Genomic DNA, 51,825 nt, shown 5'->3' with positions numbered 1-51,825 from the left:
AATCAAATAAATTAATCAACAATGTCTCAACACATTTTGATTAAATTTGTGGCTCACCCCCACATTTCTAGCATAAAGTGTATATAAAAAATATCACTTTTGTGTATTTTCCTCTTGAAATGACTTTTTAAGGTCACCTTAAAAAATATCATTTGACATTTTTAGTTTTCTCAACAAAACTAAAATGTCAAATAACTCACATTACTACTCATCAAATAATGTGCTTATTCTTACTCATAATTTTAAGGTTATCTCCTCATTGAGATTAGCCTAAAATTATACTAAAGTTAACAAAATTCTCATCAATTTTGTTTACAACTTTGATTATTTAAGATTCAAAATTGCTTCACTAATTTTTGAATCCACATTGATTCATTTACTTTTGAGTCCAAAATTGCTCTTCTAATTTATGGCTCATTTCACAAGTTTGGATCCACTTTTAATCTATTGTTCTTGCTATGACAAGACAATTCTCATAAGTGTAACTCTCATATAGTTCACTTTTCTTATCTCATAATATGAGATGATTATCTCTTATAATCCAATAAAAATGCAACTTCTCAAAAACCATCTTTTATTATCTCATAAAGTAAGATGTTCACCACCAAATTAAAAAAGAATTTAAAATATTCTTTATTCACAAAATAGATGATAATAATTTCCACATCAATAGCAATAAATAATGTTATATTATTACTATCAATATTATTATCATACTATATAACACATACATTAGTATGATATGTATGTTACTAATCAACATCTATTATATGTAACATACACATAAGATCAATATTAAATTCACAATATATATGTTACATATCTCATATATATATAACATATATACTATAATATACATATATATCATATACACATAATATATACATTAATTACACAATTATATATGTTACATACCTCACACATATATAACATATATATACACATTAATATACATGATATATATTATATACACATATAACATATATTATGTATGCATGTCTCATATAAATACATAAAAATAATTATTTCTACATATTTAATCTCACTAATATATATTATATCACATGCTCTACATATATATAATATATATTACTCATATATATACATGTTATATATTATATATCTCACATATATACATAAAATAACATGATATAAATTTCAAATATCATATATATAATATGATATAAACACATTATCACATATATATAACTCATATATATATAATATATATTACTATTATATAAAATATAGTAAATCACACCACCATGCTCACCCATGAATGGTTTTTACATAAAATCTCTTATCCTTGTATTCTCACAATCTTGATTTATCACCTCTTCCATTGAAAAGGGATAAGCTTTTGATTGTTAGAGATTTTATAACAATGGAAGAAAATCAAGATTTATTACAACTCTATTGTAAAATTATACAATGACTAAAATAAGAGATTGATTAAATATATGGTACAATACATATATATACACTATATATTACATATATATATATGAAAGGTAGAATAGAAGATTACAACACATGTAATATAATATATGTATATATATAACAAGAGAATAATATATATATATAAACACTCACTCACAACCTTGAGTGTAGATTAGTGGGGATCACCATGACTTGAACAAGGTATTACACCTTTGTCCAAAAGCTTATTTCCCCCTATCTCTAAGCACTAAGGGAACTCTCTAGGAAATAGCTTTGGGAATTATCAAGCCTTAGGGTTTTCTAGCAATGTGCTTTTTTGATAGAAAACTTCTTCTCCAAAATGAGCACCTTAGACCTCTTTATATAGTGTTTAGGATATCATCACCATTTGAAATTCAAACTCATAACCCCATAGATGTTATGGACTCAAATGTAACTCCTACACACACCATAACTCCTATAGCATTAAGAATTTCAAATTAAGAGGTGTAACATCTTTTTACACTCTTAATGTTGGTGATGATGGTGGAGGTTACTCATAGTAACAAGTAACTCCCAAATGTTACAAAAAGATGACAACTAATATACATTGTCATATGTTACATATTATTAGTTTATTATACATATTTAATCTATATATTATATTATTATAAATAATATAACATGTGCATCAACCTTTGTAGTCATCCTGACCAGTTCAAAAGTGTCACTATAACTAGAAAGGCTCGACTCAATCAAGATTATAAACAATACTTTTTGGTTCCTAAATCTCATATAAATTATATCAAACTTACACAAAATAAATTTTATTACTAATAAAAATCAATGTATGGTTAAACACAATTATGATGATAGAATTAAGAAAAGAAAAAGTGGGGGTACAGTGAGAACGTACATACCAGGTAGGTACTACATAATATAATATATACATATATATAGATAGGTAGGAAGGATCGATACACATATATATAACAAGACATTGACATTGACATTGTGGCCTAGCTAGTTTTCTTCGTGTGATTATCATAAATAGCAAATGCAGCAGGCAAAGTGGGGTTACATGTATCCTCATCGATTACATAACACATCTTTTTTTGCGACAGAAAATCCCAAAAAGCCGAACCCAACCCAATACTACTCAAATTTCTATTTACTAATTTATTTGTCACAATATATAACAATCTGCCCAAAATCTTTTTTCTGATACAACCTACTCAAAACTTTTTCTTTTTAACCTTTGGATCTTAAATAGTCTAATAAAATCTTATGAAATTTAAACCATTTGAAAAATGTACAAAATTTGTTGTTAATAAAACAATATGAAAAAAATAGGAAATCCTATAAAAATAAGAGTTAGGATTTCTCAATGGTATACTAAAATCTCAAAAATAATAGAATTTAGACACAAAATTGTTCAAATAAAATTCTAAATGTAAATGCTGGTCGTCTATATAGTGTCCCACTATATTAGATTACACTATTTTTTGTTTTTTTTTTAGTTTTTAATATTAAAATAATGTATTTATGATTGAACTTTTATAATTTTATATATTATAATGTTAAATAGTTTAATAAAATAGTATAACAATAGAGAATAATTTTTAGTGTAAATTTTAGTATTATTGTGACTCAAATAAAAAAAAATTAATGCTAAAATTATACTTTTTAGTATTAATTTAACTTTAAATTTAATTTTTAGCGTTGAAGTTGCCGTTAAGTACACTTTTGGTCATCCTTATTTAGAAGTGATAATCTAATATTACTTTGATAATTGAGTAGTTCTTGGATTGTTCATTGATTGAAACTCTTTTCATAAAACTGGCTCATTAATTATGGAGTGTTAATTATAAATTCATATTATAAATTCTTATTGTAATTTTTGGTTAATTTTTATGTCCAAATTTACACGCTAGAATAATTTTTTTAAAAAAATTTCATAGCGATATTCGTTATACTTACAATATCATTCTTGTAAATTTTTAAAAAATTTCAAATAGTTTATAGTACCGAAAAATAAAATTTCTGATATTTCAGTTTATCACGTGTGTTTAAAAAACTTCAAACTTATTTTTGATACTGTAAATTATTTGAAATTTTTTAAAAATTTACAGGAATGATATTATAAGTATAATAAACACTCTCATGAAAAAAAATTAAAAAAAATATTTTGACACATATTTTTAAGCACAAAAATTATAAATTAATTAGCTAATATATATACTCATTTGGTGTCGTACAAATGCAAGAGTGGGGGTGCCTTTATCCAACCGAGTTACGAGATATAACACAATCCAACCGGACCCCAAATTCTATGAGGTCTACTCTACACTCGTCACTATCCTATCCACTAAGTTTAAAGCCTCCAATATCACATTTCAATTTCATAACCTTCAAACTTGGACATAAATCCACCACTTCAGCAAATCTATTTTTAGCTAAAATGCAAATAGCTCTAAGTTTGATCTTTTTGTGTGAGTTATTTAATAATAATTAAATATTTAAATTTGTAAAATAAAAATAAATTATAAAAATTAAACAATAAAGACATGATTAATTGATAAATTAAAGTGACTTTGTAATTTAACATAGTTTTTCTTAGCCAACATAGAGAGAAACGTCCAAGTGTGTCCATTTACATTAATCCATCCATCTAAATAAATAGTTAATTATGATTTAAATTCGAGGTGTTTAAAGAAAAATATTTTGTGGATTAAATTATTTAGATCCAATATTAATATTGGATTTATAATTAGAGTTTGAGCAATTTTTTTTTAGAATATCTATTTGTTATTAAAAGACTTGGCATGTTTATGTTCATCATCTCTTTTCACTATTAGACTAAAACATAGAAAATAAATCTCATGAGTGTCACACCATATTATTAAATGAATAATTTCACTGTAAAGCATAGCTAATTAGAAACTACTATAAAAATGGCCATTAGAAGATGTTTTTTCGATCCTTTAAATACGATTTTGAAAAAATTAGTATCTTTTGCTGTTCTAAGAATTGCTAAACCAAACAAAGAATAAGTCTAAAAAAGCAATAATGGCAAGTAAAAATTCAATACAATGAAAACAAAATTGATAAAACCTATTTGTAAATATGATGACAAAACCAAACCAGTAATCTCTACAGTGACAATTAACACTGGTCAATTTAATTTGATCACAGCATGCACATACAATATATACTCATATGTATATTATATATAGATAGTACAAAAGTAGATTAATTCAGTAATATTGTATAGAACAGAGACAAATCCTAGCCATATGGGTAAAAGTTACACCTACCATATATATAAACTCCCATGCCCAAACAAACAAAACATTAATAATGCATTTCAGGAAAAAGGAAAAGCAGAGAAGCACTAATTATGTCTTCTATTATTATTATTATTCTTTCAGAAAAAGGTCAATTTTTTAAAAAATCCATCCAAGCTTTTCCCAGGAGAAAAAAGAGTAATTTTAATGGTTTAAAGCAATGATCTCAAAACTATACAGAAAGGAGCTAGGAAAAAAAAACAATAAAAAACACAAAGTGGCACAGAAATATGAAATGGGTGTTTTGTGACTTCCATAGGCTCATAGCTAGACTCATAGTCATATAGCTATAGTGGCAGTGTATAGTGACCCTCTCCAACTACAAGTTTATAACCCTTATAAAGAGGAAACTTTGAAAGGCTGTTTTATATATGTTTTTGTATATGTGGAAAGGTTCTGATGTGGTGAGCTAGAGAACCAGTGAAAAAAAGCACAAGATCATAAGCAATCTTAGTTTGCCGCAAGCATCTTTTCATTTGTATATTTTTAATTCTTTTTCACTATTACATACATACATATACATATATTCTTATCAAAGCATTTCGAATCTCTCTCTGAAAAAAAAAAGTTGGGTGTGTGAGAGTGCTAAGTGAATCAACATATATGCTTTCTATAAAGGTGAATAAAATATGACATCATGCTCAAGATTACTATAAAATGATATAACACAGTAGCAAAAAGTATAGTCAACTTGGAAAAAGAATAAGCAGAAAGCAAAGTTTGGTGCAGGCAGTACAAATTAGTGTTATCTCACATGGCTGCCAATCAAGGAATTGTATATATATTTATAATTTAACTAAAGTCATAAATGCTTAATTTATGTTAATATAATTCCTACGCATGTAATTAATTGGCTTAAACAATTTCACAGGAAAATTACCCCACTACAGAATTCAAAAGCATATGTCTCTTGTCTCTCCTTTTTCAATATTAAAAGAAAAAAAAATGTATGTGAGTTTGAGAGTAGAACAAAATCACATATTTAAAGTTTCTATAAAATAAAAGTTGAGCTCTTTCTTAGCTTTATATTTCACATTAAGCAAAGTAAGGCTTTAATTAAGAATTAAGACACGAAAAAGATAATCAATAAATGTGTGGAAAGTACGTGTGTTGTTTCCAATTACTAGTGATCTGATCACTATGTCTTTCCTCTTCTATTATGTGTAATGTTCAATCAATGATCATGTTCACCATGTGGCATGGCAATTAAACAAATTAAAATCCTTGGATTGGATTATTTTTTAAGCATTGGAAGCTATATTTATTTTTAAGATGAACACTACTTTCATCTGTTAATAAAGTAATTAATTATACATGCGGATGGATAACAGAGTTTTTTTTTTCACACATAATTAGCAATTTTCATTATATTTAATTTTATAAATATAATCATAATTTATAAATGAACATTGCTTGTAGGTACTACTAATTTAGCACTATCACAGAATGACACTTCATAAATAATTAGCAGTGTATTATAATAATTATTAAGGGCTCGTTTGGAATACCGTATTAGGTCGTATTGTATTGTATTGTATTATATTGAATTGGATTATATATTATATTTTTATATAATACTATGTCAAACTTTTAAGTTATACTAAAATATTATATGTTTAGGTATCCATAAAAGTTAATACCACATATAGTTTTACATAAAAATATTGCATAAAATACAATTCAATATAATACAATACAATACAATACGACCTAATACGACGTTCCAAACGAGCCCTAAATAAAAATATTTGAGATCCATTATTTTAATTATATAAATAGTAATATAACTCTCCTAGTAGTACTTCTGATGTCATTTAGCATTTATCTTTATAATTGTATCTTAACCAGTTCTTATTGTTATGTCATTTAGCATTTATCTTTATAATTGTATCTTAACCAGTTCTTATTGTTATGTCACTTACATTGTGGCAAAATTTCTATTCTAATAATCAAAATTACAACTTTCTAAATGAAATTAATATATATTTCAAAATATATGGAATTGGTATGTCAAATATACATACAAGTGCTAGTGGAGTACTAAATTTGAAATATTTATTAAGATACAAGGAGAAATATGTCATATCTTGTTTTTAATTAAGAATAATTAGTAATTATGAAAAATGCTAAAAAGTATTAGTGGTACGTGGTATTACTTAAAGTATTTTATTATTATTAGTATAATTAAGTATTGAATCACATAATTCAATTTAATAATTATTACAAATATCGCTAACATTTATAAGGATAGTGTTCGACATTGGACATACTAGGTACTACTCGTACCTAAAAGCATCTCCAATGATGACACTCTTAAAGGGTGTCAAAAATCTCTAAATTACCTAAAGATATATAATATTTTATTTTATTTTATGTTAGATAAATTAACAATTAACCCAAGATCTATTTGTATATAACATAGAACACAATAATAATATATAATGATTAGGTATGCGTACCTGATTGATCCATAACAATCACCTTAATTCGATCCATAGCAATTACTTCAATTCGATAGTGCAATACTATCAACTAAGTCTTCCTCCCTAGATTTCTAAATCAGAAGCAGTTTATTTATCTGATTATCAAAAGTATACAATTGTGATGAGACAATATGTATTTATAGAGTTAGGGAGGGGACTTAGCTACATAACCGTAGTTGGACTGGGCTGCTCATCAAATGCTTCAATTAACTAGAAAAGTCCACACTTCTGCTTCACCTAGACTTTACACACACATATTCTAAGCCCATTAACAAGTGATCACCAACAATATGGGCTAACACAACAAAGAACTATCCAATCAACCCAAGTTTTAATAAAACTAATAAAAGTTAATGTAAGCCCAAATAAAAAGTCTAACATTTTATTCATCTTCTACAATATTTTTGGTACTTTGTTTTAAAATGTTCTAATGATAAGAGCACTCTTGTTAGTTTCTCTACTCTATTTTTTAAAATAACTCACTAAAATTATACTTTCTTTATTTAATTTTACACATTTATATTACACCATACATTAACTTCTTTATATATTTCTTTATACTATTTAAATATTATTTATTCATCTAAACAATAAAACAATACCATAATTGCAAAAGTCTTTAAAAGAGAGAAAAACAGAAATAAAATATTAATTAAAAAAATTGGAAGGTTGCATCTCTAGATGTGGAGTGTTTAACGCCCAAATGTGACTTCCACTAGCGGTGGTTGTAGTATAGATCGGGCGGTCGATTTCACAGGGAGGTGATTATGGACAAAAGCGTTAGTAGAAAAATAAAAACAAAAGGTTAATAATAAGTGATAGTAGTAACAAATGATTTTGTGGTTTTTGTTTTGGTAATAAATATTAAAGGAAAGCAAATAAAGGTGTAATCAATAATAAAAGAGAGAAAGGCTTCAAGAATCATCCATGTGCTTGTTTAGCTATTTTGTACCTTTGATTCACTAAGTTGACACAATGATGTAACATTAAAGTTCATTATATTTTGAGTATACAAGTTCTTAAAAATAAAAGAAATAATTTAATCTTATGTAGAACCTAGAAATGACATTATACATCAAGCAATAATGCAATAAAAGATTAAATATAAAACTAAACATCAATATTATTTTTACTAAATAGTAACACATAGAAAGAGCATGACTAATCCTATATATCTTTAGTAAAAATAATGACAAAGAGATGGAGATGGAGGTGATAGTGAAAGAAATGAACATTAATATTACTTTTATTAATTTTTAGACACATAGGGAGAGCATGACTAAACCTATATATCATTTAACAAAAAGTAAATAAAAATGAACATAAAAGATAGAAATGAGCAATACTACCATTACTATAATCACTAAATAAAAATATATAGAAAGAGCATGACTAAGTCTATATATATATTTGGTATAATAGCATAGATAGTATAGATGGAAGAAGAACATAAAAATAAAAGTGGAATATGAACTTGCATTACTCAAATAAACATTACAACAAAAAGTGAATCAAAGATACAAAATAACCTCACTTTGCATATGGAATCATCCCTAACCTTCCAAGGAAGATTAGGCCATTATGCTAATCATTCTCATAAAATTTCTAAAGAGAAAAGATGAGAAGAAAAGTTGAGAGAATTTTGCTATAGTTTTTTCTACACTAAAAATTACACTCCAATTACTAAAATGAGCTCCTATTTATAGAGCCATAAAAGGACTAAAAATAAATAAATAAAAATTTGGGATTATAAAATAAATATTAAGATTAAATTTGACATTTCAAATCAAAAATAAAATTAATATTATTTTGGTTATCATTGTGATTTTGACTTCTACTCTTTGGATGAAGGTTGAGTGTGGAAGAGGAAAATAGGGTTGATGATGACCTAGACTTATCATCATTGCATCACATGCTTTGGAAGAGACAAAATTGATGATGAGCTTCATGGGCTAGGCTTAACCTTTTTGGGTTGGGTTGCTTTGGACTTCAACAAAAATGCCATTTTTTTCTTCATTTCTTTTCAACTTTGCTCCTTCCTCTTTCTTTCAACAAAAATACACTTTAATTCCTACAAGAAAGACATAAATTGAATCAAAATCAAATATTTTCATTTATAAAATATATTACAATAATTTCATGAAAATATCAATTAAAACTCAATTTATTTTATCATTTAAAATAAATAAAAGTGTATTTTTAACCACTAATCACAACCCCCAACTAGCTTATTGCTAGTCCCTAGCAATTCAAGCGGAGAAAAAGAATAATCGAATTGAATAAACAAGTCAAATCACGCAAAAATATCCAAGCATTTTCAAAATATTAGTAAAGAGTTAAAGATTGCTATCAGTGTTATTTCAGTTGTAACAACAGAGTTGTGTGTGTGTGCACCAAACTGTATTTATTTTATTTCAAGTCTTAACACAAATAGTATCGAAAAATCTCAAAAGTGTAAAGGTCTCAACTCCAATTTTTTCACGGGTATTGAAAGTATTTATATTGGAAGGGTGACACTCTTTGGAGTTGGAAATGTAACAATTAACGCACAAATGAGAGAGGATAAACATTTTAGGATAAGCAATTTGAACAAATATTGATCACAAGATAGACATATCAAACCAATAGAATTCAAATGACAAACAACCTTTGGGATTTACATGAAAAACTCACAAAATAAAGAGCCAACTAACTAACTAATAAATAAAGAAATATAATAACAATTTTTTTTTCTTTAGAGAGACATGTGATGGTTCTCTCTTTTTTTTTTTTTTTTAATTAAAATAAACTAACATGATTTTTTTTTTTTTTTAGATATGGAAAGAATGGAGGTAAATAGAAATAAAATGATATTACTTTTGCTATTTTTATTTTTTTTTATTTTTTTCTTCTCAAAAAAAAAAAAAAAAAGATGGAGACTACTTGAAAATCAAAAGAAAATGATGTTGCTCTTGTTTTTTTTTTTCATTATATATATTTTTTTGATGATTTTTTTTTTCACTTTTTTTTTTCTTCTTCTCTTTTTTTTTTTTTTTTTTTTTGACAAGAGACAACATATAAAAATAAAGATATAAAGAAATACAATAAAGTTACAAAGAAATAAACACAAAGGCTCTTTTGACAATAAATTAATCCCTTTAGTAAATGTCATGTTTGAAATTCCAAAAGTTTAACTTTACCAACTCAAATGATCAATGAAAGTTCAAAAAGTTATTTTCTCAACTCTCACAACTCACAAAAAATGAAAAACTTTACACTCAAAATTTTTCTTAACTATATGTGTTTACAACCATTTTACCACATGTTTGGAAAGTGCGCAAAAGAACTCTGAATATCACAACTTGGTAACAAAATATAGCAAATATTGACTCAAACTGTAATTTTACAATCATGCTTGGATAATTTTGAAAAAATTTGACTTAAAAAATTCAACAAGACAATTACAATTCTCTAAATGAACGCTCACCAGAGCTCACCACCCCCAACTCAAAATTGACAGTGTCCTCAATGTCACAAAAAATATGAAATGAAAAAGATAGGGAAAAGAGTACACCTGATCGACGATAATATGCACGGGGCGAGAGTGGAGATAACCTGATAACAGTAACCCAAAACAAACATAGAGAATACAAAAATACAAAAACACAAAACAAAAATAAAAAATAAAATAAAATACTATAATATATAGATAGGGAAAATAAACATTCAGAGTGTATAATCTGGGTCCTCAAGAAGGACCTCTTCAACAAGGCTCACACTCTCAATGTAATGTTTCAGTCTCTGGCCATTGACTCGAAAAATTCTCCCATCGGTTGGGTCCTTGACTTCAACAGAACCGTTGGGGAATACTTGTTTCACCACATATGGACCAGTCCACCTCGATCTCAACTTACCGGGGTGGAGATGCAAACGAGAATCGTACAAATGTACTTTTTGATTCGGCTCAAAATGTTTTCTTAGGATCTGTTTATCGTGAGCAACTTTCAGCTTTGCTTTGTAGATCCTAGAATTATCGTAAGCATCATTTCTCAACTCCTCAATTTCGGACAATTGAAGTTTTCGGTTCATACCTGCCGCACGTAGATCGAAGTTCAGGGCCTTAATAGCCCAATAAGCTTTGTGCTCAAGTTCGACAGGTAAATGACATGCTTTCCCATAGACAAGCCGATAAGGAGACATCCCAAGAGGGGACTTGTAAGCAGTGCGATATGCCCAAAGTGCATCTTGAAGACGTGTTGACCAATCTTTGCGGTCGGGATTTACCGTCTTTTCAAGAATGTTTTTGATCTCCCTATTAGCTAGCTCAGCTTGACCATTGGTTTGTGGATGATAGGCATTTGCAACTTTGTGAAGTACACCGTACTTTCGCATAAGAGCCTCAAAAGATCGGTTGCAAAAATGAGTGCCTTGATCACTAATGATAGCGCGAGGGGTACCAAACCTCGACAACACATTTTCTTTTAAGAATTTCACAACAGTCGCGTTATCATTATTTCGACAAGGTACCGCCTCGACCCATTTTGAAACATAATCCACAGCAAGAAGGATGTAAAGGTAACCAAAAGAAGGTGGAAATGGTCCCATAAAGTCTATCCCCCAACAATCAAATACTTCGATGACAAGAATTGGGTTCAAGGGCATCATGTGCCGACGGGACAAGGAGCCTAACTTTTGGCACCTTACACAAGAGCGACAAAAATCATTGGTGTCTTTGAACAAAGTGGGCCAGTAAAGACCGCATTGTAAGATTTTTGCAGCGGTTTTCTTCACAGAAAAGTGACCACCACAAGCATCATTGTGGCAAAAATTTAGCACACTAGACACCTCATCATCGGGAATGCATTTTCGCATAATCTGGTCGGGACAATACTTGAATAAGTATGGATCATCCCAAAAGAAATTTCGCACCTCGACCAAGAATTTGCGTTTGTCTTGTGAACTCCACTCAGAAGGGAGCTCACCAGTTACTAAGTAGTTAACAATGTGCGCATACCACGGTAACTTAGTAACAACGAATAATTGTTCATCGGGGAAATCATCATGAATAGGTGGGCCATCAGCGGGATCACTGAATTCAAGTCGGGACAAGTGATCCGCGACTACATTTTCAACACCTTTCTTGTCTTTGATTGTTATGTCAAATTCTTGCAAGAGAAGGATCCACCTTATTAAGCGTGCCTTAGCATCCTTTTTGGAAAGGAGGTACTTAAGGGCGGAGTGATCGGTGAAGATCGTAATAGGTGATCCAATCAGGTAAGCTCGGAATTTGTCAAGAGCAAAGACAACGGCAAGCAACTCTTTTTCAGTTGTGGAATAGTTCATTTGAGCACTATTAAGAGTTCTACTTGCATAGTAGACAACAAAAGGTTTCCCCTCCCTTCGTTGTCCAAGAACAGCTCCAATAGCAAAATTACTGGCATCACACATGATTTCAAAAGGAAGACTCCAATCGGGTGACTGAATAATGGGAGCAGAAGTGAGTGAATTCACAAGTGTTCGGAAGGACTCCTCACACTTTGGTGTCCACTCAAAAGTAGCATCTTTGGCTAGGAGGTTGCATAATGGGCGAGAAATCATTGAAAAATTCTTTATGAACCTCCTATAAAAACCAGCATGGCCAAGAAATGACCGAATGTCTTTGACAGTCTTAGGGGTAGGAAGTTTAGAGATGAGGTCAATTTTAGATTGATCAACCTCAATCCCTTTTTCAGAAACAATGTGGCCTAAGACAATTCCAGAAGATACCATAAAATGACACTTTTCCCAATTAAGCACAAGACCTTTCTCGATGCAACGTTTTAAAACAGCCTCAAGATTGAGAAGGCATGCGTCAAAAGATTTTCCAAAGACGGTTAAGTCATCCATATAAACTTCCATGGTGTTTTCAATCATGTCACTGAAAATGCTCATCATGCATCTTTGGAAAGTAGCTGGTGCATTACACAGTCCAAATGGCATACGCCGGAAAGCATATGTTCCAAAAGGGCAAGTGAAAGTGGTTTTCTCTTGGTCCTCTAATGCAATCTCAATCTGATAGTAACCTGAATAACCATCGAGAAAGCAATAGAAAGGATGACCAGCTACGCGCTCAAGAATTTGATCAATGAATGGGAGCGGAAAATGATCTTTACGGGAGGCGGCATTCAATTTTCGATAATCAATGCACATGCGCCAACCCGTCACAGTTTTGGTGGGAACAAGGGCCCCTTTGTCATTTTGGACAACAGTAACACCTGATTTCTTAGGTACTACATGAACTGGACTGACCCATTGGCTGTCGGCCACCGGGTAAATGATAGCAGCATCAAGAAGTTTTAACACTTCATTTTTCACCACTTCTTTCATTGGTGGGTTCAGTCTTCTTTGAGGGTCCCTTCGTGGGATAGCTTCTTCTTCTAGATTAATTCGGTGGGTGCAAATTCGAGGGCTAATACCTTTGATATCAGCAAACGTCCAACCTATCGCAAGTTTGTATTTTCGCAGTAGCTCGAGTAACTGCAATTCTTGAGAAAGTTGAAGGTCGGACGAGATGATAACTGGAAAGGTTTGGCCATCTCCCAGAAAAACATGTTTCAAACCCTTTGGAAGTTGGTTCAGTTGAACATTGGGAGGTTCTTCGGCAGAAGCTTTTAGCGTTTCCGTCTCACGAGGTAATGCTTCAAAGTGTGGCTTCCAAAATTTCTTCCCTCTGTTTTGTGTGTCCAATTGATCAACGGTAGCAAGAGCGGACTCAACAAAATTTGGATTTTCATTTTCAAGGTGAGAGAGAAGTTCATCAAGATTAACGAAATTTCTTTGCAATTGAATCTCTTCAGAAACAAGATTGTCAATCATGAATGTTTGATGACATTCTTCATCCTCTTGAAGTTGTTTCCCAATGTGAAAAATGTTGACCTCAAGTGTCATATTTCCAAATGATATTTTCATTAGACCATTACGACAATTGATCAAAGCATTTGCAGTGGCAAGGAATGGTCTTCCAAGGATGATGGGAATTTTGGATTCCATGTTGACCAAAGATTGAGTATCTAGAACAAGGAAGTCCACGGGATAATAGAATTTCTCAATTTGAACAAGAACATCCTCAACAATACCCCGAGGCTTTTTGATAGAGCGGTCAAGAAGTCATAAAGACAAATGTATGTTGGCTTCATTTCTCCAAGACCAAGTTGCGAGTACACAGAGTAAGGCATGAGATTCACACTCGCGCCAAGGTCAAGCAAAGCTTGGCTGACTTCATGAGTCCCAATTTGGCATGAAATGGTGGGACAACCAGGATCTTTATATTTTGGCGGTGTCTTTTGTTCGATCACCGCACTCACTTGTTCAGTCAAGAAAGCAGTCTTCTTGACATGGTGCTTTCTCTTAGCAGTGCACAAGTCCTTGATGATTTTGGCATAAGCTGGCACTTGTTTTATGATATGAAGCAAAGGAAGATTAATCTTCACTTGTGTCAAGTGCTCAAGGAGTTCAGCTCGGTTTTCAAGAATTTTCCCAACAGGTTTAAGAGCCTGGGGAAATGGTACTTTTGCTTGAGCATTTATCGGTGCACTGTCAGGGGCAACTTTTGAATTTGAAGTAGTGGTTTTGATGGATGGATCTTCCAAAGCTTTACCACTTCTTGTTGTGATGGCGTTAACCCCTTTAACGATGGGATCATTAGAGGTGGAGGTTTCAGCCATATGTTGCCCTTGTGCATTGAATTGAGGTTGGGAAGGAAGTCTGCCTTTCTCAGAAATAGCTAAGGATGTGTTCAATTTTGAAAATTGACTTTTTATTTCTTGGACATCTTCCTTTAATTGGCGATTGATTTTCGTTTGTTCCTCAATGAATGCATGAATGGTATTTTCAAGGGAGTTTCCTTGTTGTTGAGCATGGTATTGAGGTGCATGATATGCCTTTGGAGGTTGAGCTTGATTCTCATTTCTCCATTGTCCTCCAGACGTTTGACCTTGGTTGGAATTATCTCTCCAACTGAAATTCGGGTGGTTTCTCCAACCAGGGTTGTACGCATGGGAGAATGGCTTGTTATATTGCCCTAAGGCATTGCATTGCTCCTCATGAACCCCCTTCATTTCTTTGTAAACTAAGCAGTCCTTAGCTAAATGGTCATTTTCTCCACAAACGAAACAAGGTTCGAGTGGTCTAGTTTGTGCTTGGGCAACCATGCGCCCTTTTTGGCCATCTTTAGTCGTAAGGATTTCAATTTGCTTTTTTAAAGCTTCGACTTGGGCCTTTAAGCTATCCTCTTCCCGAAGTTGGTAAATCCCACCGGTCGATTTCGTTGGTGCTTTCGGAAGACTTGGACCGATCCATGTGTGAGATTTTTCAGCAAGCTCAATGAGAAACTCAAGAGCTTCTTCGGGTTCCTTTTGAAGGAACTCACCGTTGCACATCATTTCTACGAACTGGCGCTCACGACTTGTGAGGCCTTCATAGAAGTAGCTGACGATGCGCCAACTCTCGTACCCGTGGTGTGGACACTGACTTAAGAGATCTTTAAATCTCTCCCAGACTTGATAGAATGTTTCATTGTCTTTTTGGGAAAATGTTGAGATTTGTCTTTTCAAACTGTTGGTCTTATGGACAGGAAAATATTTAACAAAAAATGTTTTGGTCATTTCTTCCCATGTTCCAATAGACCTAGATCTCAAAGAATACAACCAACTTTTAGCTTTATCCTTCAAGGAGAAGGGGAAAAACTTTAAGCGTGCAGCATCATTGATGGTTGCTCGGTCATAAAAAGTGTCAACAACTTCCTCAAACTCCCTAATATGCACGTATGGATTTTCATTTTCTATTCCATGAAAAGTTGGCAAAAGTTGAATAATGCCGGGTTTGACACCAAGACTTGGCATATTAGGTGGAAATATGAAGCATGATGGTATGGAAGTTTGGGTGGGGTGAAGGTAATCATTAAGTGTTCTCTGTTGTATTTCATTATTATTATTCATTGCGAAAGGATTACCGATTATCGTGTGAATGGGAGAAGGAGTAGTGGATGGATTGGACGAAGTTTCACTAGAAGTGGTTTCGTCAGAAGAAGAGTTACTCATCCACTCTTGTTTGCTTTTTTTTTTTTTTTTAAATATATTTAATTTTTTTTGTTCAAATTGTTCCCAGGTTACTTTGGAGGTTTTTAGAATGGTCCTTCACAACTTACTAGAACTCCCCGGGGTTACCAGGTAAGTGTGAAGGGTTCACTAACCTTTTCGACCAAAGACCTTTCTAAGCAAAAATGAGTTGCTTATTTTTGATAAAACAAGGTTGTTTTTGTTATAGTAAATAGCACAAAAATGTAATATTACAATGATTAACACAAAAATGTTCCCAGGCCAATTGGAAAGGTTGCCAAGGTACCGCTTCGTCCCAACCTTGCCTAGACAGAACCGAGGTTCCCAGGTAAGGTGGAGGGTACACTAACACAAACCTTATTTAAAAACCAATCTTTCTAGACAGAACAATCTTGGTTTGTGTCATATACAATATTACACCGTTGTACCAAATACTAAGCGTTTTATGAAGAAGTTTTTATAACTTACTTTTTTTTTTGTATTTTATGATTTTTTTGAGGACTTAAATGCTATGAGTACTAATAAAAAGACAAATAAAACACTAATAAAAAAAAAAAGAAACAATAACTAAAAGATAGTATAAACAATCACACTAAACAAAAATTAAAGTAAAAAAATAATAAAAAAAAATAAAGGGAATAGACTTTTTTTTTTTTTTTCAAGAAATCATTTCTGATAAGGAAGATCGGATAAAACCGCAACCTTAGAGCATACTTTGAATTCTTGGTAATTTTTTTTTTACAAATATTTACACAACATAAGACAATATTCACAAGAAAATAAAATGTAACAAAAAAAAGTTACTAACCTCTTGATTGTAGATTTCACTAGCTTTCGAAAAATTACCTCCCCGGCAACGGCGCCAAAATTTGTTTAACGCCCAAATGTGACTTCCACTAGCGGTGGTTGTAGTATAGATCGGGCGGTCGATTTCACAGGGAGGTGATTATGGACAAAAGCGTTAGTAGAAAAATAAAAACAAAAGGTTAATAATAAGTGATAGTAGTAACAAATGATTTTGTGGTTTTTGTTTTGGTAATAAATATTAAAGGAAAGCAAATAAAGGTGTAATCAATAATAAAAGAGAGAAAGGCTTCAAGAATCATCCATGTGCTTGTTTAGCTATTTTGTACCTTTGATTCACTAAGTTGACACAATGATGTAACATTAAAGTTCATTATATTTTGAGTATACAAGTTCTTAAAAATAAAAGAAATAATTTAATCTTATGTAGAACCTAGAAATGACATTATACATCAAGCAATAATGCAATAAAAGATTAAATATAAAACTAAACATCAATATTATTTTTACTAAATAGTAACACATAGAAAGAGCATGACTAATCCTATATATCTTTAGTAAAAATAATGACAAAGAGATGGAGATGGAGGTGATAGTGAAAGAAATGAACATTAATATTACTTTTATTAATTTTTAGACACATAGGGAGAGCATGACTAAACCTATATATCATTTAACAAAAAGTAAATAAAAATGAACATAAAAGATAGAAATGAGCAATACTACCATTACTATAATCACTAAATAAAAATATATAGAAAGAGCATGACTAAGTCTATATATATATTTGGTATAATAGCATAGATAGTATAGATGGAAGAAGAACATAAAAATAAAAGTGGAATATGAACTTGCATTACTCAAATAAACATTACAACAAAAAGTGAATCAAAGATACAAAATAACCTCACTTTGCATATGGAATCATCCCTAACCTTCCAAGGAAGATTAGGCCATTATGCTAATCATTCTCATAAAATTTCTAAAGAGAAAAGATGAGAAGAAAAGTTGAGAGAATTTTGCTATAGTTTTTTCTACACTAAAAATTACACTCCAATTACTAAAATGAGCTCCTATTTATAGAGCCATAAAAGGACTAAAAATAAATAAATAAAAATTTGGGATTATAAAATAAATATTAAGATTAAATTTGACATTTCAAATCAAAAATAAAATTAATATTATTTTGGTTATCATTGTGATTTTGACTTCTACTCTTTGGATGAAGGTTGAGTGTGGAAGAGGAAAATAGGGTTGATGATGACCTAGACTTATCATCATTGCATCACATGCTTTGGAAGAGACAAAATTGATGATGAGCTTCATGGGCTAGGCTTAACCTTTTTGGGTTGGGTTGCTTTGGACTTCAACAAAAATGCCATTTTTTTCTTCATTTCTTTTCAACTTTGCTCCTTCCTCTTTCTTTCAACAAAAATACACTTTAATTCCTACAAGAAAGACATAAATTGAATCAAAATCAAATATTTTCATTTATAAAATATATTACAATAATTTCATGAAAATATCAATTAAAACTCAATTTATTTTATCATTTAAAATAAATAAAAGTGTATTTTTAACCACTAATCATGGAGAGCAATAAAAAATACGGTTTATTTTTTATTTTGAATATGGTTTATAAGCATCTATGGAGTATTCAGCTATTGTTTTGAAGATTTAGCTATTTTGAACACAGTGGTGGGAGTGCTTTAATTACCCCAAAAATGATTAAAATAATATTATATTATTATTTAATATATATTAAATAATTAAATCTTCTAACTTTATAACATAATAATTATAATAAAAAAAATAGTAAGAATAGTATTTTTAGATATTATTATTTAGTATTTTTTTAATATATAATAAGCATTTATTTAAAGATGTCAAATATATCCATATCATCCAGAATAGTGTTCTAAAATCAATACTCAAAGAACTATCTATGGTACCTAATACTTTTATGAGAGGTAGTAGTTTTGTTAACGGTTTTTTATCATCATCATTAAAATAAAATAAAATAAGTGAGACCTAAATTGCATATCACATCTTATAAGAGTGCTAGTCACTATAACTTTCCTTGAGCATTTCCCTTAATTAAAGTCCAAAAAATGTGTGCCGTTAGCTTTTTTTGATTGTATAATTTTCAATTAATAATTATAAAAAAGTTAGAAGAACAAATTCCCTCCAAATGATTGGGGTCAAAATATGGTGTAAGGAAAAAAGAGTGATGGAGCACCTCTCTCCCACCTGTGCCCAAAAAAATCGATTTAATTACCTAACAATTTCTCTGTTTCTCTCTCTCTCTACATAAAACATAAAACATAAAAGTATAATTTGAACTCCGTATTATCGATAATTCCTCTCTCCGGCAATTCATTCGATAAGCGCAGTGGATCCACTCTCACTCTGTTCATCAGTCTTAGCTAGCTACCGATACTCGTACGGTTAGAATTCTTCTTTCTTCTACTGCAATCAATAATTTATTTAATTAATATAATTTAACCACATTTATTTTAATTGGTTCTTAATTACTGCATTAATAATCTGTTTTTGCAATATATATACTCACACACATACAGTCACATATGTATATATGAATATGATCAGTCGTGTTGCTTGTATGTGCTTGCTGTAGAAGATCACTTGGTTTGGTAATTTGTCATGCTCATTAGCTAATAATTATTTCTATCAATTAATTAGTTTTCATTCTATTGATCACTGAATCGGTTTCAATATTGAATTTTCACTTGCCATGCATTCTTACACTTGAAGATCGAGCGTTCTATTTGTTTGGTTTATTAGCTACGATTTGGTGATATTCAATTAATCATAATTGGTCAATTAAAATGAATGGAATCGGTTTTAATCATATTGAATTTTCCATTAATGATTGTTAGAGTCGACTGATATCTATGTTTGGTTTAGCTACGATTTAGTGATATTCAATTAATAATAGACCATGATGAATCTTCACGAGATTAAAGAATTACTAATGTTTTTTTTTCCCTCCGCAGTACAATCCTGCACTATAAAAATTGTTTTTAAAAGATATATATAGTATGGTTTGCATAAAAAAAAAATGATTTTGGTTGGCCTATTCGTGAAATTTTGAGAACATTTTTTTTTTCCTTCAAATGGAATTTCCGGTTCATCACCTAAATAAGGGTAAATACTATTTTGGATCTTGTGTTTTGCAAAAGTTATTAATTGGACCCTCTATTTTGTTAAATGACAAAATGGACCCTGTATTTTCTAAAATGGTACAAATAGGACCTAAATTGATTTTTTTGTCAAAATAAAATTTAATTATAATCCGATCTAAAAGTATTATGACAAAATTGTTTACATTTTTTGTATCTGTTCGTATCAGGAATTGTTTTCAAGTTGATTATATTAAAAAAAAAAAATTATCAAAAATTAAGCTTAGGGTCCTATTTTTACTATTTTGGAAAATACAGGGTCCATTTTGTCATTTAACAAAACATAGGGTCCAATCAGTAACTTTTGTAAAATACAGGGTCCAAAATAGTATTTACCCCCTAACTAATGGAACATTTTTTTTTTGCTGGAAAAAATATTTAAATTTAATATGGCCCAAAAAGAAAAAAAAGATAGATGTAGAAAAATTAATGCAAAATTAAATCAATCAAACTTTAACATTAATCAAACAATTAGTGAAAATACAATTAACAAATCAAGAAAAATAATAGAATGAAAATAAGGACAAACAAAGTAGTATTAAAAACATGAAAACAATAAGTACAGAAAATAAAAAAATTAACACCAAGATATATATTGGTTCAAGTCCGATAGATCAATGTGATCTATGACTCTACTTTAGTTCTGGAACACCACCAAATCTATTTTATTGATTGAGCAAAAACATGTACATTATAGTCGAGACAAATTCTCTGTTGAGTTCTTTCAAAATGTTTCAACTCTCACACTCTTACTCAATAATCTTCTTATATTCTTCGTACAAAATCCAACCCAATCTTTCTACCTCTCAATCTTAATTTGAATTGTGTTCTTTTCGTCGTGCTCAAAAGCTTAAGTATTGGTAGTATTTATAGGCTTTGGATCAAGATCTTAAAATCGGTCCCTGCAAAAATTGAAGTTGTTAAGTTAGCTAGACAATAAATAACTTAACCAACTTTCTTATGAGTGAGATCTCTACGTAGCATAAGTCTAAGTGCATTCGGGAATATGTAAGAGCTTTTGAGATTACGGACTAAGGGCATTCGCTGAAGAAGCTTCTGGATAGGATAGAACCAGCTAGAGTCGACTATCCGAAACTGCCTTTTAGGGAGATCAATCGTCCAAGAAGGATAACTAGCTGTCCGAAACTCCTTTCCGGAGGAAGGGTAGCTACCTTGAAGACTCAACTCGGAGTGAACATGATAGTCATTCCGGAATTTTCTTCTCGACTCAACTATCATTCTACAAGACTTCTTCTCAAATGGGTAAATTAGTTGTTCGAGAACAACATCCGATAAACACCTAACTTTCTAAAAACAACTTTTGGATACCTTTTTATTTAAACTAACCACAAAAGACTTTTTTTTTGGTGAACTATAATTTTTTTTTTAACTTGAAAGAGAGGAGATTCCAACTTTTATGAGAAAATGTGGAAGTGTGAAACTATAAAATGTTTTGGGAATGTATATGAGCGTGAAATCCGTCTTAGGAAATTAAATCAAGAAAAATAAGGTATAGTTTATACAAAAAAGACGAATAAATTTTGATTTGAGAGAAAGGGCTAGTCATGATTAGATAATAATAGTTTGGCCATGTATAATGATACATATATATATTTTGCAGCAATAATTATATATATTAAAAATGATGAGAGATTATATTGGTACGGTGGATATGACCATTCACAATAGAGTTCAACTGTTAATTTATTTTAACAATTTACCGTGTTTAAATTAAAATTTAAAAATTTATTATAATCAACTACTATTTCAATAAACAAAGTTACAACAAATAAAAATAATAAAATAAAATATTAAAAACACTGAATTAATAGTGTTATCCGCTATAAAGTATTTGTTGTGTACCTATTATAGTCGCTCTCATACATACATATATATATATATCCACTTAAGAAGGCAGAATTTAGAAATAGAGAGACTAATAAAAGAAGAAAATGTGGTGTGGTTGCTGGATGTCACTTTTAAAAATCTTCTTTGGAATGTGGTCCGAAGGGTCTAGATATGTCTTTTTAGCATGGGTCCCTCCTCATTACTATGGTTGACACTGCCAACCTCAACCCCCTTTGCATGCGTGACATATTTAAGTTGCAGTTAGAATAAATATCTAGCTACTTACTCCTTACTAGTGTAGCTTACTACTGCTACTGATACTCATACTGCGTTTCTTTCACGGGCTCTTCAAAAGTAGAAAGCATCTCATATTTCAACAATACTTTATTACCACCAACTCCACTCCACTTGCCTTCCTTTAGCAGAGAAAATATCAATGCTGCATATACGAGTGAGTCTTCCTGTGTCAATTAATCAATTCTGGCGTTATGGCATTTTCCATTTACTTACATTACATGTGCTTTGGTCATGTCATTATCTGTTTCTATATATATATATATATGATGGTGAACATGATGATTAAGTACTATAGGGTCCATATAGAGTTATCAGAAAAAAAGACAAAAAAGAAAAAGAAATAAACAGAGGTTTACTTGACAACCTTATATTTGCCTAAAATGTTTTCTTAGCATTCTTGTGTTGTGTTCAGTAACGTTCCAAGTGCTTTAATGTTTCTGAATGATTTTAAGTGCATTTACCTTATTAGGTTGCCACTGCCAAAGGCCAATGTGTGTTAAAACACGGTCTAGCGGTATAATTAGCGGTCAGGAGGTTGGGAAATAAGTTAGAGAGTCTAAGATTCGAATTTTAGAGGTCTAATTATTGAAGTTCTTAAAATTTCTATTAGCACTAATTATAGATATAGTTGTAAATAAGTGTGTGTTGTGCTAGTCCAATTTATATTTTTTGTGCTTTTTAAAATACGGATTGTATCGTATCGGAAATATGGGCCGTCTAATAATTTTATAGGGTTAGGCACAATCTGCAAGTCCAGTAATTTCGATCTGTACTCTGATATTCGTGTGTCTATTTCTCTTAAATATACTAACATGTTTTTTTATATAGACTTAAATTTGTGTTTTATATTTTTTTAACATTTTTATTAGAATTTGATAAGCTATAAATACTAAATACTAAATATATGTATATTTTGTATTTTAAATTACTTTTATATATTTTTTTAGTAATCATAATTATATTAAAAATAATTATAATTGATAAATAAATATTTATTATTGTTATTATTATTAAATTATTAGATTTTTTATTTTAACTTTCGAGATAATATATTCATATTTACATGTTCTGTTCGTGTTAAAATTTATCTTTTTTATATCATGTCGTACTGAAATTTTTTTTTTTTTTGTGGAGTCATACTAATTTTATATATGGAATAATTACGTTCAAATAATGTTTTTTTTTTTTTTTTACATTTTTACGATTTTTCAAAAAATAACACGAAAACAACATAAAATCAACAAGAAAATAACATCAAACGTCAAAAAAAAAAACAAGAAAACAACATAAAAGTAACATTAAAATAACAACAAAAAAATAACAAAAAATAACATACATATAACAAAAAATTAACAACAAATGAACAAAATTTCAACATAAAAGACCGTATTTTATGTAAATAAAATCAAAAAAATCGTAAATATATTTAAAATTTTGTAAAACCGTGTTTTTGTTATTTTTTTTGGTTATTTTTGTGCATTTGTGAAATTAACCCTTTATATATTGTCAAAAAGTTTGGTCCTTATTTACAGTACTACTAATTAACAAAATAATAGTTAAAAAATTTGATTAATCAAAATTAGCAAGTTTAGTTACCATTTTAAGTTAACGTTGGTGACGTACCTATGTGCCGAGTTACTAGTAGCTTGTTTGGTAGTGATAAGATATTATTGAACCAGTCAGTCCTCACACAACTAAATTGGGCCAAGATATTATAACTATTCAGAGCGGTACGAGGCACTTGTTCTTGTCGGGCCCCGGTTCAGTTACACGACACGTCACAATTATGGATTCGATATAATATTTTCTCTTTTTTGTTTGATAGAAATGCAAACATACTTAACTCTTTTATTTTACATTATTCACCAAAAAAAAAAATCTTTTATCTTATATGTAATAAGATATTAACCATACATTTAACTAACAAAAAAAAAAACCATTCATAAATATAATACACAAAAACAAGAAATTAATAAACACACTATGACAAATGTTCTCCTCTACAGTGTCTCAGTGTCTACTATGTAGTGTCTACACACTACACTACACTTGCAATAGAACAAAGCTCTTTATTTTGATTAGAAATCTTCCCACAACCCACATGGCATTTGTAATTGGTTTTAAATTTTTTATGAAAAAAGTTGGCATTTATCCAATAATTTTACAATAAATCCTCTCAGCTCGGAAATTATTCAATCAGGATCTTTAGGATTTTTTTTTTCTTGTGATAATTGTATTTTTTTCGAAATTAGAAACTCTAACTTCACAAACAAATCTTAAAAGTGTTTTTTTTTTTTAATCCTGTTGCTGTAAACTCAAAGCAACTTAATAAAAATCTTATTCAAAATAATGCTATAAAATAATTATGGATGTTAAGAAAATATATGATCCCATCTAATCTAATTTTTAAATTGTGGATATTGCACTTGTGCGAAGTAAAAAATTTAAAATTTGCTTTTCTGCAAATTGAATGTTGTTATTCTTAAAACTAATTATTCTAATAATATTGACATCCATTTATATATAATAGAAAAAATTAAAAAATAGAACAAAAATTAAAAAAAAAAATACAAAAATACTTTAACACGGAATTTTTTTTAATTTTATTCCTTCAACTTCTTTATTTATAAAAATACATCTTCACTAAAAATAATAAAACATTTTTTTATTGTTTTATAGTTATTATAGTTGTCATGTTATTTTTAGTTATTTTATAGTTAATTTATAGTTGTCGCGACATTAATTTTTTATTTTTTTTTTACTTTTTGCTGCGTAAAGAGTATTTTTATAATTTTAAAACTTTACAAGTGTACTTTTGTAATTAAAAAAAATTTAGGCTGTAAATTGTACAAAACATAAAAGAATGGTATATTTGAAAATTACACATATTTTAAAAAGTAGATTCTATTTTAGACATTGTGTTTTACAAAAATTATCGATTGGACTCTCTATTTTGTTAAATGATAAAATGGACCCTATATTTTCTAAAATGGTAAAAATAGGACCGTAAGCTCATTTTTTGATATATTTTTTTTTTTAATATAAGCAACTTAAACACGATTCATAATACGAACAAATACAAAAAAATGTAATTAGTTTTGTCATAACACTTTTAGATTGAATTATTATTAAGATTTATTTTACCAAAAAAACAGTAAGGTTATATTTGTACCATTTTAAAAAATACAAAGTTCATTTTGTCATTTAACAAAATAAAGAAGCTAATTAATAATTTTTGCAAAACATAATAATATTTATCCTATTTTAAATAATAAAAATTAAAAAGAATAATTTAGAAAATTGATAATATACCTATTTATTTATATAATACTTAAATAGAAAAAGTTTTTTATATATATAGGTGTTGTTTGTTGGATTTGGAGTTTGTCTATTTAGATAATTTCGATTTTTTTTTTATTTTGTATACTTTGATGTGTTGTTAGAGACTTAATTATAATTTTTTTGTTGAATATTTCATTTTAGTATTTATTTAATGAGTTTTTTATGGTTATTTTTTTTTAATTATCGTTTCACTTGTATTTAATTTTCAAAACTTGAATTTTAACGGTAAAACCTTCTAAATTACTGAATTCAGCAAATTTAAGGTGTCATCCAATTAACTTCAACTATGAACTGCTTATATGTTCATTCTTGTACACGTGTCATGTTTATATTGATACACATAATATTATTATTTAAAAATTAAATAAAATTATAAAGATAAAAAATATTATAAATTTTAAAATATTTTTTTGTAATTTTTAAATAATTATATTAGTTGTACCATATAAACGTGCTACGTGTACAAGAGTATAAACCTAACAAATTATATTGGCAGTTAACTATAAAAAATAGATAATATTTTATATTTGTTAACAATTTAATAATTTGGATGGTTTTACTATTAAAATTTGAGCTTAGAGAATTAAGTACAAGTAAAATAATAGTTGAGGTGATTTAACAACTAAAAAACTTATTTAATTTTAATGATGTATTTTTTATATTTTAATAAATTATTAAATAATTTAACGCTTTTATTTTATATATGAGTCGGTTCGGATATTGCAAAAAATATAACCTCATTTTTTTTCTTTGACAAATTAAATAAATGATGACTTTTTATTTTGTTTTAGAAAGGGAGGTCAAAAGAAAAAAGTATTCTAAATTCGTTTCAGATTTCAACAGTAATAACACATTATAATTATGTATCCGAGGTCTGTCTCCGAATTGGCTGTCAAACTCATAAAAATGACTTGCTTTTAAAAGAAAACTTTAATACTCGGAGACAAAAGTGAAAGAAAAAAAAATCGTGGATTCTATTTATATTTGAGTAAATATTATTTTGAATTGTGTATTTTACAAAAGTTATAGATTGAAATTTTTATTGTGTTAAATAATAAAATAAATTCTGTATTTTCTAAAACAATAAAAAAGCCTTAACTTAAATTTTGATAATTTTTTTAATATAACTAACTTGAAGACAAGCGAATACAAAAAATATAAATAGTTTTGTCATAACACATTTAGATCGAATTTTTATTAAATTTTATTTTGACAAAAAATCAATTCATGGTTTTATTTGTATGATTTTAAAAAATACAGAATTTATTTTGTCATTTAACAAAATAGAGAGTCAAATTAGTAATTTTTGCAAATACAAGGTTTAAAATAGTATTTGCCCTTTATAAATATAAAATGGTTGGAGTTCTATAAATATAAAAAGTTCATTAATACTCCCAATATTAAAAAGGGGGGGGGGTTTTTTTTTTTTTTTAATTTTTACAGTTCTAAACAGTTTTTTTTTGTATTTTAACGGAATTCTACATAGAAATTTCTATTGCAACAAACGGAGCAACCTAAATCGCAACCAAAAAAATCGTATAGCAATTCACATAAAAATTTTCGGAGAAACCACTTTAGAATTCCAAACCGTAAATTTGAATAAAAAAAAAGTACATGAAATAATTCTCCTATTAAAAATAATAATTTTATAAATAATATATTAATATTTATATATATTTAAATCAATTTAAAATAAATAATATTTATATTTATATATTTATAAAACAAATTTTATTACTATTAAAGGATATATGTACAGTTTTCAATTTTCATTTAAAAAGAAAAAAGAAAGAAATAAATGTAGGTATGGTTTTAAAAGAAATAAATGTAGGTATGGTTTTAGTGTCATTTTTCATATATAATGTGCACATTGGTGTTTTGTGCTTAATTACTCGCATAAGACAGAGGCAGACATAATTTTCGGCTCTCACCCTTTAAGACCCGACTCTTTCGTGTCGTCTAAAAGCTTTAATTATACCATCTGAAACCAAATTATTTCAACCTGGCTAGAATATTCCATCGATGACCTTGATTTTATCGCTCATTAAACACGCATATAATCCTCTTTCAAAACAAAAAAAACACATATAATCATGTGCCCTTTAAGTGTCATTTTCATAATATGTCCAATTTTTTTTTTAAGGATGTACAAATTTTCTTAGAATACAGTTTCAGTGAATTTTTCAAGGGAATATGATGCTCTTTTTTATAATAATGTTTTTCTACAGCAACATAAATATGTAAATAAATCTATATCTTTCAACAAAAATTCTAGCACTTCTCTCATTTGATTCTTTCCCGGCGCCATTTGATTCTAGCACTCTATATTTCACCATGGCCGTTAATTTAATTTACTGTTTTTTGTCACATATTGATATTGAAAAGATATTAGAAAAAGTGGTGCATGGCATTACTATTCTTTTTCTTGGTTTGAGTAGAAATATCTAATAACAAAATATTGTGTCTTTTATATTTTTCCCTCTTTTCCCCGAACATGCTTCTTTTGCTTATTTTCCAAAATAGGTGAAATGAAAATGACTGCTGGTAAATTATTCTTCTGTTCTGAATTTTTTTCTAAAGGGGTATGCTGCCTTTCATCTTGGACTTTCTTTGTCGTTAGATATGTGGCAAATCCTTCTAGTGGGCCATATTTAGCTTCATACTGACAAAACTTAGAGAAGAATATAAAATATAATTAAGCTTTACATTCGATTTTTCCAATTAAAGTATCAAAGGGGTTTTTCTTTTTTAATAAAATGTGTCATATATATCTGTATAAAAAGCATTTATCTCGTTGTTGTGGTATTTCAGTGTTTCTCTATCTATATATACTACTATAACTATTACTATATATAAAGCAAAATAGTGACTTTACGTGTAACTTCTCTTCTGGCGGCTAAACAAATCTCTTTTGAAATAGCTGTGCATACAACTAATCTCAAAATTCTCATATTTTATTGAATTAATGATATAATTAACACAGAATTGAACAATTTGTGATGTTCTCATATATTTATGGAAGAGAGAAAAATTAATTAGAGCTTTTATTTTGCTTTAACTGCCAAATTAATAACAATTGAATAAATTAGAAAAAAAAAACTAAAAGAGAGAGAGTCTGTAGAGAGTGAGGAATTAAATTATGAGATGAAAATGTTTGAAATTTGTAATAAATGAGAAGCTAAATAAATGGTGTAAATTATTAACCCATTATATGTTAAAGATGCTTGATCTTTTTTTCTATATTAACTAATGAATACACGTACGCGGTTACCATATATTTATGAACATTCAATATTAAAAGATACACTAATGTAGTTTAAATAATTTTATGAATAGATAGTAAGAGATTAAATGTCTCATCATCTTCTAAATATCATTAATATGTAAGTGAAATAGCTAATTAAATTTAAAAAATAAAATAAAAAATCATAAAAATAGATAAATCTTAAAAAATCTATAAAATAGAAAAATGACAATTGTAAAATGATAGAATGTCATGCCACATACCCCAACAACACAATTATATAGATATATAGATTAATATGTATGGCATGGCTTGCTTTGAAACCTCCCAATTTTAAAGTAGAGCACACTTGCATTTTCTAATTAATTCTAATTATATATATTTATATGCAACACTAATTTTCTTTTTCAGCAACTACATTTATTGTATTTGATTTTGATTGACATATAGAAGCATTGTGCTGTCTGTTGTTGTACCCATTTGGCCATAGTCTAGTACCATATAAACAGGTATATACAGTATACTGTATATATATATAGTGTATGTATATTAATATATACGCTTGTGCTGATTCGTGCACTGTACTTTTTTTCTGTGAGAACATTATTTTGATGGCCCTTTCTACCAAGTGCGTACTTTGAATTATAGAGCTCTTTTTTATGCGTAATTTTCATGCTTATTTTGCTTAAACTATTGTGGGGGCTTTTTTTTTAAATATAATAACCAATTTAACTATTGTGTGACTCACCTTTTTTGTTTGTACTGGTGTTAATGTTATTAACTTTTACTATTATAAAGTTGACATTAGTATAAACAAAAGATGAGTTACACCAATTAGTTACAATTTTTTTTTTAAAATATATATTATAAGTTACAATTTGGTTATGCTAAGCAAAAATTTTGGTTTAGTTTATGTTACTGATATAAAAACATATATTTTTTTAATAAAATATCATTAATAAAAGATAGGGAAATTACTTTATCTGTTTTTTTAATTTTTTTTTTAAATTTACGGTTTGGGTTTCTAAAGTAGTTGCAGCGCTAGTTGCAATAGGGGTTTCTATACGATTTTTGTTGCAATTTAAGTTGCAGCTAGTTGCAATAAGAATTTCTATGTAGAATTCCGTAAAAATGCAAAAAAAAATGCAAAAAAAGAAAAAAAAAACTGTTTTGAAGTGTAAAAATGAAAAAATCCGTAAAAGATATACGGAATTTTTAATAAATTTTAATTTTTTTATATAATAATGCGCATTGAAGTTTTTAAAACACTCTAAATTTAAAAAAAAAATTAGAACAATTCAACATACCAAAAAAAAATTTAAAATAATTTATTATACGCGTGTGAAATAGATAATTTTTTTTTTTTGAGAAAAATACGTCATTAATATACGAAGACCCAATAGGAAAAATCTCAAAAGAAAAAAGAGTGCTTAAAAAGAATATATTAATGAATATTTTTTTGAATTAAGTACAACATGGATACACCTAGTTAGGCCACCAAACATAATCATCATCAATAAAATATAAAACTAGCTTGGCTAAAGAATGTGCAACATTATTAGTCATCTTAGGACAAAACTTAAAAGAAATATTAGTAAAATTATTACAATAAATAAAAATATCTCTAATAATACAACTAAAATAAGACTGATTCACATGATGATTAGAGATAGCGTAGAATTTTTTTTATTTATGCTTTTATAATTAATTTTTTTATTTATTTATTAAAATAGAAATAGCAAAACTTCAAAATAAAAAAAAAAACATAATCTCAAAATGAAAACAAAATCTCAAAATAAAAACAACTTTTATAAAATAAAAATAGAGCAACCTCAAATCAGCTTTTATAAAAATGAAAAAAAAAATCTAAAAAAAAACATAAAAATGGAAAGAAAAAAAATAATAATAAAAAATACATGGTAATATATTTTTTGGAAATTCTTATCATGCATAAAATTTTTTTGAAAGGAAACTTACTATACAAATTAAGTTTAGTAACTAATTACTACCCAATATAACTTTTAAGACATATTTATGGAATCTTTATTAACAGAATTATAAAATTTGGGTAACTATACCGATCAATATAAATCAGTTACCTAAACTTATAGCTTTCCTTAATAAATCAGTTACCTAAACTTATGTATTATATATTGCAGGGATGGACCCACTACTATTAATGTGGCTATAGTTATTATCAACAAAAATATTATTTTTTAAAAAATTAAATATAATTTTTTAATTTAATAATTATAAATTAAAATAATAAAAAAATCTTTACAAAATTAAATAAATCTAATAAAAGTAATTATAATATAAATATAAATATTTTTTAATAATAAATAATTCCTCATAATAAAATAAAAATTGTCCATCACTAATTGCATGAATTTGTTATTGCTTTGTATTATTCTGAGTATTTGGATTAAATATTTTGTTCCATTCAACCAAGTTTTTGTCTAAAGTATTAGCATTAGAAAAATCATCTATGTCCGGTGCCGATTGAATTATTTATTTACTAAACTGATTTGATGAATGTATATGATATTTATTTTATTTTATTATTTTGTAGAACTTATTATAAGAATTAATTACAAAAAAAAAAAAAAGAAAAAAAAAACAAGTGGACCTTGAAATGTTTCTTAGCATAGCATCTACAATGTAAAGATTATTATTAACCTGAATTCAACCCAATTAATAATAATAATAAAGTATGTTGTAAGTAATGATTTCATGCCACAATAGCTGTAGATGCATGCTAATGTAGGTCCAATTAATATAATCAGTCTAAAAAGACGGTCTCAGTGTTTCATTTTTATTCTTTAAGATTCAATCATTCATTTTTTTATTCTTTAATAATATTTTTTAAAATTAAAATAAGAGTTACACATTATTATTATTACAGTAGAACTTTTATTCAAGAATACACTTAAATTATATTCTAATTGAGATGTTATAATTAAATAGAGTTACACTAAAAAAAATTAAAAAAACCAAAAAATACCAATATTACAATAATAACAATAAATAATCATTAATACTATATCATAATAGAAATATTTTAAAGTAAATATAATATTCATGTATTATAATTTAAAATAACATTATTAATTTTACATAAATAAATTTATAAAATACATGTATATATTTTATTAAAATGTAATTCTTTATATAGATGTATACTTTGGTAATACGGGACTTAAAAAATATATAATTAATTACAATTTAAAAATTATTCTTATTTATAACTGATTTAAATTAGAACTTAATTTTTTTATAATAAATTAGAGATTATTCTTGAATAAAGTATTTTTAAATATAAGTTCTGTATAACTTAAAAGCTCTAACTGTACAACTTAAAACTCTCTTGGGATAAATAACAGTTTAGTCAAACTGAATGGAGTGAGTGAAACAACGGAAACTCTCTTTTTAAACCTTTAGAAGAGTTGGAACCCAGTCACGGGATCTTAGGAACTTTCCTTAATCATACTTTATTGTTTTTTATTTTTATTTTCTCTTATTATTATTATTATTATTGCCTATTTATTGAGATTTTCTTTCTTTTTTTATTTTTTTTCATCAACTTGCTCCTCTTTTGAATTTTGGAATTTGGGCAATTGCAAGTTTTGCATTTGTTTCCTTTTTATTAAAACATTTTTTTTTTCCTTTTATGTTTATAAACCCAATATTTGGTGTTACCTCTGCATGGATTCTAAGCTGTCTATATATAAAGCTTACACGGGGATTCGATTGATAGCTTATTTTTTTTCTCTAACTTCGTTAATTCTCTGCCATTCAGAATCTGGAGGTTTTCTTCTTTCTTATCTAGTTTATAATACATATTTAGTGGTGAGAACCCTCATCGCATCTTATGTTTGAACTCTGGCACTTGTATCAAGAAATTGGTAAATTACATTTTGAGTGTTAGTTGAATTGGGTTTTTGAAACTTTTCTTCTTATATATATTTGTTTCTCAAGTTTCTGAAGATACATGACAATAAGTACTTTCTCAATATCAAAGAATTGCAGTTCCAATATATTTTGGCACCCATGCAATGTGTTTGTTGTTTCGATTGTGTGATGTGATATATGTACCTATGGTGGGGACTTGTTAGATGTACCTTTCAATTCATTCAATTTTTTTTTTTTCTTCTGAGTAGTAGTGGGTCCTTTTCTTCACAATTTAATAACATGCTTTTTCTAATATCTTTTTTTTATGAAATTGGATTGATTTCCCTTCAGATTTATGGACTCAAAATTGAATGACGTAACTGTGTTTTTCACTTACCCTTTTGCCTATCTTATTGCTTAAAAACTTTTACTAGGGTAATTCTATATCAGTATTTATGTTTCCTTCTTTCTTGATTGTTATGATTGTTAATAATGTAGGAGACGCAGTTGTACTGTTAAGAAGCATTTGTGCTTCTAAATTTTGGTATACAAGGTTCAGTTTCATAGAGAGCTTATGCCAGGGAACAAGTACGAGATTAATTCAACCTACTCATCTGGTCGACATGAACGCCTATTGAGAGAAAGGCAATTGAAAAACAGCAGGAGTTCTCAATCAAACGATGTAACTACTGAGAATAACATTAAGGGGGCTCAGTATATTGAAAATGATGTCTGTATAACAGAAGATGATCATTCGAAAGTTGCCACTCTTGGACAGTACCCTGAAGGGGATACTACTGCAACGGCTAATAATTATGAACGGTGTGGAAAGCCAGACAGAAAGCCAGCTAGACAGCGGTTATTGGTGGTTGCAAACAGGTTACCGGTCTCTGCTGTGAGGAAAGGTGAAGATGTATGGCATTTAGAGATTAGTGCTGGGGGTTTAGTCAGTGCTCTTCTGGGTATGCAATCCTTAATCTTCATTTTATGGATTGTTTGGTCTATTTATATATTTCAAATTTTCACAATTTACTTTGTGTGTTTCTCTCTGTTACTTGTTTTCTTTCCCCTGTCATTTTATTTCTTAGTTTTGTACATTTATTTTGGCTGTGTTATAGGTGTGAAGGAGTTTGAGGCAAGGTGGATCGGTTGGGCTGGTGTAAATGTGCCAGATACAGTTGGACAGAATGCTCTTACTAAGTCTCTAGCGGAAAAGGTTAGCTTTCTACTCTTGACATAGAATCATTTGGACTTGTTAGGAATGCAGCTTCGATTTCTTGCTTCATGCACCCTAAGTTCTTGGACAGAACTCTAACACCAGTAACCAACCAAGAAAACAGAGTAACAACAATTAACTTGTAAAAGTGTATTGAATCTTATTAATGAACTGAGATTGTATTTACATATATACACAAGTGTCTATTAAAGAATAGGCTAGCTAAACTAGGATTATCTAATGCGTTATATACACGGCATTAGTTAGTTACAATGGTAAGGAAAGCTAACTAACTCTTATGACGTATAGACAGTTAGGAAAATAATTGTCAACCGCCAACAGTAAATGACAACTATCCCACAGGACTGTTTAATGCTACTGTCCTCAAATTCTGGGTTGATTGCTTATGTTTATCTATTTCTTCTTTACAGAGATGTATTCCAGTATTTCTTGATGAAGAGATTGTTCATCAATATTATAATGGCTACTGTAATAACATTTTATGGCCACTTTTTCATTACCTTGGACTTCCACAAGAAGATCGGCTTGCTACCACCAGGAGTTTCCAGTCTCAGTTTGCTGCATATAAGAAGGCAAATCAAATGTTTGCTGATGTGGTAAACCAGCATTATGAAGAGGGTGATGTTGTTTGGTGCCATGATTACCATCTCATGTTTCTACCTGAATGCTTGAAAAAGTACAACAATTCAATGAAAGTGGGTTGGTTTCTACATACCCCTTTTCCTTCATCTGAAATTCACAGGACCTTGCCATCTCGATCAGAGCTGTTGCGCTCAGTTCTTGCTGCAGATTTAGTTGGGTACGTTGTGAAATGAGCAGCACTTACTGAATAATATTATGTGATTTTTGTTTAATTGTTTTCAAGAACCAGTCTTTTACAGTCAGCTGGAGGGGAATAAATAGGTAGCTTGCATAGCATGTGCAAACATGCTTCACGTATTATATGATGTTTTTCTATTTGTCTGTTTGTTGCTTTCTTCATTTTAAGTGTTTGGATTTTATAAAATTCTGAGCATGTTATTTATGTATTTATCTTCAATTTTCCAGTTTTCATACATATGACTATGCACGTCATTTCGTAAGTGCTTGTACTCGTATTCTTGGATTGGAGGGTACTCCTGAGGGAGTTGAGGATCAAGGGAGGCTTACCCGAGTAGCTGCAGTAAGTTGAAATTACATGCCCCTTATTTTTATTTAAAGTTGAAAGCATATTACATAATGCCAACTTGTTTATCTGATTCCTCTGTTTAAATTTCAGTGTCCCATTGGTATAGATTCAGATCGCTTTATACGTGCACTTGAGCTTCCTCAAGTCCAAGAACACATAAGGGAACTTAAAGAAAGATTTTCTGGGCGGAAGGTAAATAATTTATCTGATTGTAACAGTTTCCTATGAGCTGAATTTTTTGGATAGCTGGTCCCTTTATATGCTATGAGGCCTAGTTTATAAAAGTATCACGTACAAGTTGTCCCTGTCTAATTACCTCATCCCACACACTAAACAAACTTATGACTTGTTTGGTTCTTTTATTGATTAGCTATAAAAATATTCTGTCCTCATCTTCCTTGTGACAAATTCCTGTTTATGTTATTGCTCTTTTAGAGTTCTATTATTAGTAGATTAGTATATTTCATTTTATATCTGATGATATATCTTGTGTTTTATAAAAGTTTCTTATGTGAAGCATTTGACATGACAGGTAATGTTAGGTGTTGATCGCCTTGATATGATTAAAGGAATTCCTCAGAAGATATTGGCCTTCGAAAAGTTCCTAGAGGAAAACCCTACTTGGCGTGACAAAGTAGTTTTGTTGCAAATTGCTGTGCCAACAAGAACAGATGTTCCAGAGTGTATACTTCTGTCTAAACTTGCATTGCTTCTTGTTGTATTTGTCTGATTTGCAAATAGTTTTCCTTTTTGTGTTTCACAATTACTTTTTGTTTCCTTAATTTATTGTATTTGAATTCCTTATGTTAGACCCTTAGTAGTTTAATGTATTTGATGTCTAAATTTGAGCTAAGTTCTAGGTGACTTCTGATTGTAGCTTGGGGTAGATGCAGAATAGTGTTATATTTTGTCTCTCCATTGTATTACTGCCATTGCTTTTAAATAATTGACTCAGTCTACAATGTTTAAGATAAATTTATACATAGCTGTTTTTTTTTTTTTTTGCAGAGTTAGATAAGTTAATGTGTTTGAGCAAGTTACTTGAATTCTAAGAGCATTTTGTTTGTTTTCTTGTTAAATTTGACTTATCAATGTTTCATATTGCATTTTCACAGATCAAAAACTCACAAGCCAGGTCCATGAAATTGTTGGACGAATTAACGGCAGATTTGGAACATTGACAGCTGTTCCAATACACCACTTGGTTTGTTTAAGGCCCTTTTAATCAGTTATTTCTTAATGAATGGACAATTCACATCTCACTATATTATTTTGTGTAATTGTTATTTTGACAAGTGTATATACTGACCTGTAGCTTATCATTGTTAGATCTAGCCTTACTTCTAGACAAGTGGTTCTATATTTCTAATGGTAGAGGTTTAGCTTGTCTGAGTGTGGAGCTTTGTGTAGATCACATCAGGGATACATTTATGTGGTTCTTGATGAGTCTGATGCTATCTTTATTTCTTTACAGGATCGATCTCTTGATTTCCATGCTTTATGTGCTCTATACGCTGTCACAGGTACAATGTTTTATTTTCCCTTTTAGTCTGCTCTTGCTTATTTTTCACTCTGCAATTATTTTGTATTGGACTTTAAAATTTCCCTCCCTTATTAGAAAGAAATGATGCATTGCAGTATTGTTACTTAATTAGCTATCAGTTTCTATGGATTTAAAAAATCTCTCTGTATATTGTTGCAAAGAAACTCTGAGAATGAAAGACCAAGTGCTACTGTAAATGAATTTAGTGAATTTTAAGTTCCCCATTTTAGTATAAAGGAAACTGTTCAAGTCCACATTTTATGTGTTCAAGCAGTCTCACCTGCATCCACCCATTTTATCTTTTTCAGATGTAGCACTAGTCACATCTTTAAGGGATGGTATGAATCTTGTCAGTTATGAGTTTGTAGCTTGCCAAGATGCAAAGAAAGGAGTTCTGATTCTTAGTGAGGTAATAATAATATCCTACAGCAAAAATTGTTTGGAGAGTTAAGATTGTGAGGTTAGCTGGAGTTGTTGATTGTAGAGATCCAACTTTTGATACTTGAGATTTATTTTGCAGTTTGCTGGTGCTGCACAGTCTCTAGGTGCAGGAGCCATTCTAGTAAACCCATGGAACATCACTGAGGTTGCTAATGCAATTGGCCAAGCTTTGGATATGGAGCCTGAGGCCAGAGAGAAGCGACACAATCATAACTTTTTGCATGTGACTACACACACTGCACAAGAATGGGCTGAGACTTTTGTGAGGTATGCATGCATAAGTTGTATAACATTGCCTGGTGTCATAAATATGAAAATAAGATATTGTAAAACATTTAACTCCTGCTTTAAATGCATTCTGTTAGTGTTATAATTGATGAGCAATCATATTTGAAGGCATGAACAGAAGCTCTCCATAGCATGCAAAACTATTTGTGAATTTTATACAAAGAAATGAAGGGAGTAGTGTTATTCCATGAATTTTGTTATTATCTGGCAAAATGCACGGCGGCACATTTGGTTCAAGTCAACTATTTTTAGTTAACCACCTGGAATTATTGTGCTTTAATGACACTGAAGTACAAGTCTTGCCTATGAGTAATAAATAGACAACTAGACTAAATGATATTTGTTGCCTGATTTTATTTGTTCTAGAAATCGATTCCATAGTTTTGTGAAGAATTGAATGGACTGTATAATGAAATTTGGCATTTGTTCAGTGAACTAAATGATACTGTGGTTGAAGCGGAAATACGGACTCGAGAAGCTAAACCCTCTTTTCCTAACAATGATGCAATTGATGGCTATTTGCACTCTAATAATCGATTGATCATACTGGTATGCTTTTTATATGAAACTTCACACTAGTGGAAATTGTTACTCTTTTCTATATCTATAGTATGTAGTTTACTAGTTATAAATTGTTTTGGAGATAATTTATTTACTTTTGTATACGGTTGAAGCCAAAGACCTTGATCAGTTGTGCTGTCCATTCTTGTTCAATTCTGTCTACAAGGATAGCAGTTTCTTTGGAAAAAGCTGCCCTGTCTACTAAAAGAGACATGCTGCAAATTAGTTATTTTTTCATAATAAATTATTTCCATTTTAAATTCTTTTGTGTCTTTTGTTCCAGGGATTCAATGCAACACTAACCGAACCTGTGGACACACCGGGACGAAGGGGTGATCAAATTAAAGAAATGGACGTTAAATTGCATCCAGAGTTGAAGGCACCATTAAGGGCACTTTGCAATGATCCTAAAACAACAGTTGTTGTCCTTAGCGGGAGTGACAGAACTGTCTTAGATGAGGTATTACTCTCATGTTTTCTCTTCAATAGTATCTCTCCTCAGCTTTTCAATCTCCTCTTCTAATACATTTATTTGCTCAGAACTTCAAGGAGTTCGACATGTGGTTGGCAGCTGAGAACGGAATGTTTTTACGACATACAAAGGGCGATTGGATGACAACAATGCCTGAGCACTTGACTATGGAGTGGGTCGAGAGTGTGAAGGTCTTCCTTTAAAAATCTGAAATTTGGTGCTATACTTCTTAGCTTTTGTCATCCTCACCCTAAGCTCATATTGTTGTTTCTCTTTCACCAGCATGTCTTTGAGTATTTCACAGAGAGAACACCCAGGTCCCACTTTTACCAACGTGAAACTTCCCTTGTATGGAACTACAAATATGCAGGTATCATAATTTCTGGACCTTTTCTCTTAATAAACTCATCTTTTTTTCCCTATTAGTATTGACTTTGTTGCCATGTGAATGTTCTAGATGGTGAATTCGGACGATTGCAAGCAAGAGATATGCTGCAGCATCTATGGACGGGTCCTATTTCTAATGCATCTGTTGACGTTGTTCAAGGCAGCCGTTCTGTTGAGGTGCGAGCGGTTGGTGTCACAAAGGTCAGTGGCTGTTTCTCAGTACTTAAAACTTATAATATGCACTTATCAAAACAAGCTTAGTGCTTACTATATTTTATTTATAAATAATATAGGGTGCAGCAATTGACCGTATATTGGGAGAGATAGTCCATAGTAAATGCATGACAACACCCATAGATTATGTCCTATGTACCGGCCACTTTCTTGGAAAGGTAAAACTTTCTTTCTCAACTCATGAGATGAATAATTCAGTTATGTTCAAATTATATTCACATAAATTCAATGGTGTTTACTTGATTAGGATGAAGATGTGTACACCTTTTTTGAGCCAGTGCTTCCATTAGATTGTCTTGGTCTTACAAGAAGCAAAGGAAGTGAGGGTCATAAGCAATCTTGTGAGAGGAGATCTTCTACCAAGGCTACAGGAACTAAGAATGGGACAAAATCACCACAAATCAAGACCCAAAAACTTTCATCAAATGGTCCAAATCAAGAGAAGAAAAATGCCAACAATAATCACAAACCACCACAAGACAAGGGTTCGTGGAATGTACTTGATCTCAAGGTGGAGAATTACTTCTCTTGTGCTGTTGGGAGGAAAGGAACAAATGCTAGGTATCAACTTGCCTCCTCAGACGATGTGGTCTCGTTTCTTAAGCAAATGGCTGATTCAATGATGTGAATGCGATGATATGCATCCCACAAGTTTTAAATTATTATTTTTTATCTCTTGATATTTACCATTCTTTAGTACTATTTTTTATTAGAGAAATGCTAAAGGGCATCAGTGGGCTTAGCATCCTTCTATGTGTTAGTATCGTTATTGGTCCAACTAAGTATCAGATCTCACATAATTTAATATAATAGTTTTTAGGGAGTATCGCTAGCCACTGGTGTCTAATAGCAATGCTTTTTTTATTAATATTTTTAAGCTTACGAGTTACGACTTGTTTTAGTTGGATACTATTACTTCGGTTATTGATTTTAACAATAGCTGCTCAATAATTATAGGCTGTCAAACGGTTTTGACTCCTCAATGTTGAATTTAGAGAGTCAATCCTATTAATTTTGTTGCTGAGTTATCTTTTACAGAAGTTTACTTTTTAATGTTATTAAGAACTTACCCACTGCATTAATCTTCTACCTTTAACATGAAAAACTGTAAATAATAAAAATGATATCGCTTAGACTAATACCATATAAACTAAAAGTTCAGCAATTCTGGATGTTGATGATGCATAGGTATTAGGTAGTGTCGTACAGACTAAGTTGATTAATCTTCTTTTGCTTTATTAGTTGGCCTTGTATTCTCGATGTGTGCCAAATTCATTTAACTAACAAATTCTTGCCTTCAAACTTAGAAAAATGCAAATTGAAATAGAATTCTTATATAACAATTCATGTGGAATTTTATAATAAAAATTACTAATAAATAATCAAATCAAAGCTCCCTTTAGTTACCTTGATGCCTAGAATATGGATGAAAATTGCCGAAAAGTAATTCAGGAGGCCTGGCAACATGAGTTTCACGGCTATCACAGCTTTGTGCTTTGCTCTAAACTTCGGTGTACGGCTTCGGCTTTGAGCAAATGGAACAAAGAGTGCTTTGGGATATGTAGAAAGAAATTGGACCTTCTGGAGAATCTGCTTTCCGAGGTTCAATCTTGGACCCCTTCCCTGGAGAATGATCAACTTGAGTGTGCTTTGCTCTTGGAAATTGATGAAATCGAGATTAGACAAAAGGCTATTTGGAAACAGAAGTCCCGTGAATTGTGGCTCAAAGAGGGGGTCGTAACTCCCGTTTTTTCCACACATCCATTATTGTTCGAAGGAAGAAGAATTTCATCTGGGCCGTTTCGGAGGATGGTGACCACTGGATTGAGGAAAGGAATCTTGTGGTGGAGTACTTTAGATCAAAGTTCATTGATTCCTATTCTACGACGAACCCGGTGGTTAGTGATGATTTATTTAATTTAATATCCCCCTGTATTTTTGATCTTGAGAACCATGCTTTGGTCGATATACCTTCGGATGAGGAGATCAAAAGAACGGTTTGGGCTATGCCCCCTTTGAAGTCGCCTGGGCCGAACGGTTTCCCATCTAAATTCTACAGAACTCATTGGGATATAGTGGGGAAACAAACCGTGGATTTTGTTCAGGAATTCTTTCGATCGGGCAAATTTACTAAGGAAGTCAATCGTACTTTCACTGTTCTGATTCCCAAGCGAAGTAATGCGAGGAATTTTGATGACTACCGGCCTATTAGCTTATGTAATGTAAGCTATAAGATAGTGGCTACTATCTTGTCAAGCCACTATCTTGTCAACTAGACTTCGATCAGTGCTGGAAAAGATTATTTCCCCTTATCAATCGGCGTTTGTCAAAGGGAGGTGGATCACTGAAAACTTTGTTATAGCGCAAGAGATTGTCCACGATATGGGGAGGAAAAGTGGGAAACATGCTTTTGTAGGGATTAAATGCGACATGTCGAAAGTCTATGATAGGCTTGAATGGAAGTTTGTAAACAATGTGCTAAGGGCTTTCGAGTTCAATATCAAGTTTTGTGATCTTATCATGGAATGCATCTCCACTGTCAGCTTCCAAGTTCTGTTAAATGAAGGGCTAACTAAATCGTTTAGACCTCATCGCGAATTGAGACAAGGCGATCCGTTATCCCCTTTCATCTTCATTGTATGTGCTGAAGTTTTGTCTCGATTAATTCTAGACAAGGAACAGAAGGGAGAGATCACGGGGTACAGGGTCTCGGCTAATGGCCCGTCCATCTCCCATCTTATGTACGCGGATGATGCCCTGTTTTTCACTAAAGCCTCGGTTAGAGAAGCGGTTGCTCTTTGGGAAGCCCTCGATAAGTATTGCCAATGGTCGGGACAACGAATCAATGAAAGTAAGTCCAAAGTGTTGTTGTCGAAGAACTGTGATATTGACTGTGGTCTCAACATTGCTGAATTATTTGGTTTCAATATCATGGATGGGAATGAAACTTATCTCGGAAACCCTCTGTTTGTCACTGGAAACCGATCGAAGGACTTTGAGTTCATTGTGGAGAAAGTCAGAAATAGGATGGAGGGATGGAGAGCCAAGTTTCTCTCGCAAGCGGCTCGATCAGTCTTAATTAAACATGTCATGTCCTCTATTCCCATCTACACCATGTCTGTTTTTCTGATCCCTCAGAAAACCACAGATGCCCTGGATGCTTTAACCAGACGATTTTGGTGGACTGGCAAGATGGATGGTGGGAGATACCTATCTCTGTTAAGTTGGGGAGCAATTTGCCAACCGAAGTATTGTGGAGGTCTTGGGTTCCAAAAATTCCATGATATGAATTTTTGCTTGATTGCTAAACTAGGGTGGAGGATGCTGACTAATTCTAAGTCTTTGTGAGCCATGTTTATCTTGAGTAAGTATTGCAGCTCTGAGAGTTTCTGGAGTGCTCCTTTGCCTCGAGTTGCATCTCCGGCAGTGCGGGGAATTTGGAAAACCCGCCAATTCTTATTGAAGAATAGTGTGTCAATATGTGGAAAACACTCTCATGTGGACATTTGGAATTGTCAATGGTCCTGTTCTGATGGGAAGGTTTTTGGTCATGCTGATATAAATCCGAGAATCAGGGCATTTGAGACTCTCGGGGTATTTAGATTGAACTCGACTGAGGCCCTCGATGCATGGGATATACAGAAGGTGGAAGAGTTTTTTAAGCCTACGGCTGCTGAGGCTTTGCTGAATACTAACCTCTCGGAGCTAAGGGACTCGGATCGTCTGGTGTGGAAGTCTACTCCGTCGGGAGATTTTTCGATGAAACAAGCCTATTAAGATCTCATCATTCCAAGGAATGATGATAGTAAACTATACTCCTCTCTTTGGAAATCTGTGGTTCATGATCGGATGAAGCTCTTTTTGTGGAAGGCTAGCCATGATTGTTTGCCTTTTGGCTCTAGACTTAGCCGTATCTTTGGCAATGTGGTGGGAAATTGCTATCTTTGTGATACGGATGGTGGTGACAATTCTGACCATTTCTTTACCCAGTGCCATATTACTCGCAAGATGTGGTTCCTGAGTAAATGGAATATTAGAATTGAGAATATCCCTCTTCGCACTTGTGGGGAGGTTGTAAACTGGATTCTGAATTCGACGCAATTCATGGATGCTTTTGAGGTGTTTTACAGGGAGGAATTTACCGTGTTTGCTGCTGTGCTTTATTCAAAATTATGGTTCTTCAGAAATGATAACTTCCACAACAATCGCCAATGGAGATTTACTAAGATGAAGAGGACTATTGACAATGATTTCGCTAGCCATTGGCGGGCTGCAGAGACCATGAAAAAGACGGATGGATGTATCCAAGGGACACAGTTGAACCACTGGAGGCTCCCTAGGCCATGAAGAATAAGAATCAGTGTTGATTTTGCATGCAAGTCTGAGGTGGGGGCTATTGGGGTGGTGGTGCCTAATACTGATGGAAGCATTCGGGCGATGTTTGTCACTAAGATTTCTTACTCCTCAATCGTCCACGGGGAACTCTTGGCTGTTTTTGGGGCGCAAAGGTGATGCAGCAGCGGACCTGCAGTCAGATTGCCAAGTTCTGATTTCTGCAATTTCTAAAGGCCAATCCCCCTACTGGAATCTGTCTTTCTTGTTTGCAAAACTTTGTGATGTAATTCTAGAGGTTAATGCTTTTCCTTGTTGGGTGCCTCGGACCTCTAACCAAGCAGCTCATATGCTTGCTAAGTGGGGCCTGATCATGATTGTAATGGTTTCTTGAACTTTTGGGAGGTGAGTCCCATGTACTCACCAAGCTACTTACCCTTAATGAATAATTCAGTTTTTTTCGGTAGCAAAAAAAAATTGACTCTTTCATCTTACAATTATTTTATTTTTCGTTCAAAAATCTATGTTTACAATAGAGAATAAATTGGATTTTGTCATAATTAACAATATTAATTTTGCATATTTGAAATTAAATATTAGTTCTTTATCTCAACTATGTATCAAGAAGTCATTGGCTGCTTCAGTCATGTATTACTGTATTATTTAAAATTTTAAACGTTTAAATATTACTGCTCAACCTTTTATATATGAAACAGAAACTTATTAGTTATTACAAATCCACTAGAAGAAAACAAAGAAAACTTGGTACAACCAATGGAAATGCTTAAAATAAAGACATGATAAACTAATTCATCTGCCTCCAGATGCAATAAGAGAGCAGATGACAAGTTTAAATATATATTCTATAAAACTAGGTACGAAAAGAATTGAGAAAAAGTATCCAAAACATGTTGCGGTCCAATGTGATCTACTACAAGAACCTACAAAATATTGGGTTTCCAAAAATACAAAAGGAGGAATAGACAGCAACTAGTATGCGCCCCAGAACCAAAAATGACAACCCTAACAATAGAATTAATCCTTATGGCCTTCTAAGCAACAGAAAAATAATGAGATAAAAGCTAATAATATGTAATACTAATGTTGTACTGTGGGTGTACTATGAAGTATATATTATCAGCTAATGCAAAATGCAAAAGTTGCTCACTCTGCAGAGGTTTTCTTGTTTGGTTCAAAAACAAACTTAATCAGTGCTTCCTTGATTGGCAGCATTTCAGGGAACTCGTTGCTCAACTTTGATGCATCCAACTCGTTGTTGCTTCGAGGGGCCACAATCACCTTGGCTTGCTCTTCTAGAGTGAAGTTTTGCCACTTGAAATCAGGGTCAATGTATTTTTGGTACATCTCAAGAATCTCATTGTGGCTTACAACTCCAGGATTTGTGAAGTTCCAAATGCCCCTTAGGTTCCGCTTCGCCATCTCAATGGAAATGGGTAGAAGTTCATCCAAGATAGTCATACTGTTTGGAATGTTAACCACCTTGTTGTAACGAGTAATCTTAGTAATGAAGTTCCGGGGATTATTCAGATCTGATGATATAGGCATTCTAACTCTCAGGGTGCAGACATTGTCGTATTCTCTCAAAAGCTCTTCAACCTGATGACAAACAAAATAACAGTTAGTTTTAGCAATGGAATCGACTTCTAACGGGGAAAAGGACAGATAATAATTGCAGATAAAATTACCATGGCCTTTGTTTTTGAATAAAATGAACCAATGAAATTCGGTTTGTCCTCCTCCTTGAATCCAATTCCAGAACCTTCTGGATGTGCAGCATCATACTCAAAAATACACCCAGTGGCATAATTCATCAGTAAGAGCCCTTGTTCTCTACAAACATCGGCTATGGTCAAGGTTCCAGCAACATTGGCACGAATCACTTCTGGTTTATGGGATTCACACCAATCAACATTGGGTCTACCAGTCACACCTGCGGCATTGAATACATGGGTTGGTTTAACATTCTGAAGATCTGCCAAGAGTGATGCCCGATCTTCAAGTCGCCCTTTTCCATATTCAAATGGAATCCCTTGTTTCTCACATAGCTTTCCAAGTAGACCACCTATCCAACCAGTCCGACCATAGATCAAAAATTTCAGTGGGGGTTTGCGAGGAGAGTTGGTGCTTTTGGTCGGTGGAACCAACATCCGAGTATTACTTGAGACATAAGATTCAGATTTGTCCTCTTCAGACCCATCAAAATGTCTCTCGAGTCCACCAGGCATCATTAGCATTCTTGGATGTGGAAGCAGGGCCCCTGAAACATCACCCCACCATTCAGGATTCTTGGTGTACCATTCAATAGTCTTCTTTAATCCCTCATCCCAGGTAGTTCTTTCTGACCATCCCAAGTTTGTAAGCTTCTGATCATCCAGAAAGTACCTCTGGTCGTTAAAAGGTCTGTTCTCCACAAACTCAATGCACGCATCAGAATCAACTGAGAAAAGTCTGCAGATATCCTTAGCCACATCAATTACCCTCCTTTCCTTCTTAGTTCCAATATTATAAACATGTCCAACCTCTCCTTTGTGAAGAATGACTTCAAAAGCCTCAGCAACATCCTCGCAGTATAAGTAGCTCCTCACATTAGAGCCATCACCATGAATTGGAAGAGGCTTTCCCCTCATAGCTAGAAGGATGAACTTTGGAATCAACTTCTCAGGAAATTGGTTAGGACCATACACATTGTTCCCACGGGTGGTTATCACAGGTAATCCGTAAGACCTGCCATATGCCATAACAAGCATTTCAGCTCCAGCTTTTGTTGCAGAGTAAGGATTTGTTGGTAGGAGCTGAGAAGCTTCATGATTTCCAACAACAGCATCCTCGTCAGTCTCCCCGTAGACCTCATCAGTGCTTACATGGATGAACCTCCTGATCTGGCCAGTGACTTTGCATGCTTCGAGAAGAACATGAGTGCCATAGATGTTGTTCTTGGTGAACTCAAAACTATTACCAAAGGAATTGTCAACATGAGTCTGAGCGGCAAAATGCATTATTGTGTCAATTTTCTCTGTGATTAAAAGAAAGTTGACAAGATCAGCGCTGCCAATGTCCCCCTTAACAAACTTGAAATTTGGTGATGATTTTGAGGGGAGGAGATTTTTCAAATTTGAGCAGTAATCAAGCTTGTCAAGGACAACAATCTTGTAGTCAGGGTAACTGCGAATCAGCCGATTGGCAACATGGGACGCAATGAATCCTGCAGCCCCAGTAATGAGGATGTTCTTTGGCGTATATGTAGCCATGTCAATGCAATTTCTGAGGAAATGTAAGAAATATATCGTTAGAAAATATAACAGCTTGTATCAAGATGTGCGTAAATAAACCAGTGACAAGACTGACCAAATATGCAGTTTCAAAGTGAAAGTAGTGTACAATAAAAATGGAGACGAAGACTATTTCAAAACCCAGTAATTAAGAGATCAGTAAACCTCATTTGGCAGTTAGAAAACCACAATAGTTTTTCCAATAATAAAAAGAATATAACTAAGCCAGTCACATGTCAATACGGTTCACAAGATTTCGATACTCAAAAAGTCAAACTAATAAGTATACACTGCATAACAAATTGCCCAAAAGACTTACTTATCAACACATCTAAAAAGTAAATCACATGAAGTCTAATTATTTCTTTAGCTCAATCCCAGTTAATCATTGTAAAAGCAAACAAAAGACAAAAAACCCGAATTCAGTACAAACGAAAAGATAAAAAAAAAATCATCCTATGCCACCACAGTTCAAAAAAACATCAGATCCTTGAAGACTTAAATCCTATACGAAATTTAAAACACCTTTTTGCAAAGCACAACAAGATCTGAATCCCACCGCGAAATCCAATTTCTTATTCTCAATGGCACAGTCCAGGATCCAGATCAACAACAAAATGCAGTGCATAATTTAAGGAATAAAATATCACATACCAAATGCAAAATTCAACACACTTTATCACAGATCTAGCAGAATTTACGAAGACTCGGATCAAATTTAACTTCAAATAACGCACACAAACACATCCTATTCACTCGCCGACGAAATTCAGAAAATATATAAAGCGATATACTTACAAATTTGACGGAGATCAAAACGGATCAACCCCAGATTGGGAGAAACAGCAGAGAAAAAATCTCGAAAGAATATCTAAGATGATAAGACTCAGACAGAGAAATGAATGAGAAAATCAGAGGACTCTGATTGCAGCGAGAGGGAAAATGGTGATCCGATATATATACGCCTCCGTTTTTTTCTATTTTTTTATTTTTTTTCAAAAAAGAAAATCAGTGAGACAGTTAAGGAGAACCGTGTAAAGATTTAAAATGACGAAATTACCCTTGTATTAGGAGTCATTTTACATGTTTACACGGTTTGTGGGCCCAGGGTGAAATGGGTAGGTTAGGGGCGTGGAGAATTCCTTTTTCTCAGCGAAGCCACACGGTCCTCGCGGCGCGCCGCTACCCACTGAGCCACGTGCTATCACGTGGAAACCTTTTTTATTAAATATTGAGGAGTGTCTCTTAAATAAGAGGTTCACATTTCAAATCTGAAATTAGTGATTTCTTATAATAATAATCTAGCTAATTTTGTTCCTACGTTATAGTAGTCACTATCTTATTTTCTCTCTAAATTAAAATAGTGTAACTGTAATGTATTAGAATTGTAAAAAGAAAGAAAGCTGTGAAGAAACAAAAAAGTGAGATTTGTATATTTGAAATTGGGAGAATGAAATAATTTGATTTTATTCCAATATAATACTTTATTAAAATAAGAAAAAAAAAGAAATCTAACCTGATCATTTATTTACTACGGTACTATTTTTCCATATTTGATGATATAATTGGGCATGCAAAAGAATGCAAAGATATCAGGGTAAAAAAAACTTAGTTTTATAATTTTTGGTGAACATATAAATTAATTTTTTATTTTTATTTCCTTGTGTGATCACATAATAATCTATTTACTATGATTTCCAATAATTAAATAAATCAATATATGAGCTTTCACTATGAAAAAAACTAACAATAAGTTAATATTCAAAAAAAATATATACTTACTGCACATTGCACAAAAAATAAATGTTGCATAAGAGATTTATTATACTATACGTATGTGCATTGTTCAAAAAAAACATACCATGCATATTATAATTATATAAACAATTCTATTGTACAATGATAATTCTAAATTATAATTATTTACCAGCTTTTTCCTTTTAAAAAAGAAAATATATATTTGTGAAAATTGAAAACTACAAAAAGAAATGTATACCTATTATTTTTTAACAAATAATAATTTAGAGATAAGGTACTTTATAATTTTATCATTATATTTTTCAAATTTTCAGTCCTTTATATCAATATAAAACTAACTCAAAACTAATTCTGATTTTTTTTAGGCAAATAATAATAATTTAGGAATTAAAAATCGCAGTTGAATCACATATATTTCTATATCAGAGTTACATATTAAGTATTTTATTATATTTTTTCAGGTGGGTCGATAGTTCACACAGCCCTTGCCTGTGTGTGGGTTTGCCACCCTTGCTAAAAGAATAATTTCTAAAACAAAATTCTAATAAGAAAAGAAAGCTAATTTTATTGATATTATTATTATTATTATTATTATTATTATTATTTAAGAAACTCTAGTATATTATTTTTTATAAATACATACTTAGATTGCATTTTGAAATATATAAAGAGAAAACAAATTAAGGGGATTCAGAGTTCAGATCCCTTCCCTTTTCTTGTACATGACTTGGTCATATTTGTCTGTGTTATATATATCTATAAAATTAAGCAACATTCAGTCAGAAAACTACTATATAAAGAAAATGGTTAGAGACTTAGTGAACTTTACGAATCATAAATTAATGATATATATGAAAGATTAAAAGTTAATCTAATGACTTTTTATGGCTATTATTATCTGAAACTTTCTCTGCTAACATGTATGTGTCTCACTCTCAAAATTATATGCACATGCATGAATGATGAAAACGTTATGCATTGTTGTCACAATAAACACCAGAGCATATATCTAACAATAATATTGGGTAGTCGGTGTTAAAAGCTTTCCCTTTTGTTCAGCTGTACTTGCTAAAATTCTCACATGAGAATATGAGGTTATCAAATTCATTCATTTTATGATCAGCCAAAAGCTAGAATTAATATAAAGTCACTTAGAGACCATATATATCATCAACTAAGACACGTGTAATATTGGTTGTCACTGGAGAACAATATAAAGAATATTCATTTTAGGACAGATATATTTTTATTATTAATTTGGTTTTGTAATCATATGGGGTTTCTTCGAAAAAACGAAAAGCAAAGAATCTTTAAGAAAGATATATAGCAAGGATAGTTTTAATTGAATGGGTAGCAATTAATGTATTTTCCTCATTAGGTGTCATCATAGTTGCTCCTTGTGCCACTTAACAGTTTATTATGCTGTCCTAATAAAAATATTCTCTACGCCTCTCTGTTAAGTCATTGTGCTATGGATAATATTGCCTCAAATATATATAATATAATAAAGAGAAACCTACCTTTTATTTCCTGCAAGTGTTTTGTTGATAAATTTGTGTTTCTTTTGATGTAACATTTTGAAAATATGATAAGATAAGAATAATCCATTTGATGTAACAATTTAACATTATATTGGTTTGTAATATGTAACAACGTACATGAATGAATAAAGGGTCAACAGTAAAGCTTTTTTTGATGCTTAATTAAGTTTTACCATTTTTAATAGCCGATTAAGTAAACCTTCTTTTTCTTTTCCCTTTCTTTTGGAATATTATCATGATTTTAAGGGACACATGAAAATATTCAATATTGGTAAAAAGAAAAGTAAAACGATCGACGACTCTTTCAAAAGTAGACACTTGAATAATTTTCAATCTAAAATGGTAATTTTGGTAGATTTAGGTGTAAATGTGTGATCCAATATTTCAAAGCACAGGAAAGGAAAGGAAGGAGAAGTGAAAGTGAGAGTGGGAGTGACAACTGTGAAAAGGACTGAGAGAGAGAATGTATAGTCAATGCTGTCAATTGGTGCAATTTGCTTGACTTATTTGTACACCTCAGCACTTTCTATTCTATTTTACTATAATGAAGCCAAACAAACCACAAGAATGGCGGTAAAAGTTAAGGCTGAGATGATATATATATAGACAGTATCCATACCAAGTCCTAATTTTTAGATTACTTTAGTTTAGGTGGCTGATTAAACTTTTCAAATTTAGGGGCTCTCTATTCTTAAGACTTTTCTTCACAATTGAATTTCTCTCTTTTTTTTTTCCCAATTATTATGGTAAAAATACAGTTTTAAACTTGATAATAAACCCTTTGTACAGCCTTACCCAATGAGAGTGCTTAATTCTCTCTCTCTCTCTCTCTCTCTCTCTCTCTCTCTCTCTCTCTCTCTCTCTCTCTCTCTCTCTCTCTCTCTCTCTCTCTCTCTCTCTCTCTCTCTCTCTCTCTCTCTATATATTTATATATATAATTTTCTACTCATTCCCAAATAATCTAAATATACAATGTGATCTAATAAATTAGTTAAAAAACTACAATACTCATATCATGATTCATGAACACTCCTAATTTTAATATGTGTGAAACTACTTGCATGGTTCGAAATCACCTTAACAAGAATTAAGAGATTATATCTCAAACTCAATTATCATTAATGACTAATAGGTAGAGTAGTCCACCACATTGTTAATGTGTGGAAACATTATAGCATATATAAGATTCATGACCTGCGCTATACTTCTTATTATTAATTAATTTTGAGATGAAATTGCATGTATATTACAATTCTAACATAGTATCAAAGTTATAAAAAGAAAAATATTTAACAAAGTATTCAATCTAAAAAAAAAAGTAGAGCCCAAAAAGTATAGCAAAAGAGTCATTTGTGATTTAGGGATAGTGACCCAAAAAAATAGTCACTTATGATTCATTGATAATGACCCAAAAAAAAAATCATTTATGAGGTAGCTGTTCAAAATTAGTGAGTAGAAAATAATTACTATCTCAAGAAGTATTATAAATTTCATATTATCAATGTGTGAAAAAATTATAATGTATATATAAATCCTAATACCCTTGTCAATGGACACTCATGCGCACCTGCAAATAAAAAACAATGAATGAGAGAGTGATTAAGAGAAAAAGTGCACATGT

The 51,825-nt window shown here is 31.0% G+C and overlaps 3 protein-coding genes and 1 non-coding gene across 10 annotated transcripts; 2 read left to right on the top strand and 2 right to left on the bottom strand.

Annotated features, from left to right (window-relative positions):
• Positions 1-10,277: 10,277 nt before the first annotated feature.
• Positions 10,278-18,711, bottom strand: LOC133034467 (uncharacterized). The gene is made up of 2 exons (XM_061109559.1): positions 14,344-18,711; positions 10,278-14,311 (listed from the first exon to the last, which is right to left on the bottom strand). Exons 1-2 carry the CDS (start codon positions 16,303-16,305, stop codon positions 10,955-10,957), a joined length of 5,319 nt encoding a protein of 1,772 aa, XP_060965542.1. The 5' UTR covers positions 16,306-18,711; the 3' UTR covers positions 10,278-10,954.
• On the top strand, positions 15,716-15,822 carry LOC115701655 (small nucleolar RNA R71). Its single transcript, XR_004008646.2, has one exon. It is a non-coding gene; the product is annotated as a small nucleolar RNA R71 (small nucleolar RNA).
• Positions 18,712-19,172: 461 nt separating the features above from the next.
• LOC115706813 (alpha,alpha-trehalose-phosphate synthase [UDP-forming] 1) lies at positions 19,173-40,256 on the top strand. Of its 7 annotated transcripts, none has more exons than XM_030634553.2 (18): positions 19,173-19,574; positions 33,451-33,914; positions 34,071-34,168; positions 34,600-34,988; positions 35,237-35,351; positions 35,448-35,549; positions 35,890-36,040; positions 36,473-36,561; positions 36,832-36,880; positions 37,209-37,309; positions 37,421-37,608; positions 38,061-38,178; positions 38,474-38,650; positions 38,731-38,853; positions 38,945-39,032; positions 39,120-39,250; positions 39,343-39,441; positions 39,531-40,256. In XM_030634553.2, the coding sequence occupies exons 2-18, from the start codon at positions 33,527-33,529 to the stop codon at positions 39,909-39,911; spliced, it is 2,787 nt and encodes a 928-aa protein (XP_030490413.2). In that variant the 5' UTR covers positions 19,173-19,574; positions 33,451-33,526; the 3' UTR covers positions 39,912-40,256. The 7 variants fall into 7 exon arrangements, with proteins under 7 accessions (XP_030490413.2, XP_030490414.2, XP_030490416.2 ...); XM_030634554.2 differs by having other exon boundaries at positions 19,315-19,569; XM_030634556.2 differs by lacking the exon at positions 19,173-19,574 and adding an exon at positions 22,198-22,629.
• A 4,028-nt stretch (positions 40,257-44,284) lies between these two features.
• On the bottom strand, positions 44,285-48,162 carry LOC115706811 (trifunctional UDP-glucose 4,6-dehydratase/UDP-4-keto-6-deoxy-D-glucose 3,5-epimerase/UDP-4-keto-L-rhamnose-reductase RHM1). The gene is made up of 3 exons (XM_030634551.2): positions 47,704-48,162; positions 45,322-46,897; positions 44,285-45,232 (listed from the first exon to the last, which is right to left on the bottom strand). Exons 2-3 carry the CDS (start codon positions 46,882-46,884, stop codon positions 44,780-44,782), a joined length of 2,016 nt encoding a protein of 671 aa, XP_030490411.1. The 5' UTR covers positions 46,885-46,897; positions 47,704-48,162; the 3' UTR covers positions 44,285-44,779.
• Positions 48,163-51,825: the final 3,663 nt, after the last annotated feature.

Source organism: Cannabis sativa, chromosome 1 (assembly GCF_029168945.1).
Source record: "Cannabis sativa cultivar Pink pepper isolate KNU-18-1 chromosome 1, ASM2916894v1, whole genome shotgun sequence".
Taxonomy (NCBI): domain Eukaryota; kingdom Viridiplantae; phylum Streptophyta; class Magnoliopsida; order Rosales; family Cannabaceae; genus Cannabis; species Cannabis sativa.
This window is presented reverse-complemented; position numbering and strand designations above follow the sequence as displayed.

Excerpts from the sequence above, each read along its gene's own strand:
- LOC133034467 (XM_061109559.1), bottom strand. The coding sequence starts at position 16,305 with ATGAGTAACTCTTCTTCTGACGAAACCACTTCTAGTGAAACTTCGTCC. Across the intron at positions 14,312-14,343 it reads CTCTATCAAAAAGCCTCGGG|AAATTCTATTATCCCGTGGA; the intron begins GTATTGTTGAGG and ends GTTCAAATTGAG.
- LOC115706813 (XM_030634553.2), top strand. The coding sequence starts at position 33,527 with ATGCCAGGGAACAAGTACGAGATTAATTCAACCTACTCATCTGGTCGA. Across the intron at positions 34,989-35,236 it reads CTTGCTGCAGATTTAGTTGG|TTTTCATACATATGACTATG; the intron begins GTACGTTGTGAA and ends TCAATTTTCCAG. Across the intron at positions 39,251-39,342 it reads GAGCGGTTGGTGTCACAAAG|GGTGCAGCAATTGACCGTAT; the intron begins GTCAGTGGCTGT and ends TAAATAATATAG.
- LOC115706811 (XM_030634551.2), bottom strand. The coding sequence starts at position 46,884 with ATGGCTACATATACGCCAAAGAACATCCTCATTACTGGGGCTGCAGGA. Across the intron at positions 45,233-45,321 it reads ATTCAAAAACAAAGGCCATG|GTTGAAGAGCTTTTGAGAGA; the intron begins GTAATTTTATCT and ends GTTTGTCATCAG.